Source organism: Corticium candelabrum, chromosome 4, assembly GCF_963422355.1.
Source record: "Corticium candelabrum chromosome 4, ooCorCand1.1, whole genome shotgun sequence".
Lineage (NCBI taxonomy): Eukaryota > Metazoa > Porifera > Homoscleromorpha > Homosclerophorida > Plakinidae > Corticium > Corticium candelabrum.
This window is the reverse complement of record NC_085088.1, coordinates 5,494,256-5,565,467: the sequence shown is the minus strand read 5'-3', so window position 1 is coordinate 5,565,467 and position 71,212 is coordinate 5,494,256. Positions and strand designations below refer to the sequence as shown.

General features: G+C 43.1%; 7 protein-coding genes and 1 long non-coding RNA gene across 8 annotated transcripts; 2 read left to right on the top strand and 6 right to left on the bottom strand.

The window, feature by feature from the left end:
- Nucleotides 1-58: 58 nt before the first annotated feature.
- On the top strand, nt 59-1,227 carry LOC134178477 (rhodopsin-like). Its single transcript, XM_062645354.1, has one exon. It carries the CDS (start codon nt 59-61, stop codon nt 1,154-1,156), a length of 1,098 nt encoding a protein of 365 aa, XP_062501338.1. The 3' UTR covers nt 1,157-1,227.
- A 6,120-nt stretch (nt 1,228-7,347) lies between these two features.
- Nucleotides 7,348-8,379, top strand: LOC134178476 (uncharacterized protein K02A2.6-like). The gene has a single exon (XM_062645353.1). The coding sequence runs from the start codon at nt 7,348-7,350 to the stop codon at nt 8,377-8,379; it is 1,032 nt and encodes a 343-aa protein (XP_062501337.1).
- Nucleotides 8,380-18,958: 10,579 nt separating this feature from the next.
- On the bottom strand, nt 18,959-20,145 carry LOC134178475 (rhodopsin-like). The gene has a single exon (XM_062645352.1). It carries the CDS (start codon nt 20,063-20,065, stop codon nt 18,959-18,961), a length of 1,107 nt encoding a protein of 368 aa, XP_062501336.1. The 5' UTR covers nt 20,066-20,145.
- Nucleotides 20,146-20,450: 305 nt separating this feature from the next.
- Nucleotides 20,451-28,497, bottom strand: LOC134178366 (Bardet-Biedl syndrome 1 protein-like). The gene is made up of 19 exons (XM_062645237.1): nt 28,398-28,497; nt 28,266-28,336; nt 25,652-25,744; nt 25,500-25,589; nt 25,358-25,440; nt 24,529-24,570; nt 24,423-24,469; nt 24,324-24,365; nt 23,079-23,283; nt 22,914-23,020; nt 22,656-22,776; nt 22,495-22,579; nt 22,360-22,433; nt 22,228-22,297; nt 22,001-22,159; nt 21,044-21,177; nt 20,851-20,985; nt 20,704-20,790; nt 20,451-20,646 (listed from the first exon to the last, which is right to left on the bottom strand). Exons 1-19 carry the CDS (start codon nt 28,466-28,468, stop codon nt 20,560-20,562), a joined length of 1,803 nt encoding a protein of 600 aa, XP_062501221.1. The 5' UTR covers nt 28,469-28,497; the 3' UTR covers nt 20,451-20,559.
- Nucleotides 28,498-30,905: 2,408 nt separating this feature from the next.
- LOC134178474 (uncharacterized) lies at nt 30,906-32,288 on the bottom strand. Its single transcript, XM_062645351.1, has 5 exons — nt 32,055-32,288; nt 31,654-31,777; nt 31,472-31,587; nt 31,230-31,412; nt 30,906-31,167 (listed from the first exon to the last, which is right to left on the bottom strand). Exons 1-5 carry the CDS (start codon nt 32,286-32,288, stop codon nt 31,156-31,158), a joined length of 669 nt encoding a protein of 222 aa, XP_062501335.1. The 3' UTR covers nt 30,906-31,155.
- Nucleotides 32,289-56,881: 24,593 nt separating this feature from the next.
- On the bottom strand, nt 56,882-57,654 carry LOC134179031 (uncharacterized). Its single transcript, XM_062645935.1, has one exon. The coding sequence runs from the start codon at nt 57,599-57,601 to the stop codon at nt 56,990-56,992; it is 612 nt and encodes a 203-aa protein (XP_062501919.1). The 5' UTR covers nt 57,602-57,654; the 3' UTR covers nt 56,882-56,989.
- A 2,319-nt stretch (nt 57,655-59,973) lies between these two features.
- On the bottom strand, nt 59,974-63,185 carry LOC134178651 (uncharacterized). Its single transcript, XM_062645538.1, has 7 exons — nt 61,978-63,185; nt 61,809-61,908; nt 61,456-61,749; nt 60,924-61,392; nt 60,402-60,865; nt 60,066-60,342; nt 59,974-60,004 (listed from the first exon to the last, which is right to left on the bottom strand). Exons 2-6 carry the CDS (start codon nt 61,870-61,872, stop codon nt 60,272-60,274), a joined length of 1,362 nt encoding a protein of 453 aa, XP_062501522.1. The 5' UTR covers nt 61,873-61,908; nt 61,978-63,185; the 3' UTR covers nt 59,974-60,004; nt 60,066-60,271.
- Nucleotides 63,186-65,262: 2,077 nt separating this feature from the next.
- LOC134179102 (uncharacterized) lies at nt 65,263-66,759 on the bottom strand. Its single transcript, XR_009969785.1, has 4 exons — nt 66,585-66,759; nt 66,016-66,527; nt 65,772-65,959; nt 65,263-65,708 (listed from the first exon to the last, which is right to left on the bottom strand). It is a non-coding gene; the product is annotated as an uncharacterized LOC134179102 (long non-coding RNA).
- Nucleotides 66,760-71,212: the final 4,453 nt, after the last annotated feature.

Sequence of the window (71,212 nt, the reverse complement as noted above, 5' to 3'; positions counted from 1 at the left end):
GTTCTTATCTTTCCTTGAACTAACACTGCTGGGAGGCTCGACATTCCGACAAGACGCCATGAGCAGCGGCACAACAGAGAACGACACAAACCAAGTCCTCAGTCCGTTCCTCCCTCATTTTATTTCTCGCTGGGAATACTACACCTACACGTCATTCGTCTGTGCGATTACCGCCGTCGCCACGACTCTCTGCTTTCTCACTCTGATGGTCGCCTGCCGTTCGCCCAAGACGAGAACCGTCACCAACATGTTTGTCTTCAACCTGGCTGCTGTTTCTCTACTGGGAGGTACGACGGCGTTCGTATTTTCAATCGCTTCCATGATTATTAGCGCCGTCGACTACTCTCCGCCACAGTCTTTCTGTAGAGTGGTGCTCTTCTTCTCTCTCTATCCTCTCTCGGCTGCCATGTGGGGATCGGCAGGCATAGCAATCGATCGCAGTGATGTGATGACGAGACCCTTAAGTAGGAGACTGAATCACAGAAAAGGTAGAGTAATCATAGCCTTGACATGGTTTCTTCCGCTGCTCGTCTGTATACCTGGAGTCGCGGGATGGGGAGATATTGTGTACCAAGCAGAGAATGACACTGGCGAGAAGATACTGTGTTACATCGACCCTGTGCAATCATACAGTTTTGTGGTGTTTTGGGCTGTGCTGGGAATACTCGCTCCTACCGGACTAATCATCTTTTGCTATTGTGTTATTATCTATATTATCAATAGGAAAGCGTTGACGAGACGGGCCCTGATGCACGTTGAACCGATATCTGGCGGCCAGATTGCAAACGCCCACGCCCACGCTCACTTTAACAAGACCGAAGCTCAGGCGTTTAGAATCGCTTTCGTTATTCTGCTGAGCAACGTTGTGTTTACGGCGCCGTTTGTCGTCATTCTGTTGCTGAAGCTCGATGTTTCCAGTGGTGGTGTACAGGTGACTCATATGGTCACAGTCATTTTGCTTGACATTTGCATTGCATTCAACAGTTTTCTCTACACGTTTGGCGTAAGAAGCGTTCGAAACGAGATAGAAATCATGTGCCATTGCAAGGGGAAAGGAATCGAAAGACAACACTTCACTCGATCCTGGACAAAATCAACAACCTTTAGCCAAACACAGTCGATTAGTAGAGAAAGTAGTGAAGTGAATGGAAAATAGAGACGTTCAGTTTGTATTTATATAACAACTGGTAATTGTATGTTTGATAGCTAACAAATAATAAAATTAAAAACAGATGTCTCTAAAATTTTAATTAATAGAGCTGTTACCTTCTAGTGAAGTAATTTATTAATTAATTAAAGTTTTATAATACGCCAGCAATAACAAGGTTATCTCCTTGTGACTGTGATTTCGTGAAACCGTAGAAAGACAGATTTTGACGATGCCATAAAAAATGACAAGTTTGCGAAGAAAATTCTAGAAAACTGCATTTTCATTGTCACTACAATACACCATATTTGCGTGAGTCTTGCAGTATAATGACAGTAGTACGGACAAGATTCATCTCAAGATGTACGTACAGAGTCAGACTGCTGGTGCACGTTTCACCCCTCTAGAGAAACAATCACAAAGAAACTGCATGGTGGCAGAACCGGTCGGGTGGACCCGGATATATAGGGCTCAATACATTTACCGTCCTAGTAGCTTAATAATTATTATTAGTAGTGTTTTGTAAAAGCTAGTTAACAGTTATAAGTTTAATAAAAATCCTGCATGGTCAGAAAGGTTTGTGCGCATAGATAGATGCATATGCCTATTTTGCTTGCATGGAGCTGTACAGAGAGCGTTGACTCTGTCTTGTGTGACATATGCATCTTGCACGTCCCAGCCTAAATTTTGGAAAGACATACTAAAGCATGAATGTCTGTATTTGAGTTTATACAATTAATATTTGGACAAATACAAAAATTTGCTACGCTCAGGTACCCAAGTTTGAAATGGTATCTACATATATTTGCTGCGCCAAAACCTACTCAGTGCTGCGCAGGCTTTAACTTAATTAATGGAACACTCCACTCATACTAGTAAAGCATGTGTGTCCGACTGCCAGTTAACTAAGGTATTGGTAAAGTACCCTAAGTGTGTATGATAGCCGCTGTTTGTATCTCTGAACCAGAGTCACCAGACCTAACTTTGCTTGACCAGTGTAGAAGACAATCTAGAGTCAATTGTTCTTCGCTTTGACTTACACTAGCATACCTCTATGTAGCAGGGAGTAAGAACAGAAATACAGGGGCCGATTCAGGATTTTCGGATGGGGGTTCCGTGACGTCACAAGGGTTAGGATCAGTCACGCTTCCAGATATAAATTAGCTATTTAATCATGTATACCATAGAACGGAAGTATGCGTTAATTAATGAATCTACAGTACCGGACAATTTGAACTGATTTTGCAAGCCTACATGTCTTTCGCTAGACAGGCAAATGTTACTGTTCTTTCTTTTCTTTCGAAAAAAGCTTTCCAGATCGACATACATGGTTTCATGAAATTGTGATGTTGTGACCATCAGATATATTTTCATGAGATGGAAAATAACTACTTTGAAACATTATCATTGCAAGGAAGTAACGAAATGGTGGTGTTCGAGCTGGGCCAATTAAAAAGCCACGGTTTGATTTCAACTAGCACTTTTAGCCTTCAAGTCCCGGAAGAAGTGGGGGCGCGGCTCACGTACAGCCGCATCAGCCACACCTTTTTTCCTGGCTGCAAGCCTGAAATGCCTCGATTTTACAGAAAGAAGCCTTCGCAAGGTTTTTGAATGTCTTGGCAACTTGAAGTCTGAAATGGCTAGTTTCTTTCAAGCGACGACTTTCTAGCTAGGGCAGCCAAACAAGGATATGTCAACTGACGATGTGAAGCCGTTCAGCACGTTCTTCCATGTGCTGAATTGACGTATTGTGTCCGATGTTCGCGTTTAGTAGACTACAAAAAGAGTAGGAGTACCGAACGACTCACTCGTACTGTCCGACTGCTGGTACGCGGTCATCGCCGCGTGATGACGTCACATAAAATCTTAGGGGTTCCATGTAACCCCAGGAACCCCCTCTAGATCCGCCAGTGAAATAGCACTACCCTCTCCTCCGTGCAGCATGCATGGGTGTCGTCAACAGTGCTTACCTTTGTCTTTAATATATGTAGTCAGAGTTTGGCGACGTATAGTTCTAGATATACATACACGTGTATGCCATCTACCGTTTTCTAGAGCGGATACTGCCTCGAACACCTTTGCGTCATTTCCCGTCGGCGCATACAGTACGCGAGAATATCTCCCACCTATCCTCTGAACTATCATAGCTGTCTTATTAATTCTTCATTTAATTGATTAGTGATTACAGCTTAGCAGAAACCTAACATGCCATTTATCGTTAGAGGTCTCGAGCGGTTGTTGCTTCTATTTTCTGCTCCGGAGCATGTAGCAAAGCGAAATAATGAACTGACTGATGTTCGTAGAAAATCTAAGAACGGCGGAAGCATTGGTCTGGCATAACGCGCGTTAAAAGGAGTAATTTTATCACGTGGTTATAATAGTCACACATGAAAGTACAATTTTGAATAACTTTTGCTTTTACACACTTTCGGAACATATTACAGTACATGTTCCAGACGATATTCACTAAAGTTTACAACACAAGCCGTGACGTTCGAGTCCAAAGCGTTCTCTTTCTATTAATTAATTAATGTCTAGACCCTACATATTAAGGGTGATCGATTTAGTTAGCCTCGCTTGTCTAGAGCTGCTCTTAAAATACCTTTTAATTTATCAATCCTCTAAGCGCTCTCATTGTAGAGAAAAGACCTCTTACTGCTTGCATTAATTTGTAGCGGGAAGCACTATGCAGTAAAGCGAGCTATAGCATGGCACCTGCATGCATAGGGGGGAGCAGGAGCGTAACAGGGGTGCCTATCTACATGTAGCGTCAAGCGAATATTTGCAGCCCTTTAGATTACAATGATGAGTGCTGGTTAGAAAGTCCGCCCACGAATTTCGTCCACCTTGGGAACTAGTTGTACGGTATCCGTAGGCGCCTCGCGTTCGTGAGTAACACGTCCAACGGAGTTTTCAGACCGTTTACTGAAACGCCGAGTCCTAGCTAGACAATTCGTATTTGTTGAAACCCTAGCTGTCATGGAAGTAAACATGCAAACTTCCTAGTAGTTTAGATTACGTCTAGAGGCCTGGTATAGGTAGTCGTCGTTTTTGCGATGTGATCAAGACAATTGAAATGTACAGTTTAGGTATGCACTCAGTTCCGTTGTAACGACAGTTGTAACAGACACAGGCGTGTCTGGTTAATTAGATAATACAATTAGGCTTATATATGTGACTAGAACAGTTGTTGATGAATAGTCTTCAGTAGCAGAGTCTAGTGAGCGTAAGCTGGACGTATAATATAGTACTGGTAACATCACATGGTGTCAGGACTCGGATGGAGAAACTACGCGCACCTCAAGCTATTTTTTGAAGCAGCCAATCTCGCACACGAGTGGAGAAAATGGAGGAAGCAATTTGAGATATACTCCCAATGGCTGAACTCTCGAGGAAGGCTAAAGCAACACAAGTCTCAACCCTACTTAACGTGGCAGAAACCGAAGCGCAAAAAATCTATGATGCGTTCGTCTTTACAGCAGGCGACGAAGGACCGGCGGTCGGAGATGTCTTGAACAAATTCGAAGACTACTGCAATCCGCGCAAGAAAGAGGTATTCAAGCGACACCAGTTCTGGAGCCGAGATCAGCATGAATACGAGACGGTAGATCAGTGGCTCACCGAGCTTCGCACAAAGGCGGCCACACGCGGTTTCGGTGACCAGAAGGATGAGCTTATTTGCGACAACATTGTATTCGGAGTCAGAGACAGTCGAGTCAAGGAACGACTTTTAAGAGAAGCAAATCTGACGTTGCAGTCTGCATTGGACATCTGCAGGGCCGCAGAGACAAGCACTTACCAAGTCAAAATGATGACTAAAGACGCCACGCGAGTAGAGAGCAACTCGATGTCAAGAAGTTCGCAACGTACTAGCCGGCCAATACCTGTCCAAGCAGCAGAAAAGCATGGAAGGCAAGAAAGACGGCACCATGCAAGTACTGTGGCGGCTATCACGCGCCTCGACAATGCCGGCATATGGTAAGACTTGTGCTAATTGTCATAAGCGCAATCACTTGTCAAATATTTGCCAGCAGGGAGCCAAATCCGGCTACAAACGGTCAAAAGCGGTCAACAGCTTGAGCGAAGCTGAGGATACCCAAATTGACACTGACGATTCGGATGACAGTTTGCTTATGGGTGTTTTATCCATTGGGAAAGTCGCGGTCAACGACGACTGGACGGAGAAGCTGTCACTAGTGCCGACTACAATGAAATTCAAGTTAGATACCGGAGCCAGGGCAAATGTTCTGCCTTGTCGAAGTTACCAGAGAATCCTACGAACGACAGGCGGCTCAATGGCAATTAAAAACCGCTGACACGAACAAAGATAGTGTTAGTGGGTATAGGCAGTGGCAAGATTTGTCTTAGAAAAATCACTACAATAGAGTGTACTGTCAAGTCACCAAAAATCCAGGCTACAAACTGTCTTTCTTTCTACGCAACAGACGAAGATATCGCTATTCTTGGCAGTCAGTCGTGTCAGGAATTGAACTTAGTGAAAAGGATAGACAGCTTCAAGCCAGCACACGGACAGAAAGAAGCCTCTAGCACAAGCAGCAAGGAGGGTCTGATGAACAGGTACCACGATGTTTTCAAAGGGTTAGGATCCTACGAAAGATCTTACCACATTCAACTGAAGGAAGACGCAGTACCCGTGATACAGTCAGCCAGGAAGTATCCCTTCGCAAAGAGACAGAGACTGGAACAAGCCCTACGTCCATTGCTAAGTCAAGGCGTAATAGCTAGCAGACGTAGAGGGACCGACAGAATGGGTACACAATCTAGTTGTCACAGAAATGAAGAATGGCTCATTAAGGCTGTGTCTAGATCCAAGACCACTTAATAAGGCAATCAAACGTGAGCATCACGCAATCCTCACAGCTGGAGATGTGCAAGCACAACTGGCAGGCAAGAAGATATTTACTGTGGTGGATACGAGAGACGCGTTCTAGCATGTTAAGTTGTCAGAACCATCAAGCTACCTGTGTACCTTTGGCATCCCATGAGGCGGAAGCGTTTTCTACGCATGCCGTTTGGCCTGTCTTCGGCCAGCGAGATATTGCAGCAACGAAATGACGATACGTTTGGGGATATTGACAACGTCCACGTCATCGCAGATGATTTGAGTATTGCAGGAAAAGATGAGCAAGAACACGACACGGCTCTCCTAGCAGTCATGGAGAGGGCAAGAGCCAAGAACGTAAAGTTCAGTCGGGGCAGACTGCGGTACAAGATCAAGCAAGTAAAATATATGGGGCACCTCATTGGAGAAAATGGGCAACAACCAGATCCGGCAAAGGTGGAAGCTATCAACGCCATGCCTATCCCAAAAGATCACAAAGGTATGCAACGACTACTGGGCATGATCAAGTATCTGGCGCCATACATTCCCGGAGAGTCGGATATCACTGCACCTCTAAGAGAGCTGCTCAAGAAAGACGTCATTTGGCAATGGTCAGAGCAGCATAACAAATCACTGGATAAGGTAAAGACAATTCTTACCAATCAGCTTTTACCAGCGTATAATGTGGCTCAGCCGATGAAGATTCAGGCAGACGCATCACAGTCCGGTCTGGGAGCATGCCTCATCCAGAATGACAAGCCTATAGCCTATGCGTCAAGGACTCTAACATCAGCTGAAAGTGCTTATGCACAGATAGAAAAGGAAATGCTTGCTATTACATGTGCTTGTAGGAAATTTCATTTCTACATTTACGGGAAGTTGACTCAGGTAGAATCGGACCACAAGCCCCTGGAGTCAATAATGAAGAAACATCTTGGGTCTGTTCCTCCTCGCCTTCAGCGCATGATGCTGCAGCTGCAACGATATGAGTTGGACGTGCGCTATACATCGGGAAAGGCAATACCAGTAGCAGATGCACTGTCTCGAGCACAACTCCCGACAACTGCAGACGCGGATGACAGGATGAATTCAGACATAGAAGTCATCGTTCACGCAATCACTAGCTCACTTCCAATGAGTGAGACTCGAAGAGATGAACTACAAAGAGCAACAGCTCAAAATAAAAATTTGCAAGCTCTCAGAAACGGTATCTTTTTAGGATGGCCAGATAATATCAAGGCAGTCCCATCCATCTATAGTCAGCCAGTTTTGGACCATCAGAGAAGAGTTGCACGAGGCTGACCAGATGTTATTCAAAACCACAAAAGTTATAATCCCAACCATCTTTCGATCAGAAATGCTCCGGAGAATTCACGAAGGTCATCAAGGGGCAGAGAAATCTAAAGAACGGGCACGAGCAGTAATGTACTGGCCGAACATGAACAACGAGATTGAGGATTACGTCAGCAAGTGCACCACCTGTCTGCGATTTAGGCGGTCGAATACGGAAGAACCACTCAAGCAACACAATCTGCCAGAGAGACCGTGGCAAATGATAGCTGCAGACATTATGACATTCAAACGGCGAAATTATCTCATAGTATTGGACTACTACTCCAAGTACGTGGAGGTACCACTCCTACCTGATAAAACAGCAAAATCAGTCATTGCGGCGCTAAAATCTATATTTGCTCGACACGGTATACCGGACAGACTCATTTGTGACAACATGCCATTTGCCAGCCGTCGGGTACATTTGTTTTCCAAAGAGTGGGGTTTCAAGATAACCACCTCCAGCCCGGAGTATCCCCAGTCCAATGGTTTAACGGAAAGGAATATGCAGACCATAAAGCAGCTCATGCGTAAATGTCACTACGAAGGGTCGGACCCATATTTAGCACTGCTAAATTACCGGAGTACACCAATACCTGAGTTAAAAGCGTCTCCAGCCCAACTTTTTATGGGTCGCAACCTGAAAACAAGACTACCTACTGCGTCGGCACTGTTGCAACCAGGCATTATCACCAACATCTCTAAGAATCTAAGGGCACGACAACATCCTCAAAAGTATTACTACGATAGACAAGAGCAGCCAATCCGTGAGCTGGAAGCAGGAGAGGTAGTTCGTATACAACACGACAAGCGGTGGGAACCCGCTGTGGTACCTCAGAAGCACACTGCACCCAGATCAAACTTTGTCACTCAAAACGGGCGCAGCCTTAGAAGAAATCGCCGACATATTCATCCGACACTGAGATCACCACTCAATAAAAATCAGGAACCAGCTTTGGACGATTATTTACCGAGAGTGAACACAAGCAGCCAAACTGACAAACCGAGACCTTGCGCAATCGACGACAAGGAAAAACAACCAACCCTGGAAACCTAAAAGACCTCCAGCGGGAGAGAAGTTAGAAGGCCAAAGAAACTGAATGAATATGTCTAAGACAATGTTGCTAAAAATTTGAAGGAGGGAGATGTAACAGACACAGGCGTGTCTGGTTAATTAGGTAATACAATTAGGCTTTTATATGTGACTAGAACAGTTGTTGATGAGTAGTCTTCAGTAGCAGAGTCTAGTGAGCGTAAGCTGAACGTATAATATAGTACTGGTAACATTACAAACTGTAGCTAACCAAAGAATCAATTCTACGTGCTATGATACACAACTGCTCGCGACTGTAGACACTCAACTGCACAACTGCAACAACCTGCATCTGAATCCAGCGCTAAAGCTGTGTCTCTAAATATATAGTCTACCCTCGGCATGCCGCAGTCATTATCCGATTGAGTCACATGTGACTGTGATCACAGTCATCCATTGAGTCACAGTCACCATTCGGCAGTTCTAGGAGTCAGTCATCATCCGGTTGAGTCACAGTCATCATACATCCGGCTTCTTCGATTCAGTTATCATCCGACTTCTTCATAGTCATCTTCCGCCACGGGTGCAACTGTCACGAGATATTCGTTCTCTAGCTAAATGCAAATGTACAATAGATGTTCGGGAACAGAGAGTACTTTAGTTTGCATTACGATCGCGAATCCTGTAGCTTGAAAGCAGTCTGGGACGGCGAGGAAAGCACAAGGGTACACAAATCACCGGGGTCCGAAATCACCAGCAGCTTTGCATCATGGCCGGTGATATGTGTAACTTACCCGACATGAGGTCTGGAGCATCGAGTCGACGGTCTGGAATCACGAGCAAAGCACGAAGGTACACAAATCACCGGGTGCACTGATCCCCGTGACAAAGCTACTGTCTGCCCTTTGTTCCGTTTTGCGATTTATTCTTGGAATTCGTTTTGATCTTGCATGCTCTCAAAGCAGAAATGGTTCAGTTGAGCATGAGGACCAACCAGAGCATTCTCAACATCTCGAATGTTGTTAGGGACTCTGTCTTTGCTGATTTTGCACGACAGTCACATCTGCGATGTTGACGATTACATCTCCTCTAGTTGACTCATGCGTGTGTGTCTGCAATGATCAAACAGGCGTGTCCAACTAACCGGTACCAAACGTACTGAATGCACATGCATGTTGTTTACAGCTAGTTCAACAAAGCAGTCATATATTGGTATCAAAACATGTCTGTTCTAGTAGAATTCATGGCGACCAGCAAGACCTCTGAAACACACCTCTTTTAGTTTAGTTACATAGAGACGAGGCTGTGATCTGTTTGACAGTAATGAGAGGATACACTCTACCTAGCCGGTTAGCAAGGGCCGTAAGCCTCCCACCCAAGTCTAGCGTGACTGTGCCCTCTCGACATGTCCCTTTTCGCGATTGCTTCATCACATGCTCCAGCTGTCAGACCCGCGGCAGAAAGGTAGGCTGTCCCGTGTGTGTCCTTGCGCTCAGGCCAACAATATGACATTGTGTTACATTAGTACACACGGTGAAGCTAACGCACGTACTGTACTGAGAGGCGGGTGCAGGATCGTAGATCAAGCGAAAGACACTTTATTACTATATGTGCTCTGCTATATACACTACGATACCGGAAGCACGGGATCACATATCTAATTATAAGCTATTCTTAGGTACACTCTACACTACGTCCCTTTCTTGGGACACATGTCCTCATGTGAGCTAAAGCAAAACAGTACACACTAAACAAAACGAAACGACTAAACAAGAAGCGAACGAAAAGACAGGATGAACAAGCAAACGTCATAAATCTGCAAACAGTTGTGCCGGGATACCAGCAGTACTGCGAGCCAATCAGAGTACGTAACTTAGCTATTTGTGACGAACAAAGATGCTCGTTGACAAACGTAGAAGCACTTGCTTGCCTAAGTGATGAAGAGCTGTTTGGATGATCGAGTACGTCCGAGGCAGGTGAGTCAGTAAGAACGCAAACACGGTCAACATGACCAGTATGGTCGACGGAAGCAGCAGTGCCATCCTGATCAGTAAAAAAGGCGAAATAGAGAGTGTGGCTTTTTGACTTGGACGAGGGCCGCCAAATGTGACAGTGCCATTCTCGTAGCTAATGACGGCGCAGACAATTCGCAAAATGTCGGAACCCAAGAGAACAGGAAATGCATAAAGTCTTGGACTACCGAGAATGAATGAGTAATCCTCTTATCGCCAACAGACAACGTAAATTGTGTTTGACCAACCACATAAATTTGACCACCATCCACCGCAATGAGCGTGCGTGGAACAGCTGACGGCTGTGTGACGTCACGACCGAGACCTTCGACAAGAATATGAGAAACAAGCGAGGCAGCGAAGTACAGTTCCGTCAACATTGAGGCGACAAGTGGGAACAGCTGGAAGTGGAGCATTGAGAATCTCTGAACTAGACTCCTCGTGGGGCGCTGTGGTGGTTGAGTGAAAGAACTTGAAACGGATGAAGGATCAGAAATCGCGTTGTGAATCAACGAAGCGAGCAGTAGTGGCGACAGGTGTTTCAATTGCGGTAGGAGCAACGCATGTTTGACTAGACTGAGGTTGAGACTGGAAACGAGAAGCGGTTTCTCGTGCCAGACATTTGCGGCACTCGGCGATGCGATGTCTATACTTATGACAGTAGAGGCATTCACCACGGAACCCGGAAGCTGTAGAACCAGACTGGACAAAACCACGAGAAGAGGATACGGGGGATACCGCAGTCGACTGTTGTGACTGAAGGAGCTTGATGACGTGACCTTGTTGTGCCAATAATTGTGATTGCTGAGTAACGAGTTGTTGAAGCAAAACAGTGGCGTGGTCAGAAGGCGATGAAAGTACCGTAGCAGGTGGCTGTTGCGGTTGACCATCAAACGAACATTGGACTTCCATTGACAGCGAGTGACCGCAAAGCACTCAGCTGTACAGTCAGGTGGAGGATGTGGGCTTCTTTCACGTTTCAAAATCCTTTTCAACTTTCTCCGCACTTCGAATGGCTTCTGCTAAAGTACTCGGTTGATCTCTTTTCAATTGGATTTGAAATTCCGGGCGAAGGACCTCCTGATACCAAGTGACCACCACGAGGTCGGATAGCGCCAAGACCTGAGCCGTGTGCAACTGCAGTAAAGTACGGCGAAAACGAGAGCTGTACCCCGAAACGGTTTCATGTCTGCCCTGACAAAGAGACATCAATTTTCGAGTATAGTAACACACCGGATCCTTTGGCTCAAACCGAGTGTGCAGGAACGATTCAAATGAGTCCCACAACAGGTCTGTTTCTGGAGTTACTGCAACAAACAAGCGATACTCTGCACGAGCACGACCAGCCAAAGCTACCGCAGCATGTCGAAGTTGAAGTTGGGGCAACCAGCGTTCAAGTTGTGCCACTGAAATGACTTTGAAAAGTCAACTGTCCAAATCTTCTCCGTCGTCACCCTAAAACTTGTCCATTTGAACTGGAACCAGCGAACGGCGAGGTGCAGGATCCAGACGGTGAGAGTGGACAGTGTAATATAGTGACTGTGTACTATGATACTGACTCTCTAGGCTAGTCACGCAATACTAAATGTACAAGTACTGTGTCTGCTTATATACTAGTGCTATTCGTACAACGCATGCGCAATGTAGTCTACTCCTCTTACATCCCCTTTCCAAAAAATCTCTAGTTAAGCTAGCAGTAAAGTCTAGACAACGTAATCCTTGAGGTAAGCAGGATTTTTCACATCTCGTTTGCTGCGGACGACATTCGTTGTTTCTGTGTGTTTGGAGATCGTTGCGGGTGTATTCTGTTTTATTGTGATGTCTTCATCTGTGCTGTTTGTTATTTGGGTTTTGTTGTTGCTGGTACTGCTCGTAGATGTTTTCTATTTCTGCAAAGAAGTCGTCCGTCTTTTGTAGTGACTTCATAGGATCGGATGCTTATTTGTCTCTGAACGGTCGCTGGTTTCCACTTGTGGTCTTAGGCGTTGAGTGGTTGTATGTGGACAGCTTGACCAGGTTGTAGGCGAGGCAGATCCTTTGCTGTCTTGTTGTAGTAAAGTTACTGTAGTTATCGACTGTAATCAGATAATGCTGATCTGAAAGCGTAAAGATATCCAGTCCGACTTTTCTCCATGTTCTACTTGGGATTTAGTGTGGTGTTAGCGTTTCCTTCTGCTGCTGTGTACTAAGGGCTTGACAAACTTTGCATTGGCTGACATAAGCTGCAATGTCAGCAGTCATACCTGGTCAGAATATGCATTCCCTGGCTCGACGTTGACATCCAACTATGCCTAGATGTGAGCTATGTATACGTATCTTTTGCAAGGTATTTGCTCTCATCGATCTTGGTAGGACACATCTATCATCTCTGTATATAATGTTATGTTGCACAACTAGCTCATCTCGATAGCTGTAATATGGGAGTAAATCGGGTGAAAGTTTGTTCTTGTTTGACCATCCTTGTAAAATTATAAGCTTGAGCTGTTGCAATGTAGGGTCTTTCGCTGTTTGTTCTTGGATTTGTGCTATTGCCTCTTGCGTTAGAGGTATGTAATCCGCCATGTTGATATGTTCGATTTCAATTGCAACGTTGGTCTGTTGGTGTACCACTTCCAAATGGCTGGACGATGGTCCTTTGTCAGTAGGTAAATAGGCTCGGGACAGTGTATCAACTACAAACATCTGAGTACCACGCTTGTAGGTAGCTGTGATGTCGTAACGCGGTAGTCTGAGAAGCATCCTTTGCAGTCGTTTTGGTGTCTTCTGTAGATGTTTCTTGAAAATAGTTTCTAAAGGTTTGTCATCAGTTTCTATCGATACTGGTCTTCCGTAGGCATAGTGGTGAAACCTTTCCATCCCAAAGACGATTGCAAGTAATTCTTTCTCAATTTGAGCGTAGTTTTGTTCTGTCGTTGTCAGAGCCCTACTTGCGTAGGCTACCGGCTTGCCTGCTTGCATGAGAGCTGCTCCCACACCTGTTTCTGACGCATCGCACTGTACTGTTGTCAGCTTAGCCGGGTCAAAGTATTGCAGGACGTGGGGCTTCAGTAATAGCGTTTTTTAATTTTCTGGAAAGCTTTGTCGTGGATATCAGTCCAATTCCATGCAGCATTCTTGTGCGCAAGATGACAAAGTAGCTCACACAAATCAGTCAGATTGCTAAGAAAGCGCGAGAGGTAATTAACTAGTCCTTTTATGCGCTGCACTCCATGAAGGTCTGTAGGCTTCTGCATATTTAGTATCGCTGCAAGTCTGCTGGGTCGGGCTTCAAACCGTCGGCTGTGAGCAAATGTCTAAGACAGGCAACTTTGCTTTGCCTAAACTTGAGCTTGTCGGCATTGATGCGGATTTCTTTGGAGCGGCATCGCTGAAGTAGTCTGTGGAGTTTGAGGTCATGGTCTGCTGTTGCATCATCCATGTTACTTCCTACTCCAGTGATCAGGATGTCATCGGCAATTGTATGCACTGCTGGCATTCCGTCTAGGGCTTCGTCTGGTCGTCGCTGGAATACTTCCAGTGCAGCTGAGATACCAAAAGGCATCCTCTTCCATTTGTAGCGTCTAAATGGCGTCTCAAAAGTCGTAAGTTAGCGAGATTTTTCATCTAATTTAACATGCCAGAATCCATTACTTAAGTCGCAGACGCTGAACATCTTGGCTTGCGATAATTCAGGCAGCAGGTTATCGATGGTGTTCATCGGATAGTGACTGCGTCTTAGTGCCTTGTTTAAGGGCTTGGGATCGATGCACAAGCGGAGTTCTCCGTTCGGCTTCTTGACGGCGACAAGGCTAGATATCCACTCGGTTGGAGTGTCCACTCGTTCTATCAAGTCTAGTCGTTCCAGTCGCTGCAGTTTGTCTTTCAACTGTGCTTGTATAGCAATGGGCATTTTTCTTAGAGGCATTTTTACAGGTGGTACCGTGGGGTCAACATCTAAATGTAGCATTGCAGGCAGTTGACCAACATTGCTGCTATCGAAAACATCTGCGTATGTTGCAAGATGTTGCTTCAAGTCAGATGTGGTGTCGGTGGTTGTCAGCGGTTTGCAAGAACCAGCTGCTGTCTGTTCGTGTTGGACAGAACGTACATGGTCGAAGTGTACGCTAATAACTACTAGTCGCTGCGTCGCTGCTGCTCCTAACAGAGAGAGGTAGCTGCTTCGTTGTCTGCAACGACTACGAATTCCTCAATGTGTTTCTGCTTCGTTTTGGAATTGATGATTGGCAAAGTACACCTACCCAGAGTTTTCAGTCTGCTCTTGTTGTAAAGAGACTTTGTCAGATTTTTGTAGAACTGTCCCTGGAGGTGTTTCCGACTTCCTGATAGCATTGCACGGAGCACCTTTGTCTAATTGTAGACGTATTGGGCACCCACAGACTCTCATTGTGACGTACAGTTGATTGACACGTGTCTCCTGGCTTTTAAAGAGAATGGGCTGTATCCGTGTTTCTGGTATCGGTCAGTGTGATTGTCATTAGGCAATTGGATTGGTCTGGCTCCTCGTCTTCCATAGAGGGAATGCGGTACTGTTGTTTTAGTAACGCAGTCTTCGTTTGTGGTTGTTTATGTTAGCAGACGTAAGCAAAGTGGATTGCTTTGCCACACTTGGAGCATGTTTTGCCCAGTGCAGTACATTGTCTTAGGCCTTTGTTATGTCGTCATTCACAATACTGACATGTCTGCGATACCCTAGCGGTTACCGTGGATTGTCTCCTCTTGTTGCGTGTGCTGTACGCGGTCAGTGCATGAACATCATCACTGAAGCTAATGACTTTGGCTTGTGCGGATATCGACTCTGCGGCACGGCATATGGATATCGCGGTCGCCAAAGTTAACTTAGCTTCTTGAAGCAGTTTCTGACGGGTGTCATTGTTGCGTATTCCGTGAGCTATCTTGTCGCGCAACAATTCATCTTGGGTCGCACCATAATTGCATGCACGATTCATGCTTTTTAGCGAAATTAGGTAGTCATCAAAAGGCTCACCTTGCTTCTGCGCTCGCTGCGAGAGCTGGTACCGTTCGCAGATCACGTTTGTTTTGCTGGAGCAGTACGCTTCCATATGGCGAAGCACTACTGCCATATTATTTATATTTTCACCTTCTGCGAAGGGCAATGTGTCCAGAACCTCGAGAGCTTCTGCCGGCAGGCATTGCTGGAAGGTCGCCACTCGCTCCTCGTGCGATCTTTTGGTCAGTCGGGACGAGACCTCGAAAGGTTCCCATCTTTTGCGAAACGTTCGCCAGTGTTGTGTCACGTTGCCTTTTATATTCAATCTCTCCGGCAACGGCACTGTCACATTCGTCAAATGAACAATATCGCGTGGCTCTGGTGACTCTCGTACTTGCATAGCCGTAGACACTGTTGCTCATAAACAGTCTGCTGCGAGTTACTGCACTTCTGACACCATGTAATATACTGTACTATGATATTTACTCTCTAGGCTAGTCACGCAATACTAAGTGTACAAGTAGTGTGTCTGCTTATATACTAGTGCTATACGTACAACGCATGCGCAATGTAGTCTATTCCTCTTACACTCTACAGCTGTGTTGAGTCATAGATAGCAACACTATAGTATACGCGCTGCTCTAATCATCTTTGCGTCATTGCAACACCTAGACAATTGGCAGTATCCGCTTTTGTGACAATTTGGCACACATGTAACTATACCGTAACGATGAGCGCATGCGCAGAAAGCGTGACAAGTCGTCGAGTCTCTAACTACACGTTGTATACGATACACGTACATGTATGTAACAGGCACGCAGGGGCGCAGTTAGGGTTCGCGAACGCAAGAAATTTTAAACATGGGGCTGCGTCATGCTGTTACGACAGACAATGGTTGAAAGTTAGCAGAAAACAAGTGTTTTGAAAGCTAGCACAAAAATTGAGTTACGCTCTTCTAGCTTAGCTATAAATTTAGAAGGTCATCATGCACGATTGTCCGTTCCATAAGATCTTTTGTATACGTGCCGAGTACTGAACGTACATAGCCTCGCCCCTGGGGAGAGGCTAGTGAACACAACCGAGCAGTCAAACTCAGCAACTGTCTCTAAATAGAGTTTTCAAAATTGTAGATTGGGATAGTACCCAGTTTTCTCGCACGCTTATTAATTGTATGTTTACGTCCTCGACCACGTGTTGGCGTTAACGCGCCAGTACGCGTGACACGGTGACGGTGGTCCAGCAAGTGAATATATTGGCGTGTGTGAGAGGACTGGCTAGAAGTCTACTAGGCACCCACATCAATACTAGTTAATAGAAGGCTCTTGACAAGATCAGAGAAAGTTATTTAATTAAACCAGCCGAGCGTGGCTTTACAATTCTCTATTTCCCGTTGTGGATGGGAACTAAAAAACACCCCGTGGTTTACACGTACGTGACCACTATAGCTGCTATCCCCACCGAAACTATGGCTAATTACATTATGCATACATTAACCTTGTATGTATGCGTATGATCCGAGTTTACGCTGTAAACATAAGTTGGAGGGTCAGAGATACTGTTATCTAGGAATATCATATACTTTGTCGCAGATACTGCACGGTGTACCTATATTGACTAGTAAACGTTGACATCGCCGTACCTTTCCTATCACCAAATCTAGTTCCAACCGTGGGCGAAATTCGTGGGCGGACTTTCTAACTAACACTCATCGCTGTGCATCTAGACCGCTGCAAAATTTGCTTGACGCTGCATGCAGCGCCCTAGCGCCAGATAGGCATCCCTGGTACGCTCCTGCTCCGCTACATGCATGCAGGGCCATGCTATAGCTCGCTTGGTACTTCATGGTGCTGCCCACTACAAATTAATACAAGCACTAAGAGGTCTTTCCTCTGCAATGAGAAGACTTATTTATTAAAAGATATTTTCAGCACAGCTCTGGACAAGCAAGGCTAAATCGATCACTTTTAATATTTAGAGTCTAGACAATAGTTAAACATTAATAGAAAAGGGACGCTTTCGACTCGAACGTCACGGCTTGTGTTGTAAACGGTAGCAAACATCGTCTGGAACAGGTAACGTATTATGTTCTGAAGTGTGTAAAACAAAAGTTATTCAAAATTGTACTTATGTATGTGACTAATCATATTATAATCACGTGATAAAATAACTCCTTTTAACGCGCGTTATGCCAGACAACTGATTCCGCCGTCCCTATATTTTCTATGGAGATCAGCCAGTTCAATAATTCGCTTTGCTGCATGCTTCGGAGCAGAAAGTAAAAGTAAAAACAGCTCGAGACCTCTAACGATAACTGGCATGCTAGGTTTCTGCTAAGTTGTAATCACTAATCAATTAAATCAAAAATTTAAAAGACAACTATGATGGTTCAAAGGATAGGTGGGAGATATTCTCGCGTACTGTATGCGCCGCCGGAAAAAGACGCGAAGGAGTTCGAGACAATATTCGCTCTAGATTGCAGATGGCATGCACGTGTATGTATGTATATAAACGTCACCAAAACTCTGACTACATATACAAAAGACAAAGGTAAGCGCAGTTGACGATACCCATGCATGCTGCACGAAGGAGAGGGTAGTGCTATTTCTGTTCCTGCTACCTGCTATAGGTATGCTATTGTAAGTCAAAGCGAAAAACAGTCGACTCTAGGTTGTTTCAGCCTGGCCAAGCAAAAGTAGGTCTGGTGACTCTGGTTCAGAGATACAAACAGCGGCTATCATACATACTTGTGATACTTTACCAATACCCTAACTGCCAGTCGTATACACATGCTTTACCAGTATGTGTGGAGTATTCCACTAGGTCAAAGCATGCGCAGCGCCGAGTAGGTTTTTGGCGTTGCAAATATATCTAGATACCATTTCAAACTTGGGTATTTCTGAGCTTAGCAAATTTTTGTATTTGCTCAAATATTAATTGTCTAAACTCAAATATAGACATGCATGCTTTAGTACGTCTTTTCACTGTAACGTGCAAGATGGCAGTCCCTGCCTACATACCATGTAGATGCATATGGCACACCAGATAGAGTCACAAAGCTCTCTGCCGTACAGCTCCATGCAAGCAAAATAGCCATGGATCTATGCGCACAAATTTCTCTGACCATGCAGGATTATTAGTAAACATGTAACTGTTAACTAGCTTTTACAAAACACTACTACTAATACTTGTTGAGCTACTAGGATGGTAAATGTAGTGCGCCCTATATCTATCCGGGTCCACCCCACAGGTTCTGCCACCATGCAGTTTCTGTGCGATTGTTCTCTAGAGGGGTGAAACGTGCACCAGCAGTCTGACTCTGTACATCTTGAGATGAATCTTGTCTGTACTAATGTCATTATACTGCACGACTCACGCAAATATGGTGTACTGCAGAGCCAACGAAAGTGCAGTTTCCTAGAATTTTCTTCGCAAACTCGTCATTTCTATACTATCGTCGAAATCGGTCTTTTTCGCGAGGTTACAGTCACAAGGAGATAACCTTGTTATAGCCTGGCGTTTCATAAACTTTAATTAATTAATTGCCTTGACTAGAAGCTAACAGTTCAATTAACTAAAGAAGACGTCTGTTTTTAATTTTATTATTTGTTAGCTATCAAACATATGATTATCATGCGGTTCTTATTTAATATACAAACTGCAGGTTTCTAACTCCGTTCACTTCACTACTTTCTCTACTAAACTGTGTTTGGCTAAAGGTTGTTGATTTTGTCCAATATCGTCGTCTTTCGATTCGTTTCCCTTTGCAATGGCACATGATTTCTATCTCGTTTCGAACACTTCTTACGCCAAACGTGTAGAGAAAGCTGTTTAATGCAATGCAAATGTCAAGCAATATGACTGTGACCATTTGAGCCACCTGTACACCACCACTAGCAACATCGAGCTTCAGCAACAGAACGACGACAAACGGTGCCGTAAACACAACGTTGCTCAGCAGAATAACGAAAGCGATTCTAAACGCCTGAGCTTCAGTTTTGTTAAAGTGAGCGTGGGCGTGGGTGTTTGCAATCTGACTGCCAGAAATCGGTTCAACGTACATCAGGGCCCGTCTCGTCAACGCTTTCTTATTGATAATATAGATAATAACACAATAGCAAAAGATGATTAATCCGGTAGGAGCGAGTATTCCCAGCACAGCCCAAAACACCACAAAACTGTATGATTGCACAGGGTCGATGTAACACAGTATCTTCTCGCCAGTGTCACTCTCTGCTTGGTACACAATATCTCCCCATCCCGCGACTCCAGGTATACAGACGAGCATCGGAAGAAACCATGTCAAGGCTATAATGACTCTACCTTTTCTGTGATTCAGTCTCCTACTTAAGGGTCTCGTCATCACATCACTGCGATCGATTGCTATGCCTACCGATCCCCACATAGCAGCCGAAAGAGGATAGAGAGAGAAGAAGAGCACCACTCTACAGAAAGACTGTGGCGGAGAGTAGTCGACGGCGCTAATAATCATGGAAACGATTGAAAATACGAACGCCGTCGTACCTCCCAGTAGAGAAATAGCAGCCAGGTTGAAGACAAACATGTTGGTGACGGTTCTCGTCTTGGGCGAACGGCAGGCGACCATCAGAGTGAGAAAGCAGAGAGTCGTGGCGACGACGGTGATCGCACAGACGAATGACGTGTAGGTGTAGTATTCCCAGCGAGAAATAAAATGAGGGAGGAACGGACTGAGGACTAGGTTTGTGTCGTTCTCTGTTGTGCAGCTGCTCATGGCGTCTCGTAGTCGGAATTTCGAGCCCCCGGTAGGGTTAGTTCAAGGAAACGTAAGAAGGCTAAGAAAGCATTAGCCTCGTGTAGACCCTCCCGCGCAGTCGTGCCCAGTTCCCGTATACCATGACAACGCCGCGGTCTGGTATTGTACTGTGGATGTACTGTAGTACCACAACACTGGTGAGAACTACCAAAACACCGTAACCCAGGTCCAAAAATTTTCGTGACACCGTGTTTCCGATTGCTGCGGTCACACCATGCGGGCTTTCGCGGTCAGATGTTCAGACGTACACCCAAACGCGAATGTCAACTACTAGATCAACCTTGCTACGTTGCGGACAACTTAATTAACAATAACTAGAAAAGATTATGAGAGTCACACCCAATTGATAAAATTTTCAACTGCTTAATCAATTAAAACAACTATACATACATTGATATCATGGCCACACAAATATACATCAGCTACCAGACAGCTACTAGTAGGCAACCGGGTTATACAATTACCACACTTTCACTGACAGGCATATTGATAGCAGCACTTATTATTGGTACACTACTTCCTTCTCGCAATAGATAAGCCTAAAAGGCAACAAATAAACAACTGAGCATTTCTAACCAAAAAATTATCAGTAGCACCTTAATAGAGTCCGTAACACCAGCATCACTGTGACACTGCACTAGAGTTTCAAACGAGTACAAGAGTGAAGGTACAAGAAAAGGAACCTTGAGAGCAACTGTACTGACACACTTGCTGCCATATGTTATCATTCATTGTATTCTAACCTGGATCAGAGGGCGGGAAAGAGAATACAAATTATCATCATATCGAAATGCGATCAATAGCTTGATCAATGAGTTTGTAGATGACGTATTCTGCAGTTCGACTGTCATCTTGAATAATGGACCTATGCCCTGTACCTGCAGTGACACACGTGTAGTAACAAGGTAGTTGCATGAACAGAATTATCAAACTAACCCTTGCTGATAGCTTTACTGGTTCTGCTTGTGAAGAAGACACTGGATTGAGGCTGGAGTGTAGAGATTTGATGTAGCCCCTTGTTGCTTCAAGTTGCAATTTTACGAGATCTTTCTGAAACACTTGATGCATTTCTGCAATTAGACAGAAAAATGCTACAGCATCCCTAGAGCTCAAGTGTGTCTTGATTACAAGAAATAGTTTACACATAAAGACCAAATAGCTACAGCCTTCTGTGAGCGTCCATTAACCAAAATTAAGAAACAAATCATTGAGATAAAAGTGCTGCAACTAACAAGTCTGTTCTTCAAACACAGTGCAATTGCATCACAGTTGAAATGAGATGATGCAATACGAGTGAGTACTAACAATAATAAGCTTCAAGCTAAAGTTCAGATTTTGTATAACAGTGTCGATATCAAATACCAACCTACATAACCCACAAATTGGAGTCAACACTTACAGACAAAGTAGGCTGTATTGATTATCAATGTACGTTCTGGGAATGTGAGAAAATATGATGACGCTACAAAGTATTTCATATTTGGTAAATAGAACTAGTCAGTGTGTTCAAATAACTGCTGCAAGAAGCAATCAAGCTGTCCTCACAGCCGGCAGAGCAATCCAAAGTTGGGTGGGCCAGGTCTCGCATGGCCAAGCCCTGCTCACAGTACACCTAAAGTAGCTAATTTATTTAATCAGTTGAACGAATATTTCCGGAAGTGCTTGCTAGAAGTTCATTGGCAGGAAGTCTCATTATCAAACATTTTGTAGGCCATGGCCCACCTGGACCACCCTGCTCTGCCAGCCCTGGTTCTTATTTAATGCAAATGTGTCATTTCAGCAACATTGCAATGAAAAATGCAACAAAGAAAGTCGCTAACTATGAGTAGCTGGCTAATGATGGTAATGATGGTATAAACATTACAACATTAGGGTTAGACTACAATGTCATACCTATGCTATTTGCTCTCTCGCGATGAATTTGATCAACAGCCACTTTGCTTTTGCGAGGAATATTTAGCTTCACAGACTGAGAAGCAGGTGCGCCTGGAGCCAGTTCTCGTGCTTCAAAATTTGCTGTCCTCTTCAACAGTTTGATTATTAATCCACCACCTAAACAGCAACAAAAGGTAGAAACAAGTAATTAACCATATCCAAAACTCCTGCTTAATAATACAAACCTTTAGTAGTCATTATCAATGCACCGTCTTCACGACCAAACCGTCCAAATTTCATTGCATTGACAACATCCTAAAGGATGAGTTACTTGCATGCCCACAAGCATTACGAATGTAGCATTCACAAATACATACCTCACACTTCAGTACATTGACAAGGTATTTGTCCTTGTACAAGTGAACATCTCTGTTCTTCAGAGCAACCATTACTAAAATGTCCACAGTGCCACTATAGATATTCAAAAAACTATACTTGAGAACACAACTAACTTGCTTTAAATCCTCTTGCTTCATGCTGCATTAACTCAAGTGCAGTAATGTCATCAGGAAGATACACTGTCCACAGTTTCTTCCCCTGTCCAATATCAATGCATAATTTGAGATACCATATGCTGTACATTGACGAGTTGTGAAACTGCATATTTGCTAACCTTGGGTGAGTAGCACACAAGTGTTCTGTCCATACATGCGACAATGATGTTCTTACCAACTCGTTCCATTCCTACTGGTTGAGACGATAATTCAATGCAATACTTGGCAGTTTTACTCCCTCTGCAAAAATAATTAATAATAAGGAGTTAAGACAACTGACAAGAAACTGTAGACACGTTGCCTGCATTGCATGCATTAAATTCGAGCAAATAGACATACACAAACATTGCTAAGCACAAGAAAAACAAAACAAATACCTCTTTAAAGTGTAGATGTTGCCATCTCTACATGACACTACTATACTGTACTCCACGTCGAATAGCCCACCAACAGACATGAAAGCAGGCACACTTGGAAGTGTCATCTAAATAGAAAACAACAACTGCAAAATATGTCTAATGCAAATGAAACATAATTCTCACTGTCGCCAAAATAGTAAATGCTTGGGGGTCAAGTATAAATACATGACTTGCTTCTGTTCCAATCACCAGACAACTAATAGCACTCTCTTCACTGTGTGTTTTCTTGAGTGTGTTGATGCAAGTGATCACAGTCTGCTTCTTCAACACCATGTACTTGTGCTGACTCACAAATGCATCCATGTCCTCTGGAGGCAACTGGAGTAGCCTGCACACATGTATAATGTTATTTCCTGCCACTGTTGCTTCATAGTAAACCTCAGTACAACCCAACAGTCAGTAACATTAAACACTATGGCCAACACTTAAAGACGTATATGACTACATTACATAGTATGGAAGTCGTACTAATTACAACTGTTTCAAGCAAACGTCAAGTTTGATCAGCATTGAGATAATAATGTAGCATCAGTAACCTTATTGCAACTTCAACAAGCAATCTCCTTCCAGCTTCATGTATGTGAACCATTCTCAGTCCCAAATCCAAAAGTTTTTGAAAGAGGGGTTGATCTGCTAGCAGTCATAGTGTTAACTAATCCTCTCTCAAAATCGTTTATTTCTGAAAGTTGACTACTAAACTGCTGAGCTAACTATAGTATACAGTATGCAAAATAATGCAATCACATGTAGAATTAAAATACACAAATCAGCAGCATTAATCAAACTGTTAAGTACAAAATGGTCCACTGTGTTTAGTGTGCATAACCTTGTGAAACTGACATTAAGACTATTGAGAATGACCAAAGGTTCAAAGAGCCCATCTGTGGTAGCAAAAGTAGAACCTTTTGTGAAATCTGACCAGATAAAGCGTGCAAGGGCAGCAGCCATCACATACAAATTTTCTTACTAGATGTCTGGGTGCGAGGATACTCACTCCCTTCCTTTCATCAGTAATGAACCATGCCTATTGGAAAAGAGAGATTGTAACCTCCTGAACCCGTATCTATATCTGGGCTTGATTCTATGTGATGGTTACCATTGCTAACAAAGTACCAATAGAAAGGAAACAAAGATGTGAAGTGATCGACATGGATACAAAGAGGCAACTCAACTGTCTGTTCCATTTCTTCTGATACAACCGTAATGCGAAACCCACAACAAACATAACATGCAAACTGTGTAACTGTTGGAATAAAGAAGAATTAATTAAGTAAATGTTTTATTGTTAGAAATCAATGAGTCAAATGTTTCTGAGCAACCAAGTAACTTACTAAAGTACAGTTATTGTATTTTGTTTCACCAGCATACCTCAAAGATCGAACTGTAAGTGAATGTTCTCCAACTTCATTCCTTGCAGCAAACAGAGAAATAAGTACTAGTCAATTGTAAGTTACATTGTTGATATACTTTAGTTCAATCAATTTTTGTTTCAGTATGTTGATATCAATAATGCCCTGTGTAACAAGACACTTGTCTACATATTATCACAAAGTTAACATAATAAGCAGCACACCTCTTTCACTTGATTCCACACATATGTCTCAACAGCATTCACCTGTAATACGACTTGCAATTAATAAAGATCATAAGTAGGCTTTTTATACGACTGCGAATGATTATTAGAGGCACAGAAATGACTGCTACACTTGAGACTACATTATGGATTCTTATATCTAGAATAAGTAGCACAAAGACAAGCACAAGTTTGCATGGTAAGTTAGTTAATTAACTAACTGGCACCATACTATCTATAATAAGAAATCATAACAACAAACAACAACAAAAAACTACAACAACAACAAGCACAAACTGTGTAAACTTGTACTAATGATTGCAAGTGACCAGTAAAACTTGCAACTTAATATACTAAAATGTACCAGTGCATTACAAAACAGAAATGATATGCAAACATGCCATTGGTTTACAGACACTTCTCCTACTAGCAGTGTGCAATATTTCTCCAGTAAAATGAGATATACCTGTAGAATCTGGTCATAATAACTACACCCTTTAACAAGCAACAACTGAGAATACAACGAAATGCAAACACAAGCGTCTATAGGACATATTAAACCTTGTAGAAAGTAACTGCAGTAGATACCAAGTAGCAGTTATTAGCAGTTAAAGTCCTGACCATAATACAAAATGCCAATCAAGTCGTTCTATCAAGTTATCATATACAGAGGTATCTTCATTTAATCGTGATGTCACACCCTGTAAATATCTAAGTTACTAGAGTTCTTTCTACAGATTTACTCTCTCGTTTAAACTATGATCACGCCTGAAGACAGCGTACAAATATTTCATCTTGTAGACAGTCTTTGCATTCATTCGTCACCAACCTCTAGTGGAGGAGTCGTAAACTTGAAATAAGGTCTGGAGTTCTTGTATATGTATATAAATGGTCCAGAAGCTACAGCTACAGCTGAAAAGACAAAATTAACATTAACTGAAAATCATACATGTTGTTAAGATTGGCTTTACCTGGTATTAGCGGTTCATTTTGGTCCATATAAAACGTACATACTCCAGTTGGCAGATCAACGATAGCACTTTCCATGTGCAGAGCTGTTCCTGCAAGAAATCACAATGAACTGTAAAGTAGGTTGTGAGAACATTACTTGGTGTCATTGTACCTTTATACACTTTCAGTTTCATGTTGTATCTTCCTGTCCCGAGATCAGCAACCAGTAGCTTGTGATCACCATCAGCATTCAAATCAGATAAAGCTGCAACAATACGTTACTTCACACAGTCTGTATTCTGTATCGACTTCATTTGCTTTTTATGATTAACGAATATTGATCAATGAAAGGACAAAAACAAGCTTTACTAATTAAGTCATAAACAAAAAATAAAGTGCTGTGACACTAAACTAAACTTATATGTGTATTCATTCTAAACTATGACTTTAGCTATTTTTGCTAATCAGATCAATTGTGTAACACTGTTACAATGCCTATATTAATATAACCCTATCCATATCAGGGGTAGCGGAGCAACTCGCAAGTTGAGGGGCGGGGCATAAAAAGATGTCAAAGTGTACACAAACTAGGGTGAGCTTTCAGTAGGCATTTCCTGTCAGAAAGCGCTTTCTGATGTTGAACTTTATTAACATAAACAGATCCACCGCCATGTTTATAACGACACACACACACACACACACACACACACACACACACACACACACACACCTTCAACCTTCAACTGCCCATCCACATGGATGATGGCAAAATGTAAAAAGCGTAAGAAGAAAGAAGTCACTATCTGGTAAATACGTCACAAATCTAAATAGATTGATGACATTTATGTCTTTTCTTGTCACTCTCTCGTGTGAATAAACGACTGCATCTGTCGCACTTGATTCCGGCCATTGCTCGTTCCTGGGGATCTGGGCGATTTTGTCCTCTGTTGCAATTGTGTCTTTTTCCCCCTGTTTGTGACTTAAACAGTTGCTTGCAGGTAGTGCACAGCAGAGGCTGTTGGTCTTGCCTTCTGCTGGGATCAGCTCTATCACGAGCCTTCCGACTACCTTTGGTCATTTTCTAATTCTACTCTTGAAGTGACGATTGAGTTAATTTTGCTAGCACAGACGTTCTTCCACTTCTGCCTGTCCTGCATAAGCTGGGACCAGATGCTTGTTAGGCCAACCATTTTGAGGTCTTTTACAATCCTGTCTTTCCACCTTAGTCTGACCCCATGCGCTGGACGAGTTGATGGTAGCCACGCATGAAGCAGCTGCTTGGGCAGACGCTAATCTTCCATACGTTTTAGATGACCAAAGAGTGCACACACACACACACACACACACACACACACACACACACACACACACACACACACACACCACCGGCATAGCGTTGGAGGGCTGGGGAGGCTACAGACCCCAAACATTTTGGGTGTGGCATTCCGGTTCAAGCAGAACTTATAATTATGTTACTAAACAGTCCGCTTAATTAATCGTAGAATAGCATGTAATGAGTGACAACGACATGATGACCTGTTTGATAATACACATCATCATTTCAGTATTATATAAACAGTGTCGAGAAGTCATTGACACGTGAAGTGCACATTCCCAACACTTTCGAGACTTTTGCTACGCTATCCGGCAATGGCAGAGTAAAAACAGACCACATCAAATAGGCAGAAGCCTATCCATTAACTATTTTTCAAGCAAGTTTATTAAGGTCAACAATCCGATTGACTGGAGAAGGGAATCTCCAGCAGCTCCGCTACCTAATGATTTGCTTGCACTCCATGCTTTCTCCACTTTGTGCTCAGATTATTCTATAGCTAACTAACTAGACCTATTGCTTGCTACATTAAGTGAATGCTAAAATTGGTCAACGCCAGTTTGTGCTGAACTAGTATTCTAGATTTTATTGTCATCGAGATGCCATCCAATTTGACAATTGAAGCAAGCCTTGAAAACATTTTTGCCATGGACTATAACAGTGTTTATGCACACTGACGGCACTCAGTCCCATAGTCTATTTGTAAATTAAAATCGATACTCCTTACTTACATGTCTACAAACTGTGAGCAAAAAAAGTAAAAAGAGGCATGGCTTCACAAAATAGGCGCAGTTTGCAGTCTAATTTATTAGCCCTCCCAAAATTGAGGACCACGCTATGCCTGTGCAAACACAAACACATGCGCATGCGTGCACACACACACACACACACACACACACACACACACACACACACACAGACCACAGCACAACACACAGTGATTAAGATCCTTATGTTTGAATACTTGCAACGCCCTATCTTTACGCATGCATCTGGCCTCGTGACCGGCCTGCCTGCACTTTTCACTATTCTGGATATTCAAGCCGCAACATAGGCGAGACTCGTCAAGAGGCTAGGCTTCATTTTAACAAGTGTCCAAGTGAAAGACACAACAAACTGAATGTGTGTATCAATATATTCATGCAATTAAGTCAAGATATAATTACAATATCAATAAACGTGATTCAAAAATAAAACAACTGCTAATCTATATTAATATAAAAAAGATTAGTATAACAGTTACTGCTCTTTGCAACAACTCTGTATATATACAACAACCACTACCAAAGTGTCAATGTTGCAAAAGCCACAAATTCATTCATATAAATTGCTAGCAAACGACCAACACTTAAACGGGAAATCGAGCCATCGCTTGTTGAATAATGAGGCATGCAGTCCCACATACGGGACTTGTTCACTAGAAAGCTAGGTTTCAAAAAAAGAGCTTCCTTACCGAGACAAGACGTAAATGTATACAGTGACGCGACTGGGTCGTAGTGAGCGTGTAGCCAGGCCGTGTTCTCTCTAGAAGCGTAAATGAAAGTTGTGACGTCTATTCTCGGTCAGAGCCAACACACAAATATACCCTTCCTGGTCAACAGGCTTTGGAGACACACGTCTTTGCATTGGCACCGCTGCGGTCTCCTGCGTGGCCATTACTGCACTCTACAGCACATCTAGGCCGTTGCCACGACGATACTAACGCGCGTTAATGCCAAACCCAAACTGCGTATTCAACGTCACCGAAAGCTTGTCTTAAGTTAATTAATTAAATTTTTCAACTGTTTAATTTAATAAGTGTTTGAGATAATTTTGAGCTTCAAATCATTTATCAATGTGGCAGCAGTGCTATCTAGCACACACACACACACACACACACACACACACACACACACACACACACACACACACACACACACACACACACACACACAAACACACGCACACACACACACACACACACACACACACACACACACACACACACACACACAAACACACAGTGGCACACGCACGCACACACACACACACACACACACACACACACACACACACACACTCACACACACACACACACACACACACACACACACACACACACACACACACACGCACACACACACACACACACACACACACACTATATATATATATATATATATATATATATATATATATATATATATATATATATATATATATATATATGGCACTCTACCTGTAGTGGTATAAAACAAAATATATTAATATTAATATGAATATTATTATTAATATTATTATTATATGGTGCTGTCCTACATAGACTTCAAGAGCTGCATTAAACCTTAATTTATGTTTGTTTATGCTTCTACATTTATTCCTTTATGACTATCTATTTTTACTTGTTAGTGTATGTATCTTGTCTGGCCTAGAGCACTGTACCTGTAGTGGTATAAAACCAAATATATATTGTATATATATACGAATTTAATTTATATATATTGACCTGTAGGAATAATTTAATTCTTCTTCTTCTCACATTAGACTATGCCACTAATTTAGAGAACAGATACTGTATACGGCACTAACTTAGATAGCATATTTGTGGATTGATCAATAATTTTATGAAGAAGACGTAACCATGCAACAAACTTCAACAGAGGCATAGGAATGGCATCCAAGTTGAGGAGAACAACTTCAAGGCGCGGTAACGGCATTGTTCCCCATGAGCCAGTTTGGAAGTTCTATAGTTTCCGCAAGTGCATGAGGCCTAGAGCTCGCCTTTAGACGTCTGCGCGTAAGCTTTTGCACTGTCGTCTAGTGAAACTCCTCCATTTGTAACTTGTTTTCACGATGACCTAGTGTAGACCTATTGATCCTTTAGGCTTGGGGGTTATGGCCTCCGTGGCTTCCGTGGTTCTGAGGCCTATATAAATGCTCCGACGCGAGTTGAAGCTTGAACTAGTTTATCATTATCATACTTGTACGTATTTTACCTCGGTGATGTCACGAATTGGAATGACCATCCATTACGGGATGTGGAATACTTGCAGTGAGACACTCATCGCAAATGATGTCATGCACAATGACTGCGCATGTTCTCTTTGTATTAAAATGTTTCTGCCAGACGTGGCCCTGCATGGGAGACTCGGCGATCAGAGAAACGAGCATTAGGAAGCAAGGGTGCATAAAGTTTTAACTTAACTAATTTATTTCTCGGCTCCGACTGACAGGTCGTTTTGTGCATTCACTTGCAGGCAACGGCTTTAGTACTGTTGGAGTGTACAGCACTGAACTGTCAATAGATCAGTCTGACAGATGCTTTGTGTCCTCGCGAATTTTGTTAGCGATTTACATAACTACCACCGAAGATATGTACAAGTAATTTCTAATAATGTAGCCGCTTTTTATGCCTTAGATTTAATTAAGTAAGCCAATAGCAAGTCCTGGCATGCAACATTTCGATAGAGACAGAACATTTTCAACAACCATCTTTACAGTATTTACTAATATTTTATGGACGTAGGAATCAGGGGGTCCGGATGGACACGTGCCTCTCTACTATTTTGGCTAAGTTTGATTTTGGCCTAGATGTATTCAACTTTAGCCTTGTACGTGTCGACTGTTCTGCTACTATTGATGACAGACGTCTAAAAACATTGACACGATACTGAACTAGCACTAAAGTGACTAAGAGTGTTAATGTTGGTTTATTGTTATTTGCTGTGTAGCATCCACATATGTAAATAATTAATAAACCATTTAGCCGTGTTTGCCGAGCCAAGCCCCTAGACAAATGTTCGCTTGTGCATCCTCAACCAAATCTAGGCTCCTACGCCGCTGACTTACCTGATCTATGCTTCTTGCAAGTGATAAGCCTTTTAGATAGCGTTACCTATATCCGCATGAGAAAAACAACGCCGAAAGGAACCGGCTTTTAGGTTCTTGTATTAGAAAGACATTTTCGTTGTCTGTAGAGTCTCACTGACATATTATAGGCTACAGTATATATATATATATATATATATATATATATATATATATATATATATATATATATATATATATTACGCAAACATGTGAAATCGGCGCAGCAGTAGTGATCAGTGCGGAATTTGTGTATTTATAATATTCACGTCAATTAATTAAAAATATAAATATGTATACCACACATGTCTCAATACATGCAGTATAACCTCATATAACAACATTATTGCTACACTAAATTGACGGGAATTTACAAATCTAAGAAGTTACCTAGAAAATATCATAGCTAGACACGAATAAATTATATACATGTATATAAATTATATGTGTGTACACGTTCAACAGTTTCCATAATTTTCTACTCGTCTGTGCAATCGTTAGCATTTCCGCTACAGAAGAATCACATAGTTAAAACATGAGCTCAAACTATAAATCATCATAGAACTCTCACGCTTAGCTTATTGATGTTGTAGTAGAAATGAGACTTTCTTCCAGTGCCGACGTTACTCGGCTTTGCTATCTTTCCGTCTCTGTCAACCCCGATGCGTTGGCCTTGCGTCTTTACAGACTCAAATAAATAGAAATTTTTGTCGTTTATAGTCATGTCAAAGTCGCAAAAATTAGACAATATGCCCTATAAAAATGACATAAATAATGTCTCGTGATTGACGTCATACAGTGACGTAATCATACGGCGTTCAATTGATCTCCTTCAATATTCAAGTATACTTGGTCGAATTTGAAGCTTCGCAGCGTAATGACGTTTTGTGATTGTGACGTGGGCAGTTGTCGTTTCGGTAACAAATAAGCTAAACAGCATTAATACATACGATTACCCCAAATGGTTAACGACAAGTATTTATTGCATATTCGACCGTCGTCATTGTTTGAGGCAGTGGTACCGACAGCAAACTTGGCATTCGTTTCTTCTGCAATTTTGAGATACTTGTTGCTATTTCTGCTTTTCAGAGATACAGGTATGTCGTCAAGCAGTTGATCCTAAGCGAGACGACGGCAATAAACACATGCACACGCACACGCACACGCGCACGCACACACACACACACACACACACACACACACACACACACACACACGCACACGCACATGCACTCGCACACGCACTCGCACATGCACTCGCACACGCACTCGCACACGCACATGCACGCATGGACACGGACACGCACATGCACATGCACGCACACCGTGCCACACGCATACGTACACGCACACGCACGCTCACAAGCACAAGCACACACTCCTAGCAAACTCTTACGTTGGCTGAAATGGTGGTGATGACGAAATTGTGATGATTTGACGTAACGCAAATGCGCTTGATCGCTTCAATCTGTATTCGGTGATCGTACAGGTAGAGGTCTTCACCGTTTCCTCTGACAGTAAAATATCTGGCAGCGGTCTTCGCAGAAAGACTGAACTTCTTTCCGCTTGCGTACGGAAACCGATCCAACTTCACCACTCTGCCCCACTGGCCATCGATCCTAGAATTCATGCTGATCGATCCTCCATTGCTGTTGGATTCGACGGTGATGTTGAGCGCAACGCCACTCTCGTCGTCTGTTGTAAAGAGATTGACTTCAAGTCGGTAATGGGTTGATGGCATTCGACCCTTAACTTTGAAGTTCGTATTCAATGCAACAAAGCATGGACTGGAGTAGGGCAACTGTACCGTGAACGACTAGACAAAACGGCTGGGTATATATCAGCTGTCTCAGTTTTAATAAATATATTTTACAATTTTAATTTTAAGTTTTAGGTATCTAAATAAAAATTCAAACTAAAATTTCTATCTAATGTGCAAAACTCAATTACAACATAACGCATTTATTTGTTGTGTATCACACATGCTGTTCATGCCTGTCAAACCCCTACATAGTATTAAACATCTCTACATAAAATAGAAAAATGTTTTACTGTCTAATGACAACACCACAACACAGACAAGTAACGTCAGTTAAGTTAAGCTAATATAAAAAACTGATTAATAAATTTGCTGACTTTATATATTAATTAATCAGTACAATTAGTTTATATGGGTATTGGGAAACAGCACAACTGCTAGGCGATTGTTCGTCTTAGACATGCTCTAACTGATTCTAGGTCTAAACAGAGACGCTCTACTGCAGCACAACTTTTCAACCAAAATTGAAATGTATAGCTATACAGGCATACGAATTCAGAACAACCAGCAGGTAAATAGATAATTGTTAATTTGAGAATCTAGACTAGAGCTTTGACTGTAATGTTTTAGACATAGATGTATGGTATTATAAATACGCTCTCGCTGTAGCACGTCAATCCTACCAACTGCCTCCATCTCTTCCTGAAATTTGAACGCATTACAGCTAAGAAAACGTACCTGGGTTGAGACGTTGTTTCCCATTCTGCTGGAGTAATCAAACAATTGTAGATGTGTAAATACACTCTAAGTGTTACAGTGAAGTGCCGTTGAGCAGAGTGTGAGCTTCGTATTTGTATGCTACGTTATGAAGCAAGAGCGGTCTCTCCTTTTCCCTCGTGCCGGTGTACACCGGAAATTGCGAATGCACACTCATGCGACTTCCACCTTTGCCTATCCTTTCTCGTGTATTGAACTTGACTCTTTACTCAGACTCTTGTGGTTTAGAGGTCACAGAATAATTAGTAATTAATTAATTAAGTATGCTGGTGACGTAACTCTCGTCGACCTCCGCTCACGTGATCGGGCTAGTCACCACATTTCCGCCGAGTCATGCAGACGCCCAAAACCGCAGCTTGAACTATAGTACCAGCAATTGTGACTACAGGGTCATTCTCAACGTCACACCGTCATGTAGCTCTTGTCACACGAACATCCTGTGAAGGAGAAAGGAAACGGTAACTAGTGCTAGAAGTAACGCCTGTTTCCACTAGATCTTAGCGGGTTTCAAATATCTGAACTTGTATTATACAAACAAGTGTGTTCATTACTGAAAGCATGCAGCAATATCTGCTCTGCACGTCAAGCGCCAAATGCCAACGTCACATCCGCTCTACTTCACGTCCACGTGACGTCATCTGTTAAACAATTTGCGAAGCACTAAAGTCCATTCCAACAACTGGTGCAGTGTGGGAAATGACCAGATCTTGGTATCCCGGGCACTTGCAAACATGGAAATGACACCTCCGGAACGCACACGAGGAGATGGAGACACTGGTGCACTCTAACAGTCAGAATGATGCTCAAATACGTTGGAACAAGCAGCTTCCGGAATATTACATATGCAGAGTCCACCACAGTCCGGACATGGCCCATCCTATTCTAGCTAAAGAGTAGATGTAATCACCTTAATTATATTAATTGCATTCCTTAGAATACACTAGAAAGCCAATTAGTTCTCAAGGACGTCTCCAGAGTCACAAGCGAACTCAATTCAGAGCTTTAGAAGACATCCGCACCTACTTTTGTCAGTAGTATTTTTGCAGCTGTTCTAGAATGCCATCACAAGCTTGTAATGAGTGTTTACGTTCTGTTTAGCAGACGTCATTGAAGTAGGTACAGTAATTCATTTTCTATTTTCCCCACTAGACAGCCCAAACTGACAAAAAGTTCACACCCACAATCCCCACACTGCACGTACTGTTCGAATGGACTTTAATTTACCACGGCTTCTGGAATCAGTGATTCCAATGTGACTCTCATGCGTATTTTGCGTCCGTCTATAGGTGCATGTCAAATCACAAAATTTCAAATTAGATGAAATCGCTGTAACTCCGAAACGCCCTAAAAATAGTGCACCGCATACTCTCCGTGTGACTCCCTGTGATTTCATGTCATTGCCGTAACTCCGTGTGATTGCCGTGACTTCCAATAATTCGATGGGAATCACGCAGAATATGGGAGTCACGTTGGAAATACTAGGACTCCGAAATGCGTCAAAAGTTGGTGCGTCGCAAATAATGTCATGTTTACGTAACAAACAGATATTGTAAAATTGGTAACACGCACTATTGACATTGATTGACTTATTAATTAATTAAATAACCCAAGATATCTGCACACGCAAGTCATTAGTGTGACAATATTATTAATGATATCAAGTAAGCATGTGGAATTAATTAATTAAGTAAACATCGATTTGTGGTATACGCGTAAGTATCGAAACACGCACAATGAAACCTGTCTATTACGACCAGTTGAACCATACAGGAAAAAAGACGTGCACAGTCGTATTGGAGGAGAAATTCCCTACCCGCAAGTTACAATGTTGGGTGCAACGAATAGTCATAACTCATTGATCCATGCATTATTTATTATATTACAGCGTGACCAATCATGTAGGGCTGTCCTTTCAAAGCAAAATTGTGGTCAGTCATCATGCAAAGTGACCCGGAGCCGTCTGGCGTGACCTGAATGAGAGACTAGAATTGTGGAAAACACCCATTTTCATTGGCTTTAGTGAACTGTGGTCGATCCAGACTGGAATATAGGGTGGTGTAACCTATGCTTGGACAACCTAATAAGGTTTCCTAAATGTCAAAAGGTTGGTCTTTAGCTAGGAGGATGGTTTTGTTCAGAATAGCTTTTGCGGTATTTCTAACCTATTGGAGTACTTTCTCATCGATCCTTGAACTGCAACTGATGAAGACGACATCTGTAAATGACTTGTGACAGCAGCAACTAGATGGGCTTCAAAAGCTTGACGTAGTAGAAGCTCATCACATATATAAAAATTTGAAAACCTTGCAAGGTGCATGCCGTCTGCCACACAAATCCTATAGATGACAGAGACTGCGCCTGTTTAGCACTGATCCCCACACTGAACCAGACACTGCTCTCATACACTCCCAAACAGAGTGCAGGTATACCTGCAAAGGAAAGATTAGTGTATTGTAGTACGAGACTAGAAGCCATTGCGCTATTGCGACGTCTTTAGATACGTTTCCTTACAGATGATAATCCGATGCACTCGATCATTAATTACGAAAATATATACAATACTTAGGCTGCAGCCTGGTATTGCAAATATGTTACAGTGGATTACCATCTGCCAAACAACTTACTATCAAAGCCATAGATTTTCTGAGAGTCCTCTTCTTCCTAGGAGCTGTGGAAGCCGGTATTTCAACACCTATATCGTTGGAGAAAGCTAAAAGGTAATTTGCAGTTTACCTAATCTGTATTGGAAATTGTGCCACCTTACCTACTACTTACTGCATCAGTAGTACCCACAGACTCTTCTTCCTCCTACTTGATAGAAGCTGCAGAAGCCGGTATTTCAACACTTATTGGTGGAGTGAACGAAACGTTAATTTCAGTGTATTCTGTATCACAAATTGTGTCATATTGCCTACGACTGCCGGCATCAGTAGTACATTTGTCTAGTATTTTGACTTGTCTAGACACTGTTTTTGAATTGTAACATTTGCAGGGGCACGTTTTCGATTGCCTAATGTGTATAAAGAAGAGGCTTCTTTGCGTTTGTTAGTGATAACGAATGTTTCCCCTTTCTTGATTGTCTTGAGAACAAAAACAATAATACTAATATAATTATATATAGAATGTTCACTTGTTCATCTCGAAGCGGGAAGATGCAGCTAAGTGACAGAAAGAAAGTAGTCAAAATTTTTCATATGATGAGAAGTTTCAGTATCAGACTTGAAGTTTGATCGATAAAATTTTATTCACGTATATACATTAAAAATTAGTATGATCCTAATAGTCTGGCAACATGCAAAATTAGAAAAAAAGATTATTGCTTGCATGCACTGAAGAACATGCCAATCTTCAATAACTGGTACCAGGCCACGAAGTTGTCCATGCAAACGGTACAGATCTCCACAGCATGACTCTAGATCACGGCTAGTCTGAGGAATATGGAAATAGCCATTTCATAACCCAGGCGAAGCCACGTAAGACCCGATGATGCTGCAACTAGGATACATTCTTATGTATTGATTAGTTCTCTTTAGTGGAGTACTAATAAAACTTCAATCAGGCAAGCAAAGTGCGCAAACACTCGCTAAATTATCGAGAAATAGTATCGGACATCAAGACATTGACTATGCCCACAGATCTTCGAGAGCTAAGAATGAATTAGAGTTTTAAAGATGGAAATTACATTTTTATTTAATACAAGTAGAAAAATGTGTAGATGTCTGTACACTAGAGTTAGATGAAGGTATAAACGCATCAATCCTAGAACTTTATCTATATATTTACTGCTGTCATTACTAAATATTTTATCACAGTCTACAAACGTGTTTCTAGACAGAGTATCAGAAGCGTGCAAATTATAATTTGTTGTGTTGTCACAATTTGCACACTTACATTAGTGGCAGCTAGCTTAGCCGGCAAGAAGGTCTAGAATATTAGGCGAACTTAAGCTGCACCTGCATGATAGACTCAAGTAATTCAACCAGTGCTGGAAACTTTGTAATCCATTCAATTGTCACTTAATTTCGTCGCTGACTGTAATCGTGTCCATGTCGATCATTTCTTATCGGCGTAGACTTGTACTAGGGTACAGACTAAGGGGCACGGTATCACTTCCAGTGTAGATACGACTGAAATCTATTTTTTTATGTTACGACTTTAGCGGTCGTTCGATTTCTCTAACTTATGCATGGGTCGCCGTGTGGCCCGCGTTTCCTTTTGCCTCAGCCGCGAGTTGGCTGGCGTCTGTGTAGGCCGTCGTGGCTCTTCCGGTGGCGTCTCGACCGGCCTTCCATCATCCACTGCGGCTGCGGAGGATGTGGAATCATATCCGCGGTAGCGGTGTCTTTTCGCTGCATGCGACTACAGTTAAGCGTAGATCAAGAGCTGGTGTGTAAATTATCCGAATACAATGCTGTTTGCGTCGTTTCCCACGAAAGAGACTCTTCCTTAGTTGCACTCAAACGCCTAGAGCGTGCTTTCTGTAAGCAACAAATTAACGTAGTGTACTTCAGCGATCACAAGACAGTGAGATCCGTTTAATCCGTGTGTGCGCAACAATATCAAAAGCAGGTGACAACTTTGTTCGTCAATAGAAACATAGCCATTTCTATCATCTAGCCAATGGGGTTTCCAATTTCTTCATTTATGAAAAAGACAGAATGAAAGAGGACGTTAGCTATATAACCGTCATGTGCATACGACCTAATTTACGCCCGAATAATGTAAAACTAAGCCTGATAGAGCGCGCAAAAGAAGTGGGTTATTGTTACAGAATAATTATTACGAGATTCCAGATATCAATCCGGGAATTCGTTAAACATACGGGAGTCAATTCATATTTCAACATGGCGGCTTCCGTGGTTCGCTTCTGCACTCAGCGAAACCTAGTTTTTTGGCTCTGCCGCCACTGGATTGGTCTATAGAAGATTAGTTGTCTATGTAACTAAACAGGGCTAATTTTAGTTAGGGACGTAGAGTTTTTGTGGTGTATTATGACTCTTCCACGAAACCCCACGCAATCATAGCTAGTTTTTTCCTGGGTTTTTTGGTTCTTAATGAAACAAGGTATAGCAATATTTGGAAATGTGAAACACAGTCTGAGCAGCTAGGGAACACCCAAGTCGAAGGTTTTGGCCGCGGAGTCCCACCAAGATCCTGCAAGATCTTGATCCTAGGATCTTCTGTATAATTATCGTCTTGTTGGGAAATGACGGCTTATTTCTTCTCGAGGCATTCTATATATCAAACATGTCCAGGTTAAAGTTCTTGGCCTGGATCCCACCAGTATCCTGCAAGATCTTGTGATAGGAACTTGGCAATTACTTGCCAATTAATTGCCAATTTCTGTCAATTTCCCAAAGCGATCTTGTTGGGCTGGGATCTTAGTAAAAAAATTCATTCGAATGTACGGGTGCGCCAATTAATAATATCTAGTGCACATCAAATTCAAAAATAAATTAAGGTTTAACCAGCTTTTGAAGTCCATGTAGGACAAAACCATGATTCTTGTCCTTGTCTCATTGTCCACTGATCGCCACAGATTACATTCAGTATTCAGAATGAACCCGCTCACTAATTCATTATTAGAATGAACTGCTCTCCATAGGAAAGAGAGCTGGCAAACACGCAATAGATCTGGAGCTTCCCTGATAGGTTCTCCAAGAGTTTCCCGCAAGGATGTTCTGTTTGAGATCACTAGCCTTCTACGATACCCTCTTCTCCACGCTTGATGTAGGAAACGTTTGGTACTTCCCATTCCCAAATCCCACAGTTCGCATTCATAACCCAATACAGGTAGCAATACGGAGTACACTAACATTGTCCATACTGTAGGATTACGACCCACACCTTTGACAGCATATATATATATATATATATATATATATATATATATATATATATATATTATTATATGTATTTATTATATGTATATACTGACCGTCGAAAAATTATATAGCCACCAGTGCACGTGACCAAACCAGAAGTTTTTGTAGATTTGTTTCGTAAGTTAGCTTGAAATACGTGCTTTTGCAATTAGACAGGACCGCGTAGTAATAAATAAGCTATGAATTACCAAATTTTGGTATAAATTCTCAAAATCGTTTTGAAGTAAAAAGTAAAGCGTGTTAAGGTGCGTGTGCTTGGAATAGTGTACTAGGAAATGACCTCTTTGATACTGTTCATGGCTTTTAAAAAGAAGGTTTTTGCTCAACGTTGTCTCTGACAACCAACACTCTTCAGTACTTCGTGTTACCCCTCTCGATCTGCAGATGGCCCCAATTCGGCGAGGAACACTCTTAACTAGCGTAAGCACGCTCTTCCCGGGAATCTCATTTTACGCCGCCTGCACTGCTGCCCACAGTTCTGTCTCATTACAAGGATGACGAGCGTTTGCTGCTACATTCAGATCTTTCCAGAGGTTTTCGATCGGGTTTGCGTCAGGCGAACACGGCGGCCAATCTAGAACGGTGACGTCATTGTCCCGCAACCACTGTGATGTTGACCGAGCCGAATGGATAGCGGCGTGTCCTGTTGTAATACAAAATCGTGGTTGATCAAAATGGACGTGTTTGCTAACATCTTGTCGGCAAGAAAGTGCGGGTACCCCACAGCGTACGATCGCTCTTCGATCTTGTGGAGAGTGCCAACGCCATTGAATGATATTGAACCCCAGACCATCACACTTGCCGTGTGTTTACAGTGGGCTGGCAACACTCAGGAACGAGTTCTTCTCCTTGAAGAGGCCACACATACAAGCAACCGTTATTTTCCAGACTAATCTTACTCTCATCGCTGCACAGTTCTCTCTTCCAGTCGTCAAGTGTCCCGTTCTGTGCACGGCTACCCAGTCACGTCGAAGACGTCGATGTCTAGCCGTCAGTAGCGGCTTCTTGCGAGGGCAGCAAGCGTTAATTTTCTCTCAGCCTGTTGACGACAGATAAGAGATCTAGAAACTTGTTGATCTGTTGAATGCTCAAGGTATCTCTTCAACTGGCGTGAGGTTGGACGTCGATTTCTTATGGCGTTTACTTCGAGAAATCGATCAGCTCTGGCATTTCTTTTGCTAGGCCGACTAAATCTTTTGTCGTAACCGATCATTCACGCCGTTAGTTTTCTCAGACAATTGGTCACTGCGCCGCGTAAAACACCAACGTCTTCAGCGATCCTTCGTTTGCTCAGACCGTGTTCTCTCATCGCTTCTATTTTGCCACGTCGCCGTGAACAGAGCTGCCGACCTCGAAGCATCTCTAAATTCGCAGTTGCTCGCAGATTCTCTCTAGTTTTCGAATACCGACAGACCCATGACTGATGGTTTGTTGTGCAGCACAGTTAAGACGGAGTGAGGCTGGCAGGGTACGACAAACTGAAATTGTGATTGTTTGCCATCCACTGATTCCCACTGACAATGCAGAAGACTGTCGTTTAACACTAGCTAATCCCATTGCGCGTACAGAGTGCGTATAGCTACCGAACTTCCTGCAATGACACTCTGGTTTGGTCGTTCACCCGAAACCATCCATCCCAGTATTTTTTTGATGTTTGGGTCAGCTTCTTGAGCTTGCCTCAGCTCCTCTCTTGACGTACCAACGATCTACCGCCCGTTTTTCTGTTGGATTGTGTATCCGTTGCGGTCGGCTGAGGAGTTTGTCAGACAATTCATCGACAAATGTACAGTTTGTAGTCTGATAGCAGCCGAAGAGCGAGTCGCGTTACATTCATGTTATTGTGTGGTATTCGAGACGAAGCGTCTGCGTTCTGGTGTTGTTTTTCCTGTCAATGCTGAACTTTAAGCTGTACTCATCGAGTACCTGTTACCACCTATGTAGCTACTTGACCCTCAGGTTCTTTGAAAGACTGAAGTCATTGCATGCGATGTAATCGGTTTGAAGGATAAACTGTTGCCCGTACAAATAGTAGCAAAAGTACTTTATAAAGTACACCAAAGATAGAAGTTCTCTGCGGATGACAGAGTACCTTCTCTCAGCTTTCGTCAAAGATCGCCTGCCGTTAGTCACAATGCGTTCATGTCCATCATAATCATACTGGGACAACACGCCGATCAAAAAGGCACTTACGTCCGTGTCCAACAAAAGGTTTTCTCAAACCACGGATAAGCCATCAAAGCAGCGCTCATGTGTCTTACTTTTAGTGATTTGAAAGCGTTATCGCATTTCTCGTTCCAGACCAACTGGGTAGGTTTCTTGGTTAAGCGTCTAAAGCGGTGTGGATATCTTCGCAAAGTCTTTCACAAATGTTCGAAAATACGTAGATAAATCCAGGAAACGTTTCAGTTTGTCTACGTCTCTTTGGGGCGTTACTCTCGGATCAGGATCAGTGGAGATGTCCTGATGTCCGATGATAGTCTTGCGTAGCCAGACCTTAACTCCGCCTTCAACATTCCGGCTGGAGAACGGTCTGGTGAGGTTGTTTTTGTATTTGCTCTGTTGCCGCATCACCAAATTCTGGTGAACTGATGACCCTATAAATGTTATAAAGAGGCAAGATAATATTACCGCTTCTCGTGCAAAGTGGGTGCTGCTGGGTGTTTTTAAGGATGTAATCATCGATGCTATCGAACGATATTGAGACGGCAGAGGAAGAACACGGTTGCTGTGTTGGCGTTGATGACAAGACATGAAGATCACGGGGATCAGCAATATCAGCTTTATCCTGAATGGCCATCGACGGAGCAGGTGATTTCCCACTGATAACCTGCAAGCAATAGATAACAGATTCATAGATAACGACAAAGTCTGTAATGCCTGTATGTCGCTCAACTCATCTTGTTTTAGACAGCAGATTCATTTTCAGCTTGGAATAGCCGGCTTTCGTCTTTCTGGCGCCAGTGATTGATCAGAGCTGTGCATTTTCAAAGCACCTTTGACGTTTTGGAGAATACTTGAAGTATATTCCTATGGATTGCAATTCAGATAACATGCATTGAACTGATTTGAGAGAACAAGCCTTGGTCAACGCAAGATTAAGTTGATGACTGGCGCAGTGGTAGTACCTTGCAGCGGGCACTTGTTCACTAAATTTTGCTCTGCAGCCGTTCAGGTAGCCACTCATAGTTCCAGCTCCATTATAGACCTGTGCGCGACAGTTATTGGGATCTAGACCAATCTGCTTCAGCTCGGACATGATCTTACCGCAAATGGCCACACCAGTTACTGACTTGCAATCTACAAAGGAGACATGCTTTTCTAAAGCGGCACCCTCCTTAACGTAGCGAATGGACAAGCCAAGCTGCTCCCATCCGCTAACATCAGTTACCTCGTCGGCCTGAATCCCGTAGAAATGCGAATGCTTGACATCATCCACGATGCTCTCTTTTAATTCTTCGCCCAAACAGTACACTAGTTCATTCTGTACCGTCTTGGACATATACGTCGCATTCTTTGGGCTTGAATCAGCATGCCCTCGCAAGACGTCATCTCCAAATGCTACGGCAAAACGAGTAAGGGCAAGGAAATTTCCCTGAGGTTCACTTTCAGTTGAACTAAAGTCATTGCGGTGACCACGAAGAGCTAATCCCTGGCAACCTGCAAATTCTAGACAGCGGAGGATCGAAAGGAGTATGGATCGATTCTTCTCTATTCGTCTCTGAGATCTACAGCTGGTGTTGAAATCTATTCGTTGTTTTGGATCGGAAGAGGTAGTGAGGAATCTTCTCATCTTCTCGGCAGCATCTTCATGATACTCGAGACAATCGTGACATTCTGCATCTTCCGGTAACTTCTTAAATTTACGGTAGATTTTGGTGACCATATTCTGTGCTCTTACAGAAGCCTGTCGATGTTTGGTAGGAAACAAAACAAATGCCAGGCAGAATACACCAGCTTCTTCAAGATCTCCTTTGTCGACTTAGTAACCTAACCAGTCGCGTACTGGTCGAATATGGCCTTCTGCAAGAATCGCTTTGAAAAACCGGACGATTTCCTGAGATCCACAACGGACATAACTGGAAGTTCAGTTGTTACTTCTGGCTGTCTGTTGCTAAATACAAACTGCTTGTCTCATCTGAACAAGAGAGTCCAGCCGGGACCGTCCATGGCAAGTTCATTATAACGGGAAACAATGCCCTTGGTGCTACCGTGACCCGACTTTATTTGTTTACTCAAAGATGGGCCGTATAGGCCGTCACAGACAGCAACTGGACCGGAAGAAGCGGGCGTCATTTCTGCGGGTTGGTAACACGAGGCTGCCTCTTCTGATCTGTGTCTCTTTGCAAAGAAACTGGCAACACTAAGCTGTTCTGACCTTCGTTTGGCAGGACGTGACGACATCGCGTTCATGTACAATAATTTGTAGCACCAAGCTGAGAAAGAGGAGAAACTACGAGCCGTAACTCATTCAGCTAATCAGCTTTCTGACACGAATATACCCGGATTGGAGCCTCGTGATACTGAACAATGTGCGCAAAATGGTACTAAATAAATAAGTACATCGGGGATTGGCGTTGTTTACGTTCAGCCAACAACCAGAGGTGACTCCTATCTTTACCGCATACTCTAAACTAGGTTGTCCTTTCGCGCTATGTACACGTACTGTATATACATAGTATGATACTGCGTCTAGAGACATAGGACTTAGTGTGCCTGAAGGGGTGGCGCACGCCCCTTGCGACTATGCCTGGACCCACCCCTGATTGGTGCAATCCTTCTTGTAAGCAGCGTAATGTTTTGTTGTTATTTCTTGGCGGGAAGCTTTTCTCGTATTTTGAATCCCCTCTATTATGCGGACACCATCATAACTCGCCCTCGAAGACACAAATGGTGGTGGTCTGCCTAGTGCTCCAGGATGGCATGCATGACGAATATCATATTTTCAACGTGTCCGATGTTTCTTGGATTAATAATTTTGCCAAATTGTGGAACATGACGCAACTTAGTCTTTTTAATGAACAGTCACGTATGCTTTAAAGAAAACTTTCAGAATATGTTAAAAGCAATAAATATCACTACTCACTACAATAGTGTATCTGACTATGTTGTACTGCAAGAGTAACTAAAATCAGAAACAAAACTATTTCTGCCTGTGGGTATGCAACAATATCAACTGCAAGTGACAACTTTGGTAGCCAATAGAAACGTAGCCACGCCCATCACTTAACTAATGAGTTTTTCGGATTTCCAAAAGCTTAATTTATCGTTGTATAGGAAAAAGACAGAATAAAATGTGACGTCATAGCCGTCATGCGCGTACGACGTAATTAGCTCCCGCCGGAAACTAAGCCTAATAACGAGCGCTAAAGAAGTGGGTTAGGGTGCGTGAGTGGGCTGTACCAGCGCAAGATTATTTAAAGATGACGTGAAGATCAGAGAGATCTGTACACACATGCATGGTTGTACTGTGTGTAAATACAGAATACAAGAGATTCATATCGATCCGGGAATTCGATCAACATACGGGAGTCAATTCATTTGTCAACATGGCTGCTTCCATGGTTCGCTAACTGCGTTTAGCGAAACCTAGTTTTTAGGCTTTTTCGCTACTGTATTTGTATATAGACGGTTAATTAGTTGTTTATTTAACTGAACAAGGCTAGTTTTAGTTAGGGACGTAGAGATGTTGCGGTGTATTAGCATGGCTGCTGTGTTTCCTGAGCCAGTGAAGAAGTTGGAAGTAAAGCCACTGTAGTCGGCAGGTGAAATACCATTGCGCAGGTCATATATGAAGAACAACATTGTTTACGGAAGTCCATTGCGGGGCTAGTGTTAGCAACAGGGATCTACGTAGTTGGGGTTTGTCCGAAGACTACTCGGCGTTGTCTGCCATGTAGCCCGTAATGATAAATCCGCCCAAAATTTTGCAAGCGAGTCAATCTTCTAGTCCAATGCTTGCGCCTGCGAGAGAGTGTGAAATGCCCAGACAGTTAGAAGATTCGTGGGTTCCTACGGGTTGTGTACTAGTCACAGACTTGTCAACATAGCTAGACTAAAATGCGAGATAAAAATTACTTTAGCCACGCCTACAAAGTACATTAGTATCAATAAATTTTATGTCGTAATATGCCCGATTGGAGTAGAAGCCGTTTAGTTAATAAATTATAGTACATCATGTGGCTGATTATTAATTAATTAGTCAGAAGTCAGATTCACGCATCTTCTGGAGCACCACGTGCAGACAGCTTTTTGCACGTCCATGGTTAGAAAATAAAAAGGGGAGGGGCTGGCTATGCTAAAATTAGTGGATATGATGGTATGGGTATGACAGTTTATCTAAAGAGTTTCCCAAGACCAACTTCTAATATGTCCGGTTGACGAGATCTCTAAAGAACCGGATAAAAAAGGGCTGGCACACAAACGTCTTATCGGTCGATTGGCCAGGGTGACGGCACCGAGACCGCGACGGGCATCGTCTCTTCCGTCGGATCGCCGACGCTTGAGTTTCCTGATGCTGAGCTCGGTAACTGTTTTAAGTACTATTAGCTATCTCACTATGGGCAAGTCAAAGCAGACGGCAGCCTACAACCATTAAGCAACGAGTAGTGAAAGAACTCCACGTAGCACTGGCAGTCAATATATTAGAATGGCCGTTGGACGTATACCTATCTCGCCCGGCACGCCCTGTCCTGTACATACTCTTCAATCTTTTTTTGGGAGGGCTCCAGTAAAAGCCTGTATAATGTCGTTGCAGTCCACTCCCATTCCGAATGCAGTTGTTGCTATCAATAGTCTCATTGTACTTTCAGCCCCAACAAGGTTTGTTAGCACTTTCTGCCTAATTTCTATTGCTGATGCGCTTGTGTAGAGGTCAATAGACGATAGTTCTGCTGGTTTGGAGCCTCAACTGGAATGTTTTTGCCTAAGTTTCTCTTCAGACTGAGATACAACGTTAAGCAGTCAATGTATTTGCGACAAAAATACCACTGTCTTTACCATATCAGTGTCTTCCTTTAAAAGTTGGCTTGACATTGTAGAACTGAAGACATCGATTGTTGTCATAGCCTGCACTGAGTACTGGATGTTACTCCTATTAGGTGTTAATGCAACAACTGCAGTGTAGGGTTTTTTTTTTACAAGCAGTCCTGCATGCAGTGACTAAGTCATAGTTAGACCGTGAGCAGTTGCTGTGAGGGCCATTAGATGTGATTTGGCTTAGGAAAGACATGTCGACATCTTCGTTGTCATGTGCCACTTGTGTCTCCCTGTGTGTGCGCGTGTCTGTTTTGTGTGTTCTTAAATATATTTACTTATAATGTGTATGCATGTGTGCTTACCGATGAGAATGATTGATCTTTTAGGAGAGAGTGCTTCCTTAGTTGTTGCTGCCTCCAAGCTCCGCCCAAAAAGGTTTTCAGCGTTTCTCCTTAGAAATTTGATGCTCTATAAATTTGGAGCATACTTTTGTGCTGCTCAGTCTATACTACAACCTAAAGAAGGAATTCCTTTGGAATATGAAACAAGTTCATTAATTAAGAAAGCTAGCTACAGCTTTGACAATTAAGGTAACATTGTTATGACTTCTGTTACAAGAAACTGAGACCATGGTTCTTTAACAATGCTACTCTTGTAACGACTCCATGACTATAAGAACTACAGCAATATTAATTGAGAGAGTGAAACAAATTACAACCTAAGCAACTGCAGTGGCACAATAACGTTTGCACACCTTTACAGCATCCTCCACTTCCTTTCCTGTTCTCTTGCCATCTCTGTAAGCTCGAACATAATTCCTAGCTTTTCTAAGAAACTTGATTAAGTTAAATGCACATCAACAGTCGTCAGAGCGGGTATCATAGTTTTACGCAAACCCGTAATTGAATAATTACAGTATGCTCTAAAATGTATAGGATGAAGTTCGTAGTGATACTTAAGGATGGACAAATAATAATGACCTCTAGATTCTAATTGTAATACTACAGATTAGATTTCTTCTGCAATTAACTGGTTCCAGTTTTTCCTCTATCCAGTCTCTTTGTAGCCATTGACTATTTTCAGATATACTGTAAGGTCTGCAGAGCTTTATTACAGAATATTTCTTACATAGGGGTCGTTCAAAATTATAAATAATTTTTAGTGTACAAAGCACACGATTTTCTGAAGCTTAAATGTTCTGCATCAGTCTATAAAGCACGCCTGATGAACTGAGCCATAGCGAAGCTATTTCCCTCTACTCTCTCCAGGATGGTCTTATCTCGTTCTACGTCACCAGACATACGCACGACTTCTGTGAGGAACCCTTTCCATTCAGCATGGTCCATTTTTATCTTAGACAACAAGTTGACTGACCACAGGATCTCTTCTCGATAGATCTCAACATTAACAGTTCCGTAAGATGTTTCAGCCCTCTTTGTGTCTTTTGAACACTTTCAGCTGTCATGTTGCTCTTTGTCGCCAATGATAGCAAATAGGTGTTCTGCGCGTTCACACCATCCTAGCGTTGTTCATGACGTGAGCCTCAGGAAGATCAGCATATGCGGCGAGGGTGCGCTCGGGATCAACCTCTAGTTGAGCTTGTTTAGAGTGAGTGTTTATCTGATCGTCAACTCATCCACTCTCCCTGGAGCCATGTCAGCCTCTACGAAGGCTTTGAATCGAGCACGTCTTCTGGATTTGCTGAGTAAATCACTTCTGTGGGTCTGTCCCATATCAATTCGGCGTAGACAAAATTAATCTTGATCTCATGGTCTGGAAATTCGGGTTGTTGTAAAGTGTCAGTTGATTTTTTAAAATCTTATAGTCCTGAGCAAAGTACTGAGCCATTTTAAAATGCTGATAACGAGGTACGGGTATCGATGCCCTGGTTCTCCCAGCAAGGAAGCAGCTACAGTGTAGTTAACTGTAGTTATAACAATAGAAACAAGAGAACAAAGTTGCTCACCAAACACCAAACCTCTACAACTAGCAAGGACAAAACAAACAACAAGAACAACTCTCGCTAGCAAATGGCCAATATATATATATATATATATATATATATATGTATATATTTTATAGGACTCGTCCTATTGAACGTCACAACGTGCTCGTGACGTGTTCTACAGCAGACTCTTTTTACTGTTTTGGAACGACATGTTGGGTGATTTCTGCTTTCGTCACCACCAATTTTCCCCACACGAATGTCAAATTCGAGTGCATTGCACTTGTCGAATGCCGGAGACAATGTCGTCTACTATGATTCAATGCGAAAAATTCAAGAACTGGTTTCACACACCTCGTTCTGTAGAATGTGTCTAGCGTTGTGAGTTGTTATAGATAGTACTAAAACAATTTTCTATATATTGCAAAATGTAACATGTTATCTTTGATTATTTACCAGTCTTACCATGACTTGGCTTTCAACGTTTGGACTGTAGAGGCAAAGAGCAGGTTGAAGCTCTGTGTGGTTTTTTGCTAGAGCAAAACACATACGGCTGCATGCACTGCATTTTACATGCAAACTCCATTCTTTTTCAAGCAGTCTGAGTTACTTCGCCACTAAGTCATAGTCCCGAGTGATATACCCATCTGAATATGTATTGAATTTTTTGCTTTTTATTGTAACACTATATACACTCAAACTCCCCTTATCCGGGCAGCTTGGGACCGGACACTGCCCATAACTCAGAAACGGCCACATCTGGGAACACCCCCACATTTCGCTTCTGCGGGGCAGGCGTCTGCGTTGGTCTAGTCTCAGACATCTTCAGGTAAGTCTTACAAGCTGTAAATAAGAAAGTAGCACCTAAGTATGGCTATCTGTCGACAAGAAACTGGACTAGTACTGGACTTTTGATTACACGACCTTTGCCTCGACCTCGTGCACGTGGACCACGCGCAATACACGTGATGCAATTGTGCAATACGGGGGTGCCCGGTAGACGGACGTGCCCGGATATGGGGCGTCCGGATAAGGGGAGTTTGAGTGTAGATTAGAAACATGTAGTATGGCTAGTTACCTCTTATTGCTCTCAGCTGATTCCAGGGTATTCAAAGGTCAGTTTGAAAGCATAGATATCTTGAAAATTCCAAACATTGGTGCTATAGACAGTAATTATGAATCGCATTTGTTGATGGCTCATGAGCCGAAGTTCATGCGTACAAGATCATGAGAACTGACCTTTTCTCATGTGAGCCTCGATCCTGACTTTTTCATGAGGCTCCTGATCTTGCCTCATGAGCCTCTTGATCTTTTATCATGAGCGTCTTGATCTTTTATCATGAGCCTCTTGATCTTTTATCATAAGTCTCTTGATCTTTTATGACGAGCCTTACGAGACCAAGCTCGTGAGACGACCAGTTGAACCTCTCGCTGTCCAGACAATGTAGGTCTACGACACTCGGCAATTACGCTTGCTTGTTAGAGGAGTATTTGTTGCTGGCTGCACAGATGCGCGTTTCAGAGTGAATTCATAGATGGTAAATCAGTGATGTTTTTTCAGTTATTTATTCAAAACTAGTGGTACCCTAGCTAGTAAAGTTACTCTCTGATCTATCTCTACGCTTGTGCTTGTTTCTATTGTCTATGAAATCTTTGTTCACAGTTCTGCAAAGCTCGCGCTCGTTGAAAGCTTCCTCCCCCGGTAGAAGAATGGGACCAGCGCTAACACGATGGACAAAGTAAACTAAAAGATGATGATCTCGATAGAAGTATTCTTTGTTCATACAGAGTAGGGCTGCTAGACTGCACGTGGACACAATATTCTTTTGCTCCCGTCCATTCTTTGTATAGAGAATATTGCAGTTCATCAATTCTTCCGCTGAAAAAGAGGGACGAAAGCTCGTGCTGTCTTTATTGGATTTGACTTGTTTCTTGCTATCATTGCCTTCATAAAGAGGATCTTCCATCGATCACTAACGTATATGTACTACAGACACTCAGTAGGAGAAAGTTCTGCAATATCGTGTGAGGGTATCTTACCTCACTACCATGGTCGTGCTGCACTTTGGTAGATTGGATGGATTGAACTGAAGGTGACGTTTGTCTGTGCTGTCATTTAGATCAATATGATCCATGGCAGCTGTTAGATCGTCGTCTATTTACTTCAAGTTGTCTTTTAAGCCAATCATCGGTGTCTGGTAGTGGTCCCTTGCTAGTTTTGCCAGTTGTATATGATAATCATTCGTTCATGTGTCTATTGGTTCGGTGATCGAAGATGGAGGGCTCGTGGGTTTCCTTCCGTCTCTCTGCGTGTAGTTTGAGTGTGAGTGTTTTAGCGAAAGTGTCGAATTCGCGTAGCATTCTCTGTCGGTTCGGTCTCGTCTCTGTCGTCCCTTTGTCGAGCACGGCCAACTCGACGCGCTTGAGAGTCGCTCTGCTTCTGTTGAAGACGTATCTGCCGACGCTCTCGTCGTCGCGATCGTGGATTGTGAGATATCGTGACGGTAGAGGAGGAACGCAGTTGCTGTAGTGACGTTGGTGTCACTTCGCGAGTCAACCGATATTAGTGTGCTCTACTGTATTGTGGTGACAATTTATATACATTACAATTTCTATTCGTGCTGTTATTGTTCGATTTTATCGAGCTAAGTGCAGATGTGTCAGTACAACTGTGCTACTTTAAAACGGTGCAGAGTTTTCAGTCTCTTTTTCGCCCGTCTTTCGGCGGGTGTATCTATGGACTAATCGTCTTCAACTGCGTCGACCTAGACGGTTCGCACGCAGACAGAGGTGTATCAGTGTATCAGTGTATACATAATTATCGATAACATGATCGTCGTCGTTTGTTGGCGACAGTTTTGGTTTACCTGATTGCCTATGGTAGGCGTCGGTTCTGTCTGAGTCGTCGCTGTTTTGTTCTCCTCGACGAGGACGAGGACGACAAATAGTATTAGCGGAGGTCCCTTGAGATCGTGCATTTTAGACTCAACAGGCGCCGTTCGTCCGCCGTTTGTCAACGAGCTGCGTCAAATGTTGTCAGTTGTAGTATGTTGTATCCTAATTTATCCATAGTAGAGGCTATGGACGCTAATGCTGTACTCATTTCCTCCGCTATTTCATAGATGTCTACTGTTCAGAAGTCTCCTAAAGATGTTGACTTTGAACATTGAAGCATTTATAGTGTGTCTGCGTGCTATGCCTGGAGCACATTGGAGTTTCGCATGCTTATTTTATAGGTTTTGCAGCTGAATTTGAATGTTGTGGTGCTAATAGTGGCTTGCAGAATTAATCAAATGTATTTAATTTTTTAGAAAGTTTTCAATACAATATATTCTATGTCATCAAAGCTCATTGCATCTGTGCACTTAATAATACTAACATCTACGCATAAGAGCATCTCTACATAATTGGTTACAGTTCACGTATTGGTCTTCCGGCGGTAGATTAGAAGTTATGATAATATGAGTTGCTTGATTTGGCATGAAGCCTCCTTTTATCTGAAGAGGAGGAGGTTTGACAGAAACGCAGAGAGAGAGAGTAAAACATGTTCTAAATTCTTCCAGCCGTCTCTCTGCATTAGGATCAACGACGGAAAATCTCTCCATGTCGTCGATAAACTTCTTATCCATGACTTCATCCTAAAACGCGCATTGTCACAAAGATTTGCAGCCGTTGGTATTTAGTTTACTCCGAAGAGACTAAGCAAATCGTTGAGTTCTGGAGTGCCATGGATCGCTGAGGACATCCTTTTTCTGTCTGTCGAATAACTTCTTTCTGAAAGTCTGACATATAATTGAAAACGAAGTATACAGGTAGTCACCTGTCACTCCTCCAATGTTTTCCAATACTAACATTGCCCTCTAAAACTCAAAAGTCTATTGGAAAGAACCCAATCTGTTTAGTCCTGAAGTCAGGATTCGTTCGATAGCGATATATTCGTCTCGTTGCATTTAGGATCAACGACGGGAAATCTCGGCATGTCGTCGCGAAACTTCTTATCCATGACTTCATCCTAAAACGCGCATTGTCACAAAGATTTGCAGCTGTTGTTATTTGCTTTGCTCAGAAGAAACTAAACAGACCGTTGATTTCTGGAGTGCCATTGATTGCTGAGGAAATCCTTTTTCTGTCTGTCGAAGTCTGACAAATAATTGAAAACGAAGTGTACAGACAGTCATCTGTCACTCTTTCCCCAATGTTTTCGATACTATCATTGCCCTGTAGAACTCTTGGAAAGAACCGAATCTGTTTAGTCCTGAGGTCAGGATTCGTCCAATAGCGATATATTCGTCTCTTTGTATTAGGAGCAACGCCGGGAAATTTCTTCATCTCGTCGCCAAACTTCTTATCCAGGAGTTCATTCTAAAACTCCCTCAGTATACATTGCGAAAACCTCCGTCTACATTCACAGCTGACTCTCCACTAGCCGTCACTTTAAAATCCTTGCTTGTAGCATCGGGAATGACTTTAAAGCGTCGAATGTCATTTAAGGGTCGAATGTCATTTAAGGGTCGAATGTCATTTAAGGGTCGAATGTCCCTTTCTTTCTACTCCTTTGTTTGTCTTGATCCACATCCATGGCATCCATGTCTCTACAATTACCAAACCAAGATCCAATCTCTAGTATCTAGGCGTACACCACACACGTAGATAGAAAAAGTGCACGTATCTATCGATGAAGAATGATTCAAACCGTCTGATGCACCGTAGTTATATAAGCATCATTTCCAGCACTTTTGAATTCATTCGAAAATCAGCTGACACATTCACTCATTATAATATATACAAAATGCATCGAATGAAAACATCGCGTTGAACTTATCTTGCTAGGAACATGTAGCAAATTTTTGCAAATCTCTAGATGTGTGTTCACTACCAACGTATAGCTACTGAGATGAATTAGGCAATCATGTTCGTTTGTCAGCTCCGTCTGCTTGTGCTACTCAGCTGCAGCGCGTAGAGGTCGGATCGGATCGAAAGGCTACAGTAGTGCCGACCTGAACTGACGCCTTGCTTGCTAGGTGACCAATAGAATGTAGTCACATGTGATACGGTTGCACTTCATATCCGGGGTGCTGTGACGGGAACTTGTAACCATATTGATGTCTGAAAGCATGGCGATCGTTTCCGGTTCTGTTTATACAGTATTGTGCTAATTATTTTTTTACCAACCGAACTCTTTAAAGAGTTTTTTTGAAACACCATACTTACGCGAACCATTCTGGTCTAGTGTGGACAGGCCCTAAGTTAGGATCTGCGGAGGATTACCAGCTGAGGTATTGCGCTTGTGGTTTTGTCCGACTACGTAGATGTTATTTAATTATTTAATTAAACACATTCCCATGCATGTATTGAGTTTCCACCCGTCTCGTGAACTGTTTGCACTGTCATGGTCGTCGACTGCTCCTTCCACCGACCGTAGACAGGATAAAAGCCGGCGCTACCGCCCCAACGAATTTATCTCAACTCCTCTTGTCAAGGGTGGTGTAGTCTCGCGTAGCCAGACATTCTCCACCTACATTCTTCCGGCGAGAAATAGTCTGGGGAAATGCTTAGACAATTCTTGTTCTACACTCCCCACGAATCATGGAGGATAAACACCTCTTTATAGATAGCAGGAGGTCTAAGTAGGTGTTACACAATCGAATTCGCTCATTTGTGTTATTTACGGTCATGCCTGTGAACATACACTAATTAGATATTCTTTCTTCGACCTGTAGACCTTGAACTACCGTCTTGTTGCAGGAGGGACGTAGGTTTTTTTGCTCAAGTTATCCGTGAGGCTGTGCTTCTTTACCGATCGACGTCTGATTTCTGTATCTATTGTCGTGATCTTGTGAGTCTGATGTAAGAAGCATGGGACGTGCTTTTGTTTATAGTCATGACGCTCTTTCGTCGTCCGTTAGTCTTATTCAGTTGCTGCTCGTTTTAACGTGTTGACGTGTCGAGGGACTAAAAACGTCTCTCGATCAAGCAGCATGATCATCATGGCTGTGGGAATTCACGCATTTTTCTCTCTCATTATTGCGCTACTGTGTTCAACACCAACCGTGTACGCCGTGTACGTAGTAAGACACTGTAGATTACATATTGCAAAGAAGCCGCAGACTTCTTCCGCGAAGAAGAGGGACCAGGGCGATCTTCGAAACTGCCGTCGTCGTCACTCCGAACCGGTTCGACTAGCATGGAGTACAAGTTGAAGGCCATGTGCTGCTACTCCTCTGATTGCCTTTCCGCGCCTTCGAAGTTCGTGAATTCGGGTGCTTACAGGTAGTCCGCTTTATAAAACGACGTATCGGGATATATGGAGTCGTTGTCTCTGCGTGGCTTCACAACACGCTTTGATCTGCGAACGTTCGCACTATGGCTATTGTCGCTCATTTTGGATCAAAATCCGGGATAAGTTTTGGCCTCTGACGAAGCCGCACGTGATTGGATAATAACAAACGTCATACCATTCGAAAGCTCTATAAACGGGCTATCCGGGAATATTTATGCCATAACTTTCCGTCATCAAATAGAGACGTCAGAGATGTTTATCACATGTGACAAATGCCTAGCGCGCGTTCTCTGATGCAAACGCGCCCACGCATGTTTCAATGCATCGTACGGTTTCTAAAACATAGAGAACGATACTGCATGCTGCTACATAGATTCGTCGCCGTTTTAGGTAGTGTTTTGAGATTTCCTGTCGCCAACGTCCGTTTCGCGAAAGTGACACGCTACTACTTACTATCTACGTATTACTATTTATGTAACACGAAGTCGGGGGTTGGTAGACACGTGACGGGCTACTGCCCGCGAAAGGGACATTTATGTACTCAACAAAAATAGGGATATCTTTTGTTTACAACATGGTTGTCTAAAGGTACATAAATGCTGTTGAGCTTAACTTCGGACTTTGCGTATACCAGTGATTTTGAAATAGATATTCCATTTGTCATGCAGCCAAGTTCATCGTCGCTGCAGGAAGTTGCAGGAAATAGCTTAGAATCAGTTAAACTATAATTACGATATATGTAGGAAAGTCCACAACCATTTAATATTATAGCTACTAGCAATTCCTAAGAATTGAAAAATTGCATGACTAACCTAAACAACAGTCATATGTGTACTTATTCATTGTGTGTTGACTGGTCAATACTCCTGTCATGAAACTGGACGGCTGCCTGTAGATCTTTTAGAAAGTCGTTTAATCAATGCAGATGATGGGTGGCAGGCAACGCTCGTTCCCTGATGCAGACAGTACAGTTCTTCGTTAGACCATGAGGACCAGCATACCATTAATCAACGCAAGTCTTTTAAGCAAAGATGTTTCCGCAGCAGCTTGTAATGATTATTGGTTACTGCATAAATTGGAGACACATCTTGCATCTAAACGAAGTCAGCGCCAGTTTGACCAAAGAAATTGGTACCGACGTATCCTTAATGATGTGAAGCAGTTTCTTTACCTGTTCTTTGACCGTTTCCAAGTCATTCGCGACATCGCTCATCTGATGAAAAGACAATCTGGCTGAGACGAGTCTGAGGACCTTGCAGTACTACTTGCCATTTTGACATCTGCAGCTGGCATGCCGTGTTCGTCTTCGCTGTCTGATCCGGACTCCGCAGGCACCAACCGTTTGGCTCCTTCACTTTGTTGTGGCATCATTCGCACCGCATTGAGCCTTCCAAAAGAAAAGTCCTGAAGAAGCAATACATTAGATTAGCTATTATTGAATGATAACTGCATGCATGCATGCAAAGTTACGGTTTTCTTGCTGCAGCTCAGCATGTGTAATCTGTATCTGCTTGATTCTTTGCATCATCAGAACGCAGGGTGCATGCAAGGTAACCATGCAGTGCAATCACACCTATACGTACTTAGTAGATTATCTAGCACGTTAACAGTTTACAGCACATGATCTATAAAGTTACAGGACTAACCTATAGTTGCCGAATTGCGTTGCAAAGGAAGTCCATGAGCTGCGACCATGGTAGATCGATTGTCTCAGAAATAGTCACGGACGCCCTGTGTAAGGTTTGGAAGTTTCGCCGTATTTTCTGCCACTTGGAAAAATTCCTGTTCGATGGATTTCCCACTTGAAACTTGAGAATTGTACGCTAAATTGATCTTGACCGATGCTGCCCTCTTACGACCTTCGGCAACAGACGTAGATGAATGATGTGAAGTGGACACGAACGACTTCCGATATGGGGTCTGGAATGATGAGAAGGACACGAAAGGAGCAGGCGTATAGACTTGAAAACGCCAGCTGATGGACCCAGAGTGCGGCTGAGCTTGCGTGGTCTCCATTTCTTTCACCTTGGACGAGCCACTTTGTGAAAGAGTTGCTCTCATCCCGATGACTGAAGGATCCGTCCGGATACTGCGTCCCGATTACGTCCGACAAGTCGTTCACCATGTACACTGAGCTTGACTGAAGCTGCACTTCCATGCATGTATGCTGGTTAAATATTCGCATATGATCACACGAAACAATGAAGAGCACGCTCATGTTAGCAAGTCTAGCAGCACTTGCGATGATTGCATCTGCCAGTGTACCTCTAGATTGTCTCTGCAAGTGTACCTTTAGATTGCCTGTGAGCGGGAACAGAGTATACTGCTGTACAGTACCCATAACTGCTGCTGTACCAATACTCTTGCGCTCCCTTCTGCAAGCTAGCCCGTACTCAGCAACAAAGCATGGTAGGTTTTGGCATCTATCTGTGACATAGATACAGTTTTCAGTGACTCTACCGATACTGGATTCTGATGTTTTTCTGCCTTAATTAACAATAACAGACAATGCAACGTACCGCTTTGCTACAATCGGGATGTGTGAGCTATGCCGAGGGTTTGGCTGTCCGTGTGCATGTGTAGTGGTAGTAGTATACAACACTATAAGTGACAGATATACGCACGCAGCAAAACAAACAATTAAAAGTCAGTTACTACTTTATGTCATTACACTGTATGCTTAACTATTATCACAAGCTATAGTCACCACCTACTCATCTAGGTGGGCCTCACTTTCAATGAGTCCCAGCAGGTCCACTTTGATAGGTCTATACGTAGAGGATCTTGTTCCACGGATACACAGTATACTCGAGCGAAGTAGGGCAAAACTCAATCTACAGCGAATTAATTGCATAATTCTACTGTACTGCTCTCCTGACTTGGCTGCATGCAGACTTGCCACTCGCTTATAGAAGGTTGTTGCCTCTGGGCCTGTGCTTCCGTATGACGTAAACACTAATGGAGTGAAAGACCCATGCTCAACTTCCCGAATTCTCTCACCGTAAGCGCGTTTCTTCTCATTCTCGTGACTCACATAGGCGGATTTGAGTGAAGAGTGTTTGCGGTTGGAAGCAGCGTTTGGGTAGAAAACCCTCACATCAAAAAATGCCCGTTCTCCATGCCTCCACACTCCTCTAGCAGAAATGTCGACCCTAGCGTTATCATCTGTGATGGCAGTGCGATGCGCAAACTGTTCTCCATCCAAGGGACGAAGTACAGGTTCGATTGTAACATCTGTAGAAACCTCCCTTAGAAGATCAGCTGTGATGTTCCGGATCTCGTTGTGCCTTAGCGTGGGAAAGCCGCCTTTCTGGCATATCATGACATGGTCGACGTTAAAACTGAGGCCGCATTCACATTTCGAGGGCAAATCTGATAAAGGCCAGCATGTGTAGTGGTTGTTGTTGAAGTAGTTGTGGTGGAGATGAAATAGGTTGATGTTGTTGTGGTGGTAGTGGTAGTGGAGGTGGAATAGGTTGATGTTGTTGTATTTGTTGTTGTGTTTCTATTTCTTGATGGTGTTGCATTAGTTTTTTTGTGGGACAATATTGCAACGATATTGTGGTACAGGTTCGCGAACATCAATACCTGCCAACCCTCGGACAACCTCACATCTAAAGTATTTCTCGGCATAATGTCCTTAGATATTCATCTTGAGGATGTTTTTGTTGAAAGGCAGTCAACATGATGTAGCTGTCAAAAACGGTTAATTAAGTCAGTCATGTGCAGACAGAGCTTCTTCCAGTACTTGAGGCTCTTGTGTAGGACTTCGTGTATTTATATTTTATCATTTGATCAGACTTGTTCACTCCGCCAGTGTTGATGATAGAGTCTCCAATAGCCTCAGGTCTGGAAAAAATCATTTGATACCCATCATACTTTGCGCGATCATTGACCAGGAACTGGGCTTGATGCTCTCAGAAACTACCCAGTTCTTTGTATGAACTGTTGTACTAAGGTTTGAAGTTGCTTCTTCCAGTAGATTGTTTGATCTTTAACACACTTGGCATCGACTGGTCTTTAATTTCTATGCACTTTAAATTTTGAAAACCGCTTGAAATATGTCATGGAAATCATTGTCTGGATAAAATTTGCTGGAGGACTACTGAGAAGATTTGTCTCTGTTTGGAGTTTTCACATTAGTTGTATTTCTATAGACCCGTTGTTTGTTTGTTAGGTAGTTACCGAGAATTCCGTTGTACCTTTCAAACGACAAGAGCCAAAATCCATAAACTGGTCCAAAATCCTGTAGGCATTTGGAAACCCAGGAGTGCATGTGTATACTTGGAGTTACTGCATTTTGACCATATAGTTGCTAAAAACGATTGCAAAACTACAGAAACAGGGCATCAGCGTTAGTGATGTCTGTGCTCTGTATCAGTGTAGTCGTCACAGTCTGGCATGCCACAACAAAACTTTTCCAACATGCAAGGTCGTCTGATGGGAGAATGGATATCTTGCAATGCAAGCATAAGTATGTAATGATCCAATTCTTCCACCCGTCTGCTGTAAATGTAGAAAATGAGATGTCTTTCTTTCTTGGAAGTCTTCCAAGATTGCAACAATTGCCTCAATCCTTACTTGAAGCAGTTGAGTGACGCTTGTGTCAAAATACTCCTTCCAATTAAGATGTTTTAAAAAATGATTTGGCCATAGGAACAAATTGTGCATAGGGTCTATAATGGAAAGCTAACGTATATGTCAAGATATGGAAGTTCCAATAATTCTGAGTATCGTGCTCCTATTATGGACTCATCTTCCGCACGAGCAGTTGGAGTGGAACAGTACTTAGAGCTGCTACTTTATTGCGATGGTTAGTGTTGGTTCGAAGACGCCATAATTCACGATTAAAGCCGGAGCAGTCTCTATTTCCGAACTCTCCAGGGAACACCTTTAACTTGAATAGTTCTCCTCTTTCCAGTTTGAATTTATCATACTCCGCTATAGGTCGCTGTCAACGGCTGTAATTACACTGACACACGGGACTATGATTGGACTACCCAACTTCCACACCTCAGCGGTCTGCCAACGGCTGATATAGCGGCATATAAATTACCCTCATTTGAAACTAAAAACTAGATAACGAGGAGGTCTAGCAACTTGAAACTTGGTCGGTACGCAAATGAAGACAAATTAGTAACCTGGACACAAGCTTGTTCCGATTGCACGCCCCTAACACCATTTCCGACCACATTAGCTGGAAAGAAGTCTAATCCAATACTGATGTCGACGTCGGACAAAAAAAGCTTGTGTCCAGTTCTTCAGTTCGGTTTTCGCAACTACCAGACGCAGACGAAATTTGGGCTTCGAACGTCTAGATATGAACGAGTTTTTAGATCCAACGTGAAGGCGTCTCGCTGCAACCATGGAAAACACGCAAAGAAGTATCCTGTGTGTACAACTTGTGGCGGTTGAAAACGGTCTCAAAATGTAAAGTAACTGCGTTTTTCTTTAGTTATGCTCTCTAAGACAGTATCTAAGCTACAGAAAGTGCGTCTATTTCTGGTTATGCTCTCTCTGACATCTTTTTTGGCTTTTGAAAAAAGCCGGTTTTTTTGGTTTTTATGTTTTATATTTTTTGGATTTTGTTGTTGAGCTAGAACTGGCAGCAGTGCGTACAATTGTATGCAGACCGCTGGTGACTGTTGCAGCTGACAGACAGTAAACAGCATATCAAGAGTTCACACAAATACACGGGGAGAGAGAGACGAGGTTGAATACAGAGCTAAACAAAAACAAAGAGAAGTTAGTACAACAGCAGATCTGTTTGACATTGGATTGCTCACTTTAGGAAGAGGAGAGGAGGAGGAGGAGGAGGAGGAGGAGGAACAAACGTCCAACTGTTTTTTTAGACAGATGCGGATGCAGGCATGGCTGCCTTTCTGTTCCCTCGACCTCTGCTGGAAGATGGCATGGCTGCCTTTGTCTTCCCCAACCTTTGCTGGAAGATGGGCCAACATCGGGGTAAGTGTCACTGCTAGTAAGAGTAGCATTAGAGGTAGATGCTCTTACATCTACATCCTCGTCGTCGACCACGTCCTCGGCCACGACCGCGACTAGGACCTGACATATATACATACATACATACATACATACATACATAGCAAAGTAAACATACATACCTGCAGCATCTGGATCGGCATCAAATGCGCCAACCTCATATGATGGTGCCTCCTTCTCTTTTAGCTGGTCGGCTTTTCTCTTCTTGAGGCCACGCAGGACCTTTCGTCTGGTCTTTTTAGTACTGACCCGAGATGATACGATGGTGGCCTCCTTTCTTGCATCTATCTTCTCAAACAGAGAAGTTGACACGGTTGGATCCAATCCAATCCGGGAGAGTATCTTCTGCAGCCCACCAGAGCCACAGTTTCGCTGCAACACAGCTAAAGCAGCAGCCAGTTTAATGATCTCTGGGGAGGCAAACATGTGTTTAGGAGCCCTCTTCCAAAGCAGATGGTGCAGAGCTTCATTTGAGTTCTGTGTGTCGCCTCTCTGGCACCTGTCCAAAAGAGGCACAGCACATAGTCTGTCAAAGACCGGGGCCATCAACTCTAACACCACTTCCGGAAGCTGTTTGGGCTTATATCTAGAATGACAAACACTACAAACCAAACATTCAGTTGTCGTTTGATTTGATTACATACTTGTCTCTGTTCGTATGGTACTTACACCGTGAAGTGACATCAGCTGGACACGTATCATGCTCGTCTGAGTAGTGCCGCAAGATCGTCTTGATGTCCTTCACCATGCCATCTAAGTCTCCTATGTTGTTACGAATAGCCTGGCCATAATAATTTTGTATTTTGTTTATAATGTTCAGTGTGAGTCGCCCACGGCCAGAAATCCCTTTCACTATCTTGCCATTCTTCAACATACACTCAACCTCCTTGTTCTTGCCCACTATCACACGCAACCCACTTCCCATCCTCTTTTGAATGTGACCGATGCAGTCGCTCTTAGTAATAGGGACGTTGTATGGAGCACTCTCGACTACACTCTTGAAAGAGGAGGAGTCACCATCGCCAATAAATGTGGTATATCGCAGACTGTGGACGGCTATGGACCTCTTCCACATTGTGACAGCACCATACGACTCCATGCTACCTGATGATCCTGGGTAATAATATATCAGGGTGAAAGAAACGGTACTGTCATTGTAGATACATTCAACAGTACCTGTAAAATTGATGGTACAGTTAGGAGCATGGTCTGCCTTCCACCTCTTGTATAATTCAGACGTCGGATCCCAGGTGTTGTGGGACTGGCAGGAGGAACAAAACTTAGACTGAATGGCGTAGTCTATCACCTTCCCTGTATCGGCAGCAATGCATGACTCGAAACCGTAGAGTGACTGGTGTCCACGTCGCTGCCATGACCCATCACAAGACACGGCAATGTCCACCAGACCCTCGACAGTCTCAAGGCCAGCAAAACCCTCGCCTTCAGATGTGTCGCCACTGTCAGTACTGTCTGCTCAAATTACAAAGATATTAGCTTCTGTTTGTAATGAAACTTCACGCAAACTTTACCAAGATCAGGAATTACAACTGCAGGCTCTGTGTTGACGCGGACTTGTTTCGCTGCGTTAGACATCTCCTGTGCCACAGCAACTGCTACATCCTTCACAGCCTATACACACATATTTCACGATTTACATCTGCACGGCTAATGCTCCCGCAACAATCGATGGAAACATACTTTTAGATGACTCGTAAACAGGTTGTCGCTCAAACAAGACACCAGACCGACAACAGCAGAAAACCTCTAGACAAGGCAAGAAACACAATTCTATTATGATAGTGAAGACAAGCGGTAGATTACTATCACGTACCTCTAGCGAAGCGTGGCCGCATCCTACCTCTCGAGCAGCCAAAACTACTCTTCTATTCACTTCAAAAGGTCCAGTATCAGACCCTATCCTTGCGGAGGAGTACGTCAAGACACCAGTACGCACGTCAACTCCGCAAAACCTGCACAAGACATGTTATATTAGACACGACAAGATAAATTCATTACGTCACGTTCTCACCGATTAGAACACTGAAACAAGAGCGGAATAGCGAAGCCCTTCTTGTTCTGGCCAACTTTCAAAGCTAGTTGGCCCTTCCCGCACTTTCTGCAAAGGCTTCTAGTGAATAGCTCCTTTGCAAGGGCAGACAAATCGACTAGGCAAAAGCCCCTAGCGGGGCTGAAGCCTTCCCGCTCAGGATACCGACGGAATGCACGCTGCTTCTTTACAACAGGCATCGTTGGCTTCTAAACAGATAGCTACAAACGGGTAGCTCAACGGGAAACGTTAACAGTCGTGAACTCGTTTCGAAACAGACCAATCACTCACGATACCAACGGACCACACGCTGCTTCTTCACAACAGGCTTCTACACGGATAGCTACAAACGAATAGCTCAACGGGAAACGTAGAACAGTAATGAACTCGTTTCTTCGAAACCGACCAATCACGGAAGCCGTCCTATTACGCTCTCATCGTTGATTGGTTGTTGTCGACAACAGAGTAGGCGTGGTGTTGGGTTGCCACGGATACGACCTCTGACTACGGTCTGCGCATAATCTATAGCCTGACGATGAACCCAAATAATAAATTATTCGTTAATCGCAGCCGGGGCACATGAAAGAGCATCATTTCCTCTACGTCATCATGTCTTCGGCATTCCCGTACGTCAAAGGAACACGCGAAACGAAACGGAGAAAGACGACCTTGTCGAAGCGTCGCGACGTTCGCGCAGCGTCAGACACCTCTTATTCAACAGCCTATATCTTCGTTCGGCGTCAGATTTACGAGGAACCCTTCACAGGTAACAAGCGTCTATGATTGACCTACCTTCTACGCTCATAAATTTGCCATTCGCTGACATCGCAAAATTCGGTCTATCTACGGCTATCTAAGATGGCGGGCAGGTGGAGACACACATCACTTTGAGTATCGCATCTTTGCTGACTATCCGAGAAATCCACATACCTTTCTTGAAGCAGGGATGTCACAAGAAAACACGTCTGCTTCGGTCGTACCTCGGTGACGGGGTGCTACGTCTTCTTTCGTAGCTCCAATCTCTGCCGTGGCTCCGACCGGTGTAATCTCCCGAGTATCTATAGGGAGAGTTTAAGATATGTATACGTCAACATCGGGTAAATTAATAGAAATTAGGGTATAAAATTCCTCACTTGAGGGCTCTTTCTGTGCTTGCCCTTTTTGTCCGTCTGAGGTCTACGTGGAGCTAATGCCTTATCGGTCGTTTGGCCGGGCCCACGGCACCGAGACCGCGCCCACGGCACCGAGACCGCGACGGCCACCGTAAATTGTGTGAAACTGCTCGTGCATACGATATTCTGATAAACGCCACAGAGCTTCAAGAGCTGATACGTATCGACAGTCTCGGTACATGGTGTTCTCAGCACGCTTGTTTTGTTCTGGTGAGTTGCTGTTGTCTACATCCACATGCATCTCCATGCTAGCGCAATAGTAACCTTTGTAGATGTATTTTAAAAGATACTTCACACTTTTAATGGAGGCACATGCCTCGACAGTTATGCGGGATTTTTCCTTCCGCAGGATATAATGATCATGTGGAACAACGTAACTGTTGTCCGCCACCAAACAACCCACTCGAACAGTTCTGCCATTGTTCCTCCTCCTGTAAGCAGGATATCCACATTCTCCTGTGTTTTTTTCGAAAACCTTTTGCTATACTATGATTGATATGCAAAAATCAAAGATATGCAGTCAATTGATATGCAAAAAATCACATGTAACCAAGCATACCACACGCGTATATCCCACAATTGCACGAGTCTCCTTGTTGCCTCTGTTCCTAAGAAAATAAATAATAATCCTTTATAGTGTACATTTAACTTCGACAATCAAGTTTGATACAGGACTGAAAGTGTGAAAAACAGGCCAAGACAAAGTTTCTATAGAAGAACTGTAACGTAAGCGATGTTCTTCCTTCAACCATTTGCTGCAGTTGTAGACATTTAATATAATGGTGAAAACATCAATGTTCATATCTAAGAATTCTTGCCTCAGCTTATTTGTAATATCCTACCGAGATTTCCCAAGTGAGTCATAAACACAAATTTTTAGCCAACGTACTTGAATTTTTAGCCAACGTCAAGTACCTTCAGGTACACACTATACAATAACATGAAACAATGAGTTATTGATGTACTTACCACTTCAATCCAATGATTTTTAAGATGAACTGGAACTGCAATAACTTCAAACTGAAACACGTGTTCCTAGATACATAATAAAACTATACTTGTAACAATGAAATGTTGCCATCTTTTATCTGCTTACCTTTGCAGTCCACTTCTTTACCTCATGGTACCTTTTGGAGAAAAATCAAGTTGAGAAACAAAGCAAACGTCTAGGTCTTTAAATGAGCGATGTAACCATATCAAAATAAAATGAAATGCAGACGAGAGTGTAGTGATGTAGTTAGTGTTGTGTGGATACCCGAATGGACATCCGGGATAGAGGACTAGAAGATTGATTTATATTAATAAAATAGTATAATACAATGTTATGGTACCAGGAGATGGCGGAAGCCTCCATATCTCACCATTTCAACGCTACAGTTTACAGTTCTCACAGGTCTTTCTCCGCCAATGCCGACCGACGGTGGATTAGCGCCAGCGTTGAGAAAATGGCGACAGCGATTCGAAATCTCCTTAAAAGCGACGCTCCAGGAGGATGATTCGACGCCACCAGAAGTCAAGACATCGCTACTGCTCGATGCGATTCTGCGGTCAGCCCTCTTAGGGGACATCCTGGAATCGACACACAATTGTTTACGTAATTACTTACCCCTGGATAACAGGTTAATCTAAGATGACGCATCTCTCCCGTAAGGAGACCTTCTATAATTCACAATAAATCTACCTCTGCAGCTCCGGACCTGCCACTTCGTACGATGGTAGTCGTCGACGTCACCCGTCCACCGACCATCATTAAAGTTTGATATCAACAATTGAAGGTGGTCCCTATTAGGACCCTTCTCCTTCAACATCAAAGGTCTAGCGCAAAGCCTGGACTACAGCTATACGGCCTCACAAACGCAATGAGAACTCGGAACGGACTACACTCTACACGACTATAAACATTAACTTACCTATGAAACGAAGAAACTAAAATACAGAGCCACAGATGCAGTAGCAGCCATTCTGGCCACATCAACTCTTTATATATACAGTATACATAAGATCTAGATATTTACAAATGATGAACTGTACATATTTATACTATTCCACGTTACCCTTTTTACAAAACACATTAAATCAGGCTTAGTTACTTTTTGCTATGATACAATATAAACCAATTACAGTCTAGACGCAAACATAAGAATACACCACGCTCCTTGCAAAATGTTTGCACCTTGGCCCCCTGTCTTTGAAAATAACAATATATACAACTAAACAAATACAAGTTTAGAAGACCCCGTATTACTAAACATAGCACATGTATCTGCCCTCACCGACCACGGTGCTGCTCGTCAATTCAAACATGGGAGTGTGGTGCATGGGAAGGATATAGAATGCTGCAGAGGAGGCGACTGGGTCTTGTGGTTGACCTCCTCTGCTGGGATGATGTAGTTGAGCTTTCTGTTTGGCAGCGACCAGTTCTTTGAACAGTAGTTCTTGCTTGAAAGTCAAGATGTTTCATCTACAACATGAATAACTAGCTATACATAAGTAAGAATTCATAGCTATGACGCTTACTTTCGGATTGGTGGTAACTTTGTACAGGTGCCATGAATTCATTGCTGCGGTCTGGAGGAAGTTGAACAGGAAGACATTCGGCCAACAGAAGACCTTACTGAAGACCGGGTAGGCACCTAACATCTGGTCAAACAGGTCGACACCACCCATGTACCTATTGTAGTCTGGAACGACCGGTGGGCAAGAAAATTTCCTTGCCTTTCTTAAAACCACATTTAGAAAATTCAATTTACATTACTGTTAAATGCTCAAGCTACCTACCACTTCCTTAGCCTTTCTTCTCCACAGTCAAGTTTTGCGTTGACCCTTGATGAAGAGTTGAGCAAAAGACAGGGATACTGTTGTCGACCCAGACTAGGTACAGGCAATCGCCGTCACGTGTCCAACGGCAATTGCCTCTGTCCTCCTTTTTAAGATTGGTCCACCAACTTGCAGTGGTAGACCGGAGCGTCCTCGGCGCATTGCTCCAGCAGCATATTCTTCCTTTTGCTTGAGCTGGCGAAATTGTTTACCTACCAGGAATCACACAATGCCTACTAACATCAATGCACTCAAAATACAAACAATACCGGAAGTAGTAATTGTCTACGTAGAGATGGTAACCCAGCCCAAGGATAGGCAACGGAAGGTTGCTGCTGGCAGGAGGCTCCAGGAGTGAGGCCCTCTTCCTGAACGCCCTGGGAGCCTATGTAAACGGCAAAGTCAACGACGTAACTGGCTCCACCGAGAGAGGATAAGTCTGATATTACCAAACCGCATGGCTTGAAGCCCCAATTGATGGGTTTGTTGGGCATATATTGCCGCATGCCGGACCTTCCTAAAATAGAACTGCATTACAATCAGAGGTATCCATGTACATTAAATCTATTTAACCTTTGAAACGAAGCATTCGTTCATCGATTGCAAGTTTCTGTCCAGGTTGGTAATACATGTGGCAAGCACGCCTCATCTATCATCACATACATATACCCTGATTGTTCATACTACAAGCTGGCACGTCTTCATACCTGCTGTAGCACTTTTCTAATCTTAAAATGCCGGTCTGGTGTTGGTTTAGTAGCACCCTGCTCCCAGAGACTGGGGTTGGGTGCCTCCTGGCCCTCAGCACGAGCGCCAACTGATTCGTCTCCTTTCTGTACCCCAGTACCGGGGTCAGGGATCGGCTCTGTGAGGCGTGCTGTGTCTTCTGCCCCGATATCTTGGGACGACGGTTTTGTTTTCTCTTTGGAATATGTTCATTCATCTAGGCAAGAAAGATCCCGTAACATTTTCTATTTCACAAAAATTGTTTATCTAACCTTCAGTGAACGAGAGATGGCATTAAACCGCCGTCCGGACATAGTTTGTTTATATAAGTCGTGGCCCCAAAATTCACTTTGAGACCAGTAATGCGAGATCTGGGGCAAAAGGACTAATCCCATGCCCAACAAAAGGCCAAAATAGGCTCTGAGCTCACGGGAGGTGGTGTCGTGCTGCCATTGAAAGCTCTTCTCGTTGGCTTTAACTCTGCCATAGTGGTATAGCCTACTATTATACTATTAATTAATCAGTAAACAGCTCACAATAATTGCTTAATTACCTGGATAGAAGTACTTCAAAGTCTCTTTCCAGCTGCATGATGCCATGGCTATTTAGTAAGAAATCATCAATGGTTAGATTGAATGTGTCAGGAGCTCTACTTGATGAAATGCTCAGATCAATTCTGTCCAAGACCCCAAAGGAATGAAAATACAGTAATGATAAGAACGAGTTTGATGTTCAACTCTTTGATTGGATGGTCTAACGTTTTGTCAATATTATCTATCACCCACAATCTTAAATCCAGTTTATTGAGATTGAATGACTTCCCTACACACATGCAATCAGACGGAAACTAAAATACTTTTAACTTAACGCATGCATATAATGCGCGCACACACACACACACACACACACACACACACACACACACACACACACACACACGCACGCACGCCCGCAGTGCTCGAATTAAGGTTTCAACGTTGTCCGGACATATTCTCACGTAGCCAGCCCCTCCCCTTTTGATATCAAAAGTGGAAGGGGCTGGCTACGCAAGACTAAAATTTTAAATTGATTGGACTGCACAGCTAGAATTGGTTCAAACATATTTTCCATCGTAACTAACTTACTCAGGAGCATCAAAACCTGATTTCAATTTGTTTGGTATAACGCGCGTTAATAAAAAGGCAGCCAAATTTAACATGACGAGTGCAAAAGATCAGTGTCACCATGCCTTATGATATCCACATACAGTCAACAGCTACATGAGCACAAAAGTTCAGTAAGGTATCACAAAAGCTGAGGCAATTTTTTTGCCATTCTTGAAATACACAACAGTGGAAATATTTTCTTCATTTTTACAATGACACCAGACAAGACATTTTAAAGCAGTCCAGCCATAGGTAGACCAGTTCTCGTCTACAAACAGCACTAAGTATTCACAAGTCAACGGAGTTTGAGATAGAAGTCAGACTAAAATGGTCTCCCACAGATTGTTTTTCATGACTTGTGATTTAAGTCTGTAGATTAAGCGACATTAGAAATTTTCTATAAACGAAATACGTAAGACAAAATGTATAAAGCTACATTAATTAAGAGTAAAGCAGAAGTTGAGTCATGTTCTGTACTGATCATAAGCACTTATATTCACTGTTAATTAACCATTAATGAGCTGTAAAGCAGCTTGTAGTAATTGTTGTATCAGAGAGTAAATCAGTTACTACTTAGGCTTAAACGGTCACTAAATTGTACAGGTTACATGTACAACGTACAAAACTAGTGCTTGTCAACAGTTCCCACCCAAGCTTCCCAATCCTCAATACAAAACATCAATGAAGAAGCACTAGAAGTGCAAACCCTCGGCCGGTATGCACCTTGAAGGTAAATTAGTCGCGCTATGACAAAATCGTATGGCAGAAAGGTATGATTTGGGTAAGGCCGAAACAAATATATTTCTTGTTTCCGGTCGCCAAGACGGTTAAAAAGAGACTCGGTCGGCCGGGAAAATATTTTTTGGCTCTATTATTTTGGTCTTGCTTCCATGATTTCACAGACTTACTATCCCACGGAGATGACGTCAATACGTGGGCGTTTCTTTTTCTTTGCTTTCCAATCATTATACAGCTGCGATCCGAAGACACTGGGCCACCAATCAGGAAGTGAGGGCACTAATTTACGTTGGCTAGCATCCTCAATTGTCTTGAAATGTGGGTGCACATACCATAGTGATGACGTAATGGTCCTAACCACGTACCGTCCTTCGTTTTCAACAACGTCTGGAGTGGAACCAAGACCACAGTCCTAGAAAACGAAACTATACAAGACCATGCACATACGGGAAAGTGACAATCATCCTACTTTCAGGTGTTTGACTACATCCTGTTACAAGGCAGACTTCGCCGATCTAACCGTTTTCCTCTTCGGGTAGCCTGTCCCTAGCGGTTGCAGAGGTCATTAGAACTTTGAATGCAGAGGCCCCATCAGGACACGGCCGCTTTGCAATTGACACTTCTTCGTCAACGGCATCTTGGAGTGAAAACTTGACGAAACGGCATCCGAAGTCGATCAGTAGGCTCACGTTCTCCGTCATTTCCACGTCCTTCCATGCCTCAGTTTTTTCAGACGCAGTCGACTTTGCATTCATGTGCACAGGAAGGCTGCTTCCGTGATCCGCCAATCTCGGCTTCACGTGGCTATCAAACACGTCTTCCAGTGTTGCGTCAAATTCCACACGAATCAACCGTTGTGAAAGAAGACGCTTCGCTGATCGCCAGCACACAACGAGGCCATACTGTCTGGCTTCAGTGCGCATGCCCGTTGGAACAAATTAATATCAAAGATCCAAAAGACTTTCAGGTTTTCCCCAAATTTGACCCGGTCGGGCGACCGGAAACAAAAAATATTTGGTCCGGCCTAATAAATAAGTAACATTATTGAAATGGTCACAGGTCGAGCTGGAGGTAAGTCACGTGACTGGCTGCTACCGCGTACAACGGCTACGCAGTCCGTCAGCCAACGTCCCGTAGGACCTCGCTTCTATTTTCTAGCGCGCCGGTCCGCACCCCAGCATATAGCTGCACGTGCGCCGGCACGACGAAATACGCATTTTATTGCAATACATGCCGGAAGTGGCAACGCAACTCCGCACAAGAGCTGTCAAGTTCTCCAGCAGCAAGTGCTGTCACCGGCGAGACAGAAAGACATGTGCATTTCACCTTTTCCTCTTCCTGCAAAGAGCAAATAGTAATAAGCATAAGAATAAAATGTGTATTTCGTTGTTATCAAGTTGTATATACATTGTAATTCTCAACTTTGACTTTAATTTTAAAGTTGAACCTGCCATTTGTATGAGCAAACACTTCAACAAAACAGCCTTATTCTAAACAAAATTTACAACCTTATTAGGTCACCAAAAACAATAGCAGGCCGGCTGGCAATCTTCGCCTTACATGATGAAGTAACGGGCGTGATCATTGTTCTGTTTGTTGGCAGGAAACCTAGGTTACAAATGTAGACCAAACAAGCAGCTCACCACCGATTTTCCAGCTCACAAGAATGTAAAAGTCTCGTTCTTTGTGCAGCTTCTCTAGGCGTCTTGTTTGTGTCGATTCTCTAGCTAGACGTCGCCTACTGTGCACTGTACAGTATTTACACAGCTATCCGTCTAACCGTTTTGGTTGTAATGAGGTGACCCAAGAGCCAAAACAAAACGTCTATGTGCGAAAGCATGCACGTGCACATGTAGATTATTAGGCATCTGTTCGCTCTGACTTTGGATATCGTAGAACAAAAATGAATAGAGACGCACTAGCGTACTTACAGGTCAGCCGAGCCGCTTCGTCCGACAAACAGACACTGTCATGGACAATGCACGTTCTCCTTCGGAAATTCCCGTCAAGCGCCAAATTTCTGTTGAAGACGACACTAGTGACCTTTGCAACAACACCACTGCCGCTCAGCCACGCACACCGAAAATTCAAGCTAGCAGACTGCAGAACCACTGCAGAAACACTGTGGAACAAGCAAAATGTTGAAGTCGGGTACAGCTACACACCCTCGCTCCTGGTTGTTGTTGGGAAACATACACGTGCAAATGTAAACTATAGGCGTTCTTCTATGTGCTAAAGCAAAGGACTAAACACCATGTACAGGACGGACGCCCGATGGCCGAATTCTC

Coding starts and splice junctions, on each gene's coding strand:
- LOC134178477 (XM_062645354.1), top strand. CDS start 59: ATGAGCAGCGGCACAACAGAGAACGACACAAACCAAGTCCTCAGTCCG.
- LOC134178476 (XM_062645353.1), top strand. CDS start 7,348: ATGCTCCGGAGAATTCACGAAGGTCATCAAGGGGCAGAGAAATCTAAA.
- LOC134178475 (XM_062645352.1), bottom strand. CDS start 20,065: ATGAGCAGCTGCACAACAGAGAACGACACAAACCTAGTCCTCAGTCCG.
- LOC134178366 (XM_062645237.1), bottom strand. CDS start 28,468: ATGGCCACGCAGGAGACCGCAGCGGTGCCAATGCAAAGACGTGTGTCT. Junction 28,337..28,397: donor AAGCCTGTTGACCAGGAAGG/GTATATTTGTGT, acceptor TTACGCTTCTAG/AGAGAACACGGCCTGGCTAC. Junction 25,590..25,651: donor GAAACTGAAAGTGTATAAAG/GTACAATGACAC, acceptor GATTTCTTGCAG/GAACAGCTCTGCACATGGAA.
- LOC134178474 (XM_062645351.1), bottom strand. CDS start 32,288: ATGAATTCTAGGATCGATGGCCAGTGGGGCAGAGTGGTGAAGTTGGAT. Junction 31,588..31,653: donor TGCCTCAAACAATGACGACG/GTCGAATATGCA, acceptor AATGCTGTTTAG/CTTATTTGTTACCGAAACGA. Junction 31,413..31,471: donor AAGGAGATCAATTGAACGCC/GTATGATTACGT, acceptor TCATTTTTATAG/GGCATATTGTCTAATTTTTG.
- LOC134179031 (XM_062645935.1), bottom strand. CDS start 57,601: ATGATATGCCAGAAAGGCGGCTTTCCCACGCTAAGGCACAACGAGATC.
- LOC134178651 (XM_062645538.1), bottom strand. CDS start 61,872: ATGTCTAACGCAGCGAAACAAGTCCGCGTCAACACAGAGCCTGCAGTT. Junction 60,866..60,923: donor TACCATACGAACAGAGACAA/GTATGTAATCAA, acceptor TTGTCATTCTAG/ATATAAGCCCAAACAGCTTC. Junction 60,343..60,401: donor TGCCGATCCAGATGCTGCAG/GTATGTATGTTT, acceptor TATATATGTCAG/GTCCTAGTCGCGGTCGTGGC.